Genomic DNA, 72,089 nt, shown 5'->3' with positions numbered 1-72,089 from the left:
GCATTTTCTGTTCTATAGGTTCAGGCAGCTGCTGCTACAGTGACAAGGTAACTCTCTGGCCTAGTTTGCTGGGACAGTCCCGGATGACACTTCTTATCCTGGTTTAATGGTTACAACCCCACCCCACCAAAGTGTCTCAGTTTGGACAATAACCACGGTTGTTATCTGTTGAGGGAAGTCAGGGACCCCGAACGGACGGACCAGCTGAAGCCATGGCAGAAGAACATAAATTGTGAAGATTTCATGGACATTTATTAGTTCCCCAAATTAACACTTTTATAATTTCTTACGCCTGTCTTTACTGCAATCTCTGAACATAAATTGTGAAGATTTCATGGACACTTATCACTTCCCCAGTCAATACCCTTGTGTTTTCCTATGCCTGTCTTTACTTTAATCTCTTAATCCCGTCATCTTCATAAGCTGAGGAGGATGGATGTCGCCTCAGGACCCTGTGGTGATTGTGTTAACTGCACAAATTGTTTGTAGAGCTTGTATGCCTGAACAATATGAAATCTAGGCACAAAGTATGTAGCCAAGTTTAAGGATAAAGTGAACGGCTTAGATTCGTTTTAATTTTTTTTTTTTTTCCCTGAGACTGAGTCTCACTCTGTTACACAGGCTGGAGTGCCATGGTTAGATCTCGGCTCACTGCAACCTCTGCCTCCCGGGTTCAAGTGATTCTCCTGTCTCAGCCTCCTGAGTAGCTGGGATTACAGGGGTGCACCACCATGCCCAGCTAATTTTTTTGTATTTTAGTACAGACAGGGTTTCACCATGTTGCCCAGGCTGATCTCGAACTTCTGAGCTCAGGCGATCCACCCACCTTGGTCTCCCAAACTGCTGGGATTACAGGCGTGAGCCACCGCAGCCCGCTGGCTTATATTCCTTTTTACATCTTTAGTTCCTCAAACAAGCTCCATGGTTGGTGGTCTCTACAGCCTGTACAGAATGAGGAGTTTCCCAGGCTAGAGGCCGGATCTGAGGGCTCACTCACTGTGTGTGTGTGGGTGTTTGTGTGTGTGTTTGTGTGTGTGTGTGTGTGTGCATGAATGCATGTGGCCGTGTGTGTGTGTGTGCACGCACAGACATTAGGGGAAGGATACACCAGTACTCACAAACCTATTATTTTTATTATACTTTATTATATCATACTACCTATAATTGTTCACATCTTAAAAAATAAATATGAATCAAATCCATAAACGTTAGGATTTGATAGAGTCAACAACGCTAAAAGTGGGATTATATTCACTGGTGTTTTCTGTAGTACGCAACATTTCAGTTCAAAAATCCGTCCCTGGGTCCTGTCAAGTTGCCATCTGCCATCCCAGTTAGAAGTCACAACCAGAAGAACTTGCCAAGATTTGGGAACCTTTGCAAATGGACCACTTTTGGGCTTTCTGTAACCCGGTCTCTCCTTGCAGGAATTATCAAAGCAGTTCTAAAAGCAGAGGAGTCCTGTGTATATATGTTTTGGGGGTCAGAAGAAAGAACTGAGTGCCCAGGAGGCAGTGTGGCTTTTTCATGGATGACCCCCCAGCTTGTCTCCTCCTGAGCCAGAGCAGGCCGCCAGAGGGGTGCTCCACCCTAGCGGAGTGCTGTGCTCAGCAGAGCCCCAGCTCCGAAGAATGTGAGTCCCTGGGCCAGGGTGGAGGGGCCCGTGGGGTGAAACCTTGCTTCTGGCCCTAAAGAAGGCTTGGCAGGCTTTCCCACCCAGTGGCTTAGGTGGCGTCTGAAGCATCTTAGGAAAATGCTGCTCAGTTCTTTAGAACCTGAGATCTGGAGGATCTATTAACATGCTTTTCCCTGGACTGACCTTAGGACCAGATCCTTTACCGACATGATGCAGCATGGTTTTAAAAATGAACAGTGGAGCCAAAGAGAACAGGAAAGCAGAGAGACCCGTGTCCGCACTGAACGGTGGGCGCAGAGGTCCTAGATCACTCCCGGTCTTGACCACTTCCCTCCCCTCACTTCAGCTGCAGCCTCTCATGCCTTTTGATTATGGTGCTGGTGAAAGCGGAGGAAGCAGCTCTTCTCTCAGCATCGGCTACTCCACCTTTGCAAGGCCTGCGTTTGGGTTGTGCTTTTCTTTTTTTCTTTTTTTCTTTTTTTTTGTTTTGTTTTGTTTTGTTTTTGAGGCAGAGTCTCGCTCTGTTGCCCAGGCTGGAGTGCAGTGACGCCATCTCGGCTCACTGCAAGCTCCGCCTCCCGGGTTCACGCCATTCTCCTGCCTCAGCCTCCTGAGTAGCTGGGACTACAGGCGCCCCTCCACCGTGCCTGGCTAATTTTTTGTATTTTTAATAGAGACGGGGTTTCACCGTGGTCTCGATCTCCTGACCTTGTGATTCGCCCGCCTCGGCCTCCCAAAGTGCTGGGATTACAGGCATGAGCCACCGCGCCCGGCCGGGTTGTGCTTTTCAAGTAAGGAGATGTTGCTACCGTGGGAATCACCTCAATGTGTTCTTAATAATTAGGGCTCAATGGCACATGCCTGCTGACTTGGTGAAGGTCCTACTGGATGACAAAAACAAGCAGACCAAAAACTCAAAGTGACTGATGTGGTCTGAGTGGCCACAGCTTGATCTGGGCTCATTTTAGAGGCGCCGGGCTGTGCTGTCCTGTCCCAGGCCACTTGCTGCACACAGCTGTTGTTGGTCGCTGGAAGGGTGGAGAGTCGAGAGTGGAGATGGGTGCCGAGTTGAAAACCCACACCAGATTTCACAGACAAAACAAAGGAAAATAGCTCGTGAATAGTTAGTTTTTCTATGGATTACATGTTGAAATGCTAGTTTTTTTTTTTTTTTTGAGACGGAGTCTCGCTCTGTCGCCCAGGCTGGAGTGCAGTGGCCGGATCTCAGCTCACTGCAAGCTCCGCCCCCCGGGTTCCCGCCATTCTCCTGCCTCAGCCTCCCGAGGAGCTGGGACCACAGGCGCCGCCACCTCGCCCGGCTAGTTTTCGAAATGCTAGTTTTTAGATATTTAATATATTAAGTGAAATAAAGTAGTATTAAAATGGTTTCATCTGTTTCTCTTCATTTTAAAAAAATATGGCTACTAGATTACCCACGTGGCTTGCCTGTGTGGCTGACATTGTATTTAAGTTGTCTTAGGGTAATGTTACCCTATAAACACTAAGAAATCCAGGCTTAAGTGAACAAAAAAAGGAATACCCCTGGGGAAAAAAAAAAAAAAAACAGCGACCAAACCACTCTGCCCAGATGACCTGGCTGTTCCAAAGGTTATTCTTCTTTTATCTTTTAACCAGTGGTGGTGGGAGTGGCTGACCTGAGCACAGGAAGCAAGAGGTGCATCGTCTATGGAGAACTTAAAATGAGAAGAAAACTGATTCAAGTTCAGCCCTCTTTTCATCACCACTGCAAGCCCCGTTGTGAACAATGTCAGTCCTAAATGGCAGCTCTCTGCCCAGATGAGTGGCTCCTGTGGCCCCTGCCCGGCCAGGTGTGCCATGTCAGGTGGCTGTGTGTTACCTTGGTGTGGCTCTTGGCCTTTTCTCCCCTCTGTAGAGGGGCCCTCTGCATCCAAGCGGCCATTGCTAGCTTCCTACAACCCAGCCTTCCTGACTCCTCCCACTTTCCCCTCGGCCTCCCGGCCTTGGGCTCACTCACCAACGTGAAGTTCTTGCCCCTGCCTTGATTCAGTATTCTGTGGCCTTATCACCACCTGCTGGCAAGCTCCTACCCTTGCCTCAGGACGCTGCCTGGCCTCTCCCCTTCGGTGAAGCCTTTAGTGTCTTGGTCAGCTGGGGCTGCAGTAACAAATTACCGTGGACTGAGAGGCCTCAACACAAACACTCACGCTTACAGTCCCGGAGGCCGGAAGTCTCAGGTCAGGGGCCACATGGTCAGGCTCTGGCGAGGGCCGTCTGTCAGCTTCTCCTGTGTCCTCACCTGGTGGAAAGAGGGCGAGAGAGCTCTCGGGGGTCACTTTTACAACTCCAGTGTCATTTATGGGGGCTCCGTCCTCATGCCTCAATTACTTCCCAAAGACCCACCTCCCAATACAAAGCCATTACACTGCGGGGTTAGGACTTCAACATGTGACTCCGGGGGGCACAAACGTTCGGTCCATAACTGCTCATCCATGCGGACCGCCCCATCTGTTCATCCACTGAGCCTGCTGGACACCTTAGGGTTGCACTTTAGTATTGCATTATAATGTTTTCTCATTAAGTAGAACCAGACTACTTGGGTACACACCCCAGCTCTGGCCCGTGAGAGCTGTGTGACCTTAGGCCAATCACTTAACCTCTCTGTGCCTCAGTTTCCTCCTATACAAAATGGGGTAAGAGTACCTCCTCCACGGGGCTGCTGGGAAGATGAAATGAATTCATATGATACGGTAGCCTCCCTCATCCATGGCTTCACTTTCCACAGTATCGGTTAGCAGTCATGAGTGATGGCTCAAAAATATGAAATGGAAATTTTCAGAAATAAGCAATTCCTAAGGTTTTCATTGCTGCCGCCTGAGCAGCATGTTAGACTCTTGTTCTGTCCCACTCCCTCCGTTTGTCTCATCCTGCCTGCGTTTCACCATCTCGCTTCATCACAAGAAGGGGGAGTGCAGTGCAATCAGATATTCTGAGAGAAAGGCCGTGTTCACGTAACTGTATTACAGTGCATCATTAGAATTGTTCTATTAGTATTAATTGTTGTTAATCTCTTCCTCTGCCTAATCTATAAATTGAACTCTATCCTAGGTATGTATGTTTAGGAAAAAGCAGTGTTACAGAGCCTGGTACTACCTCAGTTTCAGACATCCAGTGGGGGTCTTGGAACTTTTCTCCCATGGATAAGGGGGAGACCGTACGTGGGGCTAGAATAATACCAGGAACAGCGCGTGGCACGCTGACCACTGTGGAAGGTGCTAATATTAATATTGGGGGCGACGCTGTGTCTGTCTTGCCTCGAGGGCAGGCCCGGGCTTTGCTCACTTTCCTGTACCCGGGGCCCATCACAGAGACTGGGCAAGGGAGGTGCTTCATTGTTATTTTCTGAGTTAATATGTTGTTTTCTGACTAAGTGATAAGAAACGGATGTTGCAGCAGTCTGCTATCCCCTGGGGCCACCCTTGGGACACTAGGGTTGGCTGCGACCCCTGGCCTCCCACCTGATCTCTGCTGGCAGCCCCAGTGTCAGGGGTGGCATCTGATGGGGAGGCTGCATTCTGACGGCTGCTTGGGGACCACGGGCTGACATCCCCTCTGCTCCCACCAGTCCGTCGCCAGCCCCCAATTGCTGCTGACCTCCATTCCTGAGCCCCCTCACCCACCACCCTGCCCACCTCCTGGGCCTGCGCTTCCTCCCACAGCCCTTCCTGGAGGGCGGGGAGGAGGAAATGCTCTTCTCAGGATGAGGGTCCGCTGGGCAGGGGTCCTCTGGATTCAAAAGGCCTTTGCTGTCCCCACCATGGCTTTGGTGCTTCAGTAAGGGTCCTGGGGCTGCAAAAAGCATAGCATTGAAAAGCTCCCAGATGAGGGTTCCCTGGAAAAACAGAACCAATAGAAAGCATGTATCTATATTCACAGAAAGAGAGTTATTCTCGGGAATTGGCTCTCGCTATTGTGGAGGCAGGCAAGGCCCAAATCCACAGGCCTGGTGTCCCAGTTAGAGTCCAGAGATGGAAAGTTATTGGAGAACCAGGAAAAGCTAATGTCCCCATTCAAATGAAGGAAAAGCTAATGTCCCCATTCAAATGAAGACAGTCAGGTAGGAGAGGCACCCTCCTCCTCAGCCTTTTCGTTCTATCTGGGCCCTCAGTCGATTAGAAGCCCCTCACCTCACATTAGGGAGGGCCATCTGCTTTACTCTGTCTATTGATTTAAATGTAAATCTCATGCAAAAATAACCTCATAGAAACACCTGGAATCATGTCTGCCCAAACATCTGGGCACCCTGTGGCCCAGTCAAGTTGACACATAAGATTGGTCATCATAGCTCCTCCGAGGTAGGTGCCAGGGAGTGATAAGGAAAGGAAGGGCCCCTGCCAATGAGAGAGACCAGTAAGTGGCATTGATTTTCCGGCTCAGATCCTTAGCTGTGCCGCTGCCCCCTGTACAACCCTGGGCAGGCCAACTTGCCTCTTTGTGCCTGTGTCTCCATCTATGCAGTGGGGCCAGGCCAGTGCCCACCTTGGAGGCAGCACATGCAAAGGGCCCAGGGCTGTACCTGGCACCCTAGGTGGTGTCATTGGTGGTTTTATAGTGTGGTTGGGACCCTGGCCAGAGAAGCTGGGGAAATTTGGAGCAAGGAGAACGAGGAGTGAGCCAGGAAGGCTCCCAATTAAACTAAAAAAATCACTCTCGTGGCTTTGCATCTTATTTTCTTTTATTGCATTTTAGCTTTTGGATTTAAGGCCTTTTGAAGGTAGAATTTCATCAGACTGAAGAACTGTGTGAAAATCTGCTCTTTCTGCACTAAATACACACGGGAGGGTCGGATACCCAGGAGGCCCAGAGCCCTCCCTCTACAAGGCATGGGCGTTATTCCTCCTGCCCTGAACCTTCCAGATGTCAGGGTCTTCAAGGTCCTGCATTCATGCAGGGACGCTCAGTCCAGTTCAACTCCCTGCTCTTTAATCCGAGCTGTTTCTAGCGGGGCATTTTAGGTGATTCGTGCTGCAGCTTGCAGGAATCAAAGCTAAAAATAGGCACATTTTCATGGCAAGAGAAAACAGAGTCCTTAGAAAACACGACTCCCAGAAAAACCAAACCAGTAATCCAACCCGGCGGCCCTGGGCAGAAGAGCAGTCATGGGCCCAATTTGTATTTCCTGAGCACCTACTGTATACGGGGTGCTGGGGATGGGACGCTTTTCTCTCTTCCCCTCCTCTGTCACCCCAGCAGAGGGCGCCTTCTCAGCTGAAGTTCAAACTTGACATTCACGGTCCATCCTTCAGCTGTGGGCGCAGCGCTCCTGCCCCTCCCACTCCTGGCTCCATGCTCACGATCCTGGAGGATCCTCCTGGAGGATGCTCATTCCACAGATGTGCCCAGATAATTTAAGGTGCACAGACTTGGTTGGCCTAAAGAAAATATCTTCCAAATAAGCTGTCTTCCTGCTAGCAATTCTCTTCAGAGACGCCCCACGGGGCCTGGGGGGCAGAGAGCTGGGGATGGCAGGGGTAACTCTGGCTGGGGTGGAAAGCCTGCTCCCCTAGTCCTCAGATGTGTGAATGGCAGCAGGGTCACCTAAGCTCCCCGACTCTGCCTTCCCTCCTCTGTAAAATGGGATAATAGTTGTGGAGCCCCATGGGCTTGTGGTGAGGAGCCCACAGATGTCAGATGCTGTGGCTGTCCTCGTCATCATTATTATTAGGACTGCTATTATGATGGCTCCAGCAATGGCCGTCTGTGCATTAGCCATCTGAGGGGTGTCCAAAGGCCACAGATTATTCCCACATCTACATTCATCCTTGTGGTACTTTCTCTTTTTTAAGGTTCTTAAGAATGTGCACATTTTTTTTTTTTTTTTTTGCAGGTGAATCTGGGATGGGACCTTATTAATCCCCTTACACCACCAGTAAAAATTGGCACACCTGGTGAACTCATCACACCTGGTGCCCACTGCTAGATGCCAGAGCAGAGGATGGAGGAATGAGTAAGCAGCACCTGGAGTCTGATGAGGGGCAGCAGGAAAGCTAGGGATCGGGAACTCCCAAAAGGGAAGTGTGACTTTAAGGAAGTTGGTGCAGGAGGCAGACTCCACCAACAGGAGAATGGCTGGGGCATGGCCACAAGCCACCCTTCCTCTACAGCAGTGCTTTTCTGACTCTCAAGCACATGTGTGGCTGCTGCAGTTTGTTATAACCCAGCTGGCTGGGTCCCCACCCCAGAGCTTTTCATTTGGCAGATCTGGGATGGGGCCCAAGGCTGCATGTCTGGCAAGTTCCCAGGCGATGCAAACATGGCTGGTCTCAGGAACGAGCTTTGAGAACCATTGTTTAAACCCATAATCTTCAAGTGTTTCAAAGCCAGGGATTGGTCAAATGAAATATTTTGGAGGCAAAAATAAAGCAATGAGGCTGGGCACGGTGGCTCACACCTGTAATTCCAGCACTTTGGGAGGCCGAGGCAGGTGGATCACTTGAGGTCAGGAGTTGGGGACAAGAATGGTCAACACGGTGAAACCCCATCTCTACTAAAAACAGAAAAATTAGCTTGGCATGGTGGTACATGCCTGTAGTCCCAGCTACCTGGTAGGCTGAGGCAGGAGAATCGTTTGAACCCGGGAGGCAGAGGTTGCAGTGAGCTGAGATCGTGCCTCTGCACTCCAGCCTGGGCGACAGAGCAAGACTCCATCTCAAAAAAACAAACAAAACAAACAAACAAACAAAAGCAAACCAAACAATAATAAAGCAACAAACAAGGTGACGGTATAGGGCTAGGGGCGCCTTGCCAGATACTTCCTAAGGCACAGTTCCAAACGGAATGGAAATTCTGAAGTTCCCCCTTGGCTTTACACCAGGCATCAGAGAGCAGTGAGTCCAGGCCTTGTGTTGTGCATCTTAAAAGAACTGGTTACAACCACATAGTATTCAGGATTGGGTGTCCCAGCAATCTGTATTTCAATCTGAACCCAGATGCTTCTGAGCATGTGAAGGCTTGAGAGGCGCTGGTGTGTATCACTTATAGTGGCTCCAGTTACCTGCTGATACCCACACCTGCACCTGTATCTCACCCTAGGTGGCAGCCTCAGGTCTCCTGAGCTCATGGCCGGCTCCATCTGCACCTGCCTTTCCCAGGCTACTGAGAACTTACGTCTAAACATATAGCTGAACTCAGCAACTTCTCCCCAGCCTTTCCTCTTCCTGGGCTCCCTAACCTGAGAAGAGCATGGTTATTTACTAATTGCTCACCATGTGCCTGGCACTGATAGGTGCTCCATATACATTAACTCCAAACCAAGGTAGATATTAGAATTCCCATCCTATAAATAAGGCTTTCAAGGCTCCAAGAAGTGAAGCACCTTGCCCAAGGTCACCTAGCCAGCAAGGATTTAAACCCAGGCCTGGGGCCTGCAGGACAGTCCTTTGACTCTACCACACTACCTGGCATCATGCACCCAGCAGACGGAGCCAGAAACTCACCATCCAGGACCTGGATTTATTGCATTTAATATTCCCACCTTTTTACAGAGAAGATCTATAGATTTCATCAGCTGTGAACAATAACAAAAAGAGTACGTAGGAATTCCAAAATCCTATAATAACAATGAAAATCATGGTAAGAGTAATATTTTGGAAGAGTCAAGGCCTTACACTAAGCGCCTTCCCTCCTGGCTGTGGGGAGGGACTTAGCATGTCCCAGGTAGCTCAACTTTGCAGAAAAGGAGCATCTCCTATCCTTTTCACAGGCAGCAGCTTTCTCCAGTCCATACTTCAGAGACAGAGGCACCCCACGGATGTACTTCCATTCCTGAGGGTGCAGTGACTCCATGTGGCCAATTCGAAATGTAGCCACTTGATGGCCATTGGGCTGTGACTGCTATTTTTTCGTCATTTAAACAATTCTCCAATTGCTGTCTTTTGCTGGAAGTTTTGCTTTCATTCCACTGAGGAGGAGAGGCAACAGTGGCAGCTCAAACTGGGAAGGACGAGGCTGAGTGTGCAGGGACAATGTCCTCCTAGCCTACTGCCCACAAGGACCCTCCAGCTCTGAATGTGGGCTGAGAGCGTCCCCTTAGGGCTACACTGGAGGGGCAGCAACCTGTGATCCGGATAGCTGGCCTAAAGCCTTCTAGGCCCCAACCAGGCTGCTGCATCATAGAGAAAGGAGAGAGAGAGACAGATGAGACCAAGGAAACTCTGCACTGAGTCACCCCCAGACTCAGGAGGTGGAAATGAGGGGCTGTCATGTGAGAGCTGGGAGGGCCCATGGGGTTATCAAAGTCATGCCCACATTTTATAAAGACAGCAAGTGCCAGAGTGTGACAAGGTCTCTCCTTAGCCACCCACTAATAGGTGTGAGCCGGTGAGGAACTGCATGTGGCTGCTACCACCATATGCCGAGTCATGGGGGCTTCAACTAAGTAGGGGGTGTCTTTCTCTTATGTAATCTGAAATTTCTCAGAAGCAGGTGGTCCAGGGCTGCTAGGGAGACCCTACGATGTCATGAGAGACCCCAACTCTGTCTTCTGCTTCACCAGTCCTAAAACATGGCATTTCTCCACAAGCCTACATCATGGTCACAGCATCTGCTTCAGCTCCCCTCTCACTCCTGAGTCCCAGGCAGGGAAAAGAAAGAAGAGGGAAAGCTCAGAGGCCAATTGTCAGAAGCATAAACTTCCCCTTCAATAGTATTTCCTGAGGTTTCACCCAATAACTTCCTTTTACCGTATTGGCCATTGGAACCGTAGTTTGTAAGCTGAGCGTATTCCTAGAAGGAAGGGGAGAATGAAGATGTAGATTACTAGAGGCCTCACCTATCTCTACTCGGGATAGTAACAGCTACCATCTCTTCGGAGCTTACTATGTTTGCATGAATTTATCTATCCTCACAATAACCCTGGCAGATAGAGTTTGTGATCCCATTTCACAGGTGAGGAAAGTGAAGTTTAGTGAGCTTAGGTTAACTGAACCACACCTAGTGAGGGCTGGGGACAAAATCTGAAACTAGACTCAAATCCTATGGTCTTCACCTCATAGCACCTAACAAAGGGGCAGAGAAACAGGACTCAGGCTTCAAAAGCTACGTTACAAAGCCTCTTCTCCTTGGCGTGGTCACCACTGATACTTCCTTATAAATGGAGAAAGCAGCATGAAAACATGCTTTTTGAGGAAGGAGCTGCGGCTGTTGTCACCATTGTTGGGAATGACAGAGCACTATACTGGGTTTGTATCTAGTAAGCAAGTTTGCCCAAGAGTTCATTTCCCCAGACCCTTAATCCACTCTTTGACTTGCTGTCACTCTTACAGAGTCAAGGAGAAACCTTCCACATGACCATGAAACTCGGTGACTTCAGTTTCACCATGATAGTCAAAGATCATCAGTTTATCCTCTTTCACTGTTTGTACAGCTGTGTCCAGGATTTTGTGAAAAGTCTTTTAAATGCACAATCAAGATAAATCTTTTGGCTTTGTGAAAAGATCCTTGGCTTCATAAAAGTACTCATTCCGGGGCTCCTTTAAGTGAAGGTCTCCAGTATTTTCAAATATAATTTTTTTTTTTTTTTTTGAGACGGAGTCTGGCTCTGTCGCCCAGGCTGGAGTGCAGTGGCCGGATCTCAGCTCACTGCAAGCTCCGCCTCCCGGGTTCACGCCATTCTCCTGCCTCAGCCTCCCAAGTAGCTGGGACTACAGGCGCCACCATCTCACCCGGCTAGTTTTTTGCATTTTTAGTAGAGACGGGGTTTCACCGTGTTAGCCAGGATGGTCTCGATCTCCTGACCTCGTGATCTGCCCACCTCGGCCTCCCAAAGTGCTGGGATTCCAGGTATGAGCCACCGCGCCCGCCCAAATAGAAAATATTTTAAAGTTTTAGCCACTCAAGAAAGAGGCCTGAGCACAGAGAAACTCAAAGCTCGAGTGTGTGACAAGCGCCGCCTGGGGATCAGCCGGAGATGAAGAAGGGTCGCTCTGCAGGTCCGCGAGGAGATGGAGCCGGCTGCCAACGGGATCTTCCAGTGGCCTCTTTCACAGAGGGACGTCCAACTCTGCCCGGGGCATGTGAGAGTGGAGAGACATCCAGGGTGGTCCTGCTTCACGATGACTTGGGCTATGCTTTGTTGTCTTGAAGCCATTCGTCCTGGGATCTCAGCCAAGCCTTGTCAACTTCGCGGATGTATCCCCAATCTTTGGAAAGCAGGGAAATCCCGGGCACTCCAGTCCTCGGCAGTACTGCAGGACGTCCAGCAGGTGGCGCAAAAGACAAGGGCTCGCCTTACCCATTATTTGACCAAAATGACAGGTCCCTCCTTCCTTCCGTCCCTCCTTTCCTTCCTTCCATCCTCTCCTTCTCTTCTGTCCCTCTCTTTCTTCTTTATTCATTGAATCATCAAGTATCCATGAATGACTACAAGCAGAGTTCTGTGCAAGATACTGGGGGGATGAATTAGGACGGCGTCCCTTGCCTTCGAGGAACCTGGAGTATAATAAAAAAGTAAAATAATAACCAACTGAAATACAGAAGGCGGCACAGGTTTCTGAGGGAGCAGTGTCACTCCTGAGCAGTATCATCGCAGCCTGCAGGTGCTGGAGTCAGACCAGCCTGTCTTGTCTGTCTTCTGGTCCTGATTCCACACTTGCTGCAACCTTGTGCAAGCGCCTTAATGCCTCAAAGCCTCAATTTCCTTATCTGTAAAATGAGGATAACAGCCGGGCGCGGTGGCTCAAGCCTGTAATCCCAGCACTTTGGGAGGCCGAGACGGGCGGATCACGAGGTCAGGAGTTCGAGACCATCCTGGCTAACACGGTGAAACCCCGTCTCTACTGAAAAATACAAAAAGCTAGCCGGGCGAGGTGGCGGGCGCCTGTAGTCCCAGCTACTCGGGAGGCTGAGGCAGGAGAATGGCGTAAACCTGGGAGGCGGAGCTTGCAGTGAGCTGAGATCGGGCCACTGCACTTCAGCCAGGGCGACAGAGCGAGACTCCGTCTCAAAAAAAAAAAAAAAAAAAAAAAAAAAAAAAAAAAAAAAAGAGGATAACAATAGATTGTCCTATGACGTGTTCATAAGGTTGGCATAAGGAGTTAACATACCTAAAACATTTAGCACAGCTTTTGAAAAAACAAAACGTTATTTAAAACATATAACTCATTCATTCTTGCATGCCTGCATTTATTCTATAGACATTTGTATGCCAACCATGTGAAGAAGATTGTCCTTGTTATTATAGGAGGTACAAAGTAAGTAGAAGGAATACTCCTGTGTGTGGGCATTTGTAGTCAGGGTGAATACTTCTTCAACATCTTCTTGAACACTTTTCTCTGTGATGGTCAAAATCAGCCTGGACTGAAAAGAGAAGAAAGCAGCCCAATTGTTAATCCTGCTGGGAGGACAGACTCTGATAAAGCCAGCTTCAGCATCCACAGAAAATGCCATTTCTGCCGAGGTCAACCTACAGTTGGAAAATGCCAGGATGATCTCCCTTGATTCCTCCCAATCACCATTCCTCACCTTGATTGGTGAGGAATCTCCCATGATTCCTCACCAATCATGCCCCAGACCCGCTTTGCTGCACCCCTCTTTTCCTAGGAATCCCCAAATGCTGAGCCCTCCTTGCTCTTACTGGCACCCAAACTGTACGTAGTCCATCCTGCTGCTCCTGAGACTGTCTTGGAAACAGCAGCCAGCACAGGACAGACCCCACTTCCTCAGACCCTCATCAGAGTCTCCAGGGGGAGTCCAGACCTTCTAGAAGGGGCTTCCCTCCCCTCCCCCACCAAGTGTGCAGCACCCCCAGGCTCTAGAGTCATGTCAGTCAGCCACATTTTTCAGACCGAGGGGTGCATGGTGGTCCTCGACAGATGGAAAGTCACTTTTGTGGGCTCCCTGATAATGGGGTGCACACCTCCACCTCCTCAGAGGCCCCCATGGGAAACCTTGGCAGGGAGGGAGGCAAGGGAGGAACGGGACCCAGCTGGAATTCTGACTTCAGCAAAGGTGTTGGAGGAAGGTTAAGGGCAGTGGCTGCAGTTATGTGAATCAGACGCAGCCCTGGCAGAGCTTCTGGTGTCCAGGCTGGAGCACCCCAAATGCCCCTTAAGCTATGAGCATCCAGCGAGACACTGGGCGTGCACAGCCTTATGGTGGGCTGTGGCATCGAACCACTGAATGAGAGAAAGTCTCTACTAGAATCCGCCGTTTCTTCCTTTCCTCCTCCTTGCCTCCCTCTTTCCCTCCCTTCCTCCTCCATCCTTCCTTCCTTCCACAAGCATCTTTGTTGGAAGCGCAGATGCCTCTGGCCAGTCCCCCTATCCCCAGGTTTCTGAAGATTTCGTCATGACACAGTGACAGTGGAGGGACAATCTCCCAGGTGGGGCGGCCTCCGGGGGCAGGTGGCACCTGCGCAGCCTTGAGCACGGGTTTGAGGGCACCGTAGCGTTCCATATTTGGGGCCTGGGCCGACACGCAGATCTGAACCTCTGCAGGCCGGTGAGGCTGGCACCTTGGTTATCTGCTGGGCAGTGGCGACTGCTCTTTCAGGCCACAGTGCGTGCCACCAGGCCCATGTTAGGTATGGTAGGTCTCAGGGGTCTGTGGGGTACCACGCCCCTCAGTCTCCCTGGGTATGGAGGGGTGCGAGACACAGCACACTCTCCTCCCTAGCCAGACTGTGGGAATCTCCACCTCCTCCCCTAGAAATAAGGGCACAGTATGCGTAGTGCTAGGAGTCAGAGCCCCCACCTCAGGACTGAGAGGAGGAAGCAAAAGGGCCCTGGGGCATGGAGAAAAGCATGAGTCTCACCTCCTAACACACTCCCCACCCTTCTCCTTCTGCCCAGGCCCGAGCCCTCCCTCCCCGTGGGAGTGTCAGCTGGGTGCAGGTGCTGGCCTCACGCATGCTGTGCTGAATCTTCCGGACGCTCCCGCACTGCCTGGCCTGCCTGGCCTGACTCCACCCTTCGGAGGCCATGGGCTCTGTGAAAGGGCGTTGGCAGCAGTTGTGTGAATCAGAAGCAGCGGTCCTGCCTGAGACCACGGTCAGGCCAGAGGCAGGGATCCAGGAGACCTGGGGCCTAGCATAGGCCCAGGTTAGTCTGTGACCTTGGCAGTTCACTCCTGTACTTTGAGTGAGGTGTTGGGTTGCTGTGTCCCCAGGGAAAAATTTCCCTTTGGAAACCCAGACATTTCAACCTGCAGAGCTCAGAATTCAGGGCACGGAAAGCAGAGATGCTCCGAGTGGGCTCCTGGGAGCTGGAGTCAGCACGGCTTGGTTTCCGGACCTGTGGGGCTTTCTACTGGGGACAAAGTGTCATGTAAAAGTGCTTGATCCCAAGTGCCTCCTGTATCCTGGAGGAGAGCATCTCATTCTTGTCAAGTAGTGCCTGCGGGCTGGCACGAGGCCTTTAACAGCCACGCCAATTTCCTATAAGACCAGAAGCTCCTGTCTAGTTCAGAAGGTGACGTGCATCCACCATCACGGTCCATGCTGCGTCCTTCACGATGGAGATGCTGTCCACTGCTGACAAAGCCAACACTCCATGAGCCCTGTCATGGTGCTTCTGATGGAGGCCCTGTGTTTGGGAGAGAGAAATCTCTACTCAGAGTAGCAGTCTGTTTATATTTCAGAATGAATCAGTGGCCCTTCGGCTTTCTACCAAGTTCAGCATTTGTCCCCATTATTGGCAGATTGGACATTTGGTGGAAGCAGTAGTTACATTTGGTAAGTAGAAGCCCGTGCCGTTGGGCTCACTCATAGCCTCCATCCCTGCCACCACTGTGCCAGCACTGGGGGCCAATGACACAGGCTGGCCCATGTTACCTGGCCGAGTCATCTGGCCTACTTGGCTGCTAAGAGCCTCTTCTATGGTGGATGATCTCCAGTGAGCACTGCCGCGTAATAAGACGGTCATCACGCTGTCCACCTGCCACTCCCATTTGCCCGCTCGCATGCCTCTACAGACCTTCCTGCCCCAGATCTTGCAACCTTTGTCTTTCCAGGCTCCCGAAGCCAGACAAGCCATTTGTCACTGCCCACAAGTCCTTACATAGTCTAACTCTGGACTCGTTTTCCTTCCACACGAAGTGGATGACCAGGTACTCTGCCCCAAATTCTGTCCGTTGGGAGGTTTCTCCATCACTACTGTCTTTCGAGGCCACCCTTGATCGAGGCTGAATGCAGCTGCCGTCTATGTGCAGCTCACACAAACATGCCACGCCTACTCGGGCATGATAAGCTTGGATGTTTTCTTCCTCCTTTGGTTACAGAGAATTCCCCACACAGCCATGCGTATGAACTGGTAAGATGCAGTGGTGCACACATGGCGATGACAGAGGCCTGGGCTATGTTTGTGTCATGTGCTGTGCCCTGGTCCTGCTCGCGTGTGGCTGTAGGGATACCACTTTCATCTTAAGATGGATTTCTGCTGGCCCACCCCATCTTATGACATGATGGTTCTGTCCAAATCTAATTCATCAGGGGTTTGGGCTCATGGAGTGTTGGCTTCGTCAGAAGTGGACAGCATCGCCATCGTGAAGGACGCAGCATGGGCCGTGATGGTGGATGCACGTCACCCACCTAACTAGACAGGAGCTTCTGATCTTATAGGAAATTGGCATGGCTGTTAAAGGCCTAGTGCCAGCCCACAGGCTGTGGCTGCATGTCCACTTTATGCCATGGTCAAGGGCTCTGTCTCCACCAGGGCCCAGCAGCACGCTGGCAGTCTTGTGATTCTCCTATTATAACTTGCCATAAATTGCACACAGCTCCTTTTTTTTCTGTTGTATTATTTTGCTAGAGTTGCTATAACAAAGTGCCATGATTGAAAGGCTTAAACAACTGCAATTTATTTTCTTGCAGTGGTGAAGGCTGGAAGTCAGGATCAAGGTGTCAGCAGGGTTCGTCCCCTCTAAGGGCTGAGAGGCAAGGGTGTGCTCCAGGCCTCTCTCCTGGGCTTGCAGATGGCTGTCTTTCCCCTGTGTCTTCACATGAGCTTCCGCCCTGGATGTAGCTGTGTCCAGCTTTTCTCTTGTATGGACACCAGTCATACTGGATTAGGGCCTACCCTAATGAGCTCATTTTACCTTTATTAGCTCTTCCGCAATGACCCCGTTTGGGTCACATTCTAAGGTACTGGGATTTAGGACTTCGACATATGAATTCCTGTGGGAGGGGGATGTCAGCTGACACAATTCGGCCCATAAAACCCCCCAGTGATCCTCTTAATGTCTCAGTTGGCCAGCTGATGTGCCCAAGTGTCAGTGCTCCATGGACCACAGCGTGGGCCCAGTGCAGGGCTCTTTCCTGCTCTTGGCCCTCCCCAAAGCAGGCAGCTTTTTATTGCACGCAGGACACAGGTCTGAGCAGCACTCCCAGATGTGTCACACGCTGCCTCCAAACCCAAAGAAGTTTACAAAGTACTGTGCTTTTTTCTTCATGGTAGGAGGTGCAAGATGCAGTGATTTCTCCTGAATGCCCCTCATCCCTGCCTCCCTAGAAATTTCATTGATGTGGCAAAGCCCTGAATCATTGTAAGGTTTATCTCCCATCCTCTGGAGTGCATGTGTTTTACCCAGGCCTCTGATGTGCTAGCCACTTCTTGCTCATCCAGTTTGATTAGAGTGGCATTAGTGATGTAATTGATTGACATGATGCTCTACAATCTTCTGGGTAGATCTCTTCCTTGTTTAATTATGACAGAGGGCAGGTGGGTCAACATTAGCCCCGGGGCAAAACGATACATGTACACATTGTTTCATGTGAAAGTAAAGTGTCTCTTTCCTGACAGAAAATGCACTTGCAAAATCGATGTCTGTACACGATTTGCTTCGGTCTAAGTGACTATGCTGTAGCAAAGACATAAAAATCTATCTGGCACGGCAGATGGCAATCAGTGCTAATCCTCAGTTGAGTTTAGAAGACTCTACTCTCATTTTCTAGGGTTGACCAGGAGTTTTCAATGGTAAGACTTGTAAGTTACATAGATAAATGATGGGCTACAACCTCTGCATCCTCTAGATATTTGACAGTGATGCTAAATTCGGCCACCCCTCCTGGCACATGATATTGTTGTTATTTACTAGAGTGGCTGAGGGGAAGAGGAAACAGTTTTGGAGGCTTCCACTTCCCCTCTTCACTCTAACAGCTCTTACCTCTCAGGCCAAGAATACTCTAAAATGTGTCCATTCTGATACTATATTTAGGTACCAGAAAAATGACCCACTGTGACCCAAATCCTGACTGGGGCTGCATTTATTACCTGGTCCTCATGTACCCCACTCTAATGGGGTGCCACGATGATGTTTCATGTCCCTGGAACAATGGGGACTTGGACCCCCAGAGACCTTGACATCCACCATCTCCCCTTCCCCCAGTGTACTGTTATCTGAGTGAATGGGTGATGGCACCTTTGGAGGAGGACTGGGGAACGCGGCCATGGTATCGCAGGCCCTTCCTCCTGGAGAGCGGTTCTCTCTGTCAATGGGCTCTGGGTCTGAAACCAGCTCAGACACGGAAACCAGACCAAAGGAACGTGAATTTGGATTAGGACCATGCCCCTTTGCCTCCTGACCATCACTCCTGATTGCCTTTAGTAGGGCTGAGCGGCTCCCTGCTGGCCGTCTCTTCTGCCCGGAGGGATGCACTGCTTTAATAACGCCCTCTGTGCTGATGAGCCAGCAGCAGCCCTCCCTCCACTCCCCGGACACGGTGCCCCATCAGTCATTGTGCTCACCTGGCTTCTCGCGTTTCCACGTGGCCTCTGTTGTTTTGGAATTGTTCCATCCTGATTGCCATGAGGGAGATGAGTTCTGTAGCAGCCTCTCCTAGCATCAGCTCTGGCTTGGACTCCAGTGTGGCTGGTGTCGCTTTCACCAGGATAATCTCCCATCTCCTGGGCTCCATGTTAGTGTGCTAAATCCTGAATCCTAAAAGAGCACTCCCAAATTGGCCAGCTCTCCTTTATTCAATGCTGTATGCCAGTCCCCTGGATAAAACACCCTCAGGCTCCCACCCGGCACACAGTTTCCCGGCTTCTGCTGGTCCCTACTGGTCCTACAGCTCCCGGGGGTTATAGTGCTTTCCTCCCCCCACATCAGGTTCAGAACATCCCAGTGGGTTTTACTGATATTTCACCCTAGTTACAGGCTAAGTGACCAGGAGGGAAGGTGAGGGTAGATTCTGAGAGGCACGTGGCATCGGCCTCTGCAAGAAGCAGCTTTTGTACCATCATCTCCAAGCTACTTCTATATGTTCAGGGGAATCCTGATATTCAGATTCTTCCCCTGGTTTCAGCTGGTGATTAACTATTCATATATTTTATCTTTTTCCAGAGCATTGACCAATTGTAGTGATAGCTACCCAATTCCATTGTCCTTATAGTTATGATTTACTCTGTATTTCTCAAAGGGCTGATAGATTGCAGGAGCTAGTACACCATCCCAGTTCATGAACAGTGAACGTTTTAGAGATCGGACTGTCACTACATGACAGGGCTGTGTTCCACCTACCAGCAGTGACAGGGGTTCTTACTGCTAGAAAAGTGGTGAGTGATCCATCTCCAACCCTCACTCCTGGTACTAACTAACCACTGCAGGCTGGTTCTGGGGAAGCAGATCCGAGACAAGGACTTAGCAGGCAAGATGCTTATTAAGGAGTGTTCTTGGGACTCACGCCTAAGGAAGGAAGTGGCTGTGGGCAAAGGGAGAAGTCCAGCTGTCCTGCAGGTGCAGTGACAGTATCATTTGGGCTCAGAGCTCAGAGCAACCTGGCCCTTCAGAGTTGTCCCATGTGTGGCTGAGATGGCCAGGCCTTTATGCGATGACTTTGATCAGTCACAGAATGTGAACTTTCCCAAAAAGGGTGAGCCTTTGGGTGAGGTGGCCCTGTGAAGGGGCAGGCAGCCAAAAGCCACCACCAGCAGAGCTCCCTGCAGCGGCAGCAACTAGTCTGTCACTGAAGGGGAGGTAGGCCATGGACCAGGGGTGCCCACCACAGAGAAATATGTTGTATCAGTAAAAAATAAACCTTTGCCAGCACTTAGGGAGGCCGAGGTGGGCGGATCACAAGGTCAGGAGATTGAGACCATCCTGGCTAACACGGTGAAACTCTGTCTCTACTAAAAATACAAAAAATTAGCCAGGCGTGATGACAGGCGCCTGTAGTCCCAGCTACTCGGGAGGCTGAGGCAGGAGAATGGCATGAGCCCGCGAGGCGGAGCTTGCAGTGAGCCGAGATCGCGCCACTGCACTCCAGCCTGGGCGACAGAGTGAGACTCTGTCTCAAAAAATAAAAATAAACCTTTGCCATGGAGAACACTGAGATGTGGGGGATGCTTCTTACCACAGCATCATGTAGCCCATCCTGACTGAAATACCTGACTTCATGTGGAAAGGAAGGAAAAGATTTCAAGAACATAAAGAGGAACCTGTCCAGAGGCACACGCCTGTTCACTTTTAAACACGTTGATTCAACAGCCATTCCGAGCATATTAAGGTGGGTGAGTGAGGTGGACAATTTTGTTTATAATAAACCTTGGTTAGTTTTCACCAAATCCACTGGCTCAGGCCCCAGTCTGTGGACACAGTCACTGGGCCTGGAGGGAGGCCCAGCTGGGGACACCAAGGTGGGCCACGGGGCCAGGAGGGGGCAACTTTCTGAGGAAAAGCCAAATGTTAAAATCAAATTAAATAAAAAATTTAGTTTTTGAGCCACACTAACCACATCATCAGTACTCAACAGCGACATGTGGCTGGTGGCTACCATACTGTACAGCACAAATACAGAGCATGTCTAAATACTCATTTTCCTTATGACTCCGAGCTTTATTTCCAACAATGTCCATCATCGCAGAAAGTTTCATCGAACAGTGCTGAAGGATTTAAGATGTCACTGCATGAGGAAGTGGGAAAATGCCTGATCCTTACAGCTCATATATAAAAGACTTAATCAGAGGATTTCCCAGATTTGACAACAATCCTGTTTAAATGACATTACCAATAATGACTTGTGAAAACTGAGACTTTTCGTCTATGATTTTTGCCCCATATCCATGTTAGAGGAAGAACTTGAATATCAGTCTCTCTTTAGTAACCAACACAAAGTCATCTTAAGAAGGAAGAGATGATCAAAGAGTATGCAGGGTCGGGTGTGGTGGCTCACGCCTGTAATCTCAACACTTTGGGAGGCCAAGGTGGGAGAACCGCTGGAGCCCAGGAATTTGAGACCAGCCTGGGCAACACAGCAAGACCTTGTCTCCAAAGAAAGTAAAAAAATTAGCTGGTGTAGTGGCATGCACCTGTGGTCCCAGCTACTCAGAAGGCTGAGGCAGGAGAATCCTTTGAGCCCAAGAGGTTGAGGCTGCAGTGAGCTATGTTTGCACTACTGCACTCCAGCCTGGACAACAGAGCAAGACCCTGTCTCTAAAAAAAGCAAAAGCAAAAAAAAAAAAAAAAAAAAAAAAAAAAAAAAAAAAAAAAAAAAAAAACAAGGTAGGTAGGTTAAAAAATATAAAAAGGAGGATGGAAAAGGTATCATAAAGGTGCCAGGAAGTTAATAAAAATACTTTTCAGTATTTTGTAGAGTGTGTTATGGCAAGTTTAAAATATTTTAATTTATGCCTTTAAAAATTCCAAATAAATATATGCTTTCATAGTTAATTCAGTATTCGCAATTCATATTCCTATTCTTAAGAAGCATTACCCCCTTCCTCCCAAATAAACAACTACTCAAGCTTCATTTCTTATTAAATCTTATCTGCCTCGTATAGAAATGATTTTTTAAAGTAATTATGGTTTTAAGCGAAAGCCACTGGCAGTCCTCTTTCCTTTTTTTTTCTACTAAAATTAAACTGGAATCGTTCCACATCTGCACTGTTCCTCTAAAGTTCATATCCACTAGAACCTGTGGATGTAACCTTATTTGGAAATAGGGTCTTTGCAGATGTAATCTAGTTAAGATGAGGTCATCCTGGATTAGGGTGGGCGTTACATCTAATAACTGGTGTCCTCATATAAGGAAAGGGACATCTGGACACAGACACACTGAGGGAAGAAGGCCGTGTGACGACGGACATGGAAACCGGAGTGATGCAGCCGCCGGCCGAGGAAGGCCGAGGTTGGCCAGCAACCACACCAGCTGGAGGAGGTGAGGGAGGAGTCTTCCTGGGGCCTTCAGAGAAAGCCCGGCCCTACTGGCACCTTGGCTTTGGATTTCTAATGTCCAGAAACGTGAGCGAAGAAAACTGTGTGATTTATTGTGAAAAGCCGCCAGTCTGTGGTGATGTGTTAGTTCATCCCTATGACACTAACACAAAGGCCTAGGCACTGATTTGATCTAATTTCTCATCAGTCTAGCCTATTACTTAGGTATGATTGCTTATTAAAGAACATTTATAACACTGTAAGTTTTATTCAGTTCAAATATCACATATTAGATATACAATACCAATTAATTGAAATGAACAGTACAAGAATACATGAAGTAAATATCGTAACATTTAAGTTTCGTCTCACTTAGGCAACAAGAAATGCTGAGTATTATTATTACATCTTCAAAACAGACTTAAACTTCAGAAACATAAGGCCAGATGAGTGACCTGTATCACATGATATGACAACACATCACTTATTTCCAAACAAGAAAAAGCATGATTATCAAGTTTATCTACACCAGCTTATTTGTTCAAATTTGCTCTTCTTATTAAATAGAAAAAAAACACACATTCAATTCCTAATTGGTAAAATCATTTCACAACTCTAAAATTAAGATGCTAACGACACCACTCTCCACTAGCATGAAAGAACAGTATATGAATAGAGTACCCAGCCTTCCAGCCGATTAACAGGTTTTTATTTTCAGAATTGAGTGGAAAATTGTATGTGGGGTAAACAGCATGAGAGAGAAGTCGCTCACTGGTTGAACTGTTCATAGTACAAAAGGTGACAAAACTATGAAAGTTAAAATATTATGGTAAATCATGAAGGCCCCAATGCAATTTTTAAAAATGATGCCTGGAAAACAAAAGGTTAGAGATACTCATGTTGCAAACTCCATCTTCATCCTTCAAAGGTCACATGTGCCAACCAACCGAGACTCATGACAGCAAACTTCCGCAGGGTTCTCTATTATGATCAGGGCCAATCCTGCACCTTGGGGACTGTCACAGTACCCAGGGAGGCTCGCATGCCTCTCCCAGCCCCTCCCTGCTCTGAGTGACTGACAGAAGCTTCCTTTGCTGCAGGGCTGCAGGCAGGTGCTTCCGTTCCCGAGCTCCTAAACACACCAAGGGGTGCCTGAAGGTCCAGGCCTGCCCCTCTCGAGAGGAAAAACCTACTCATTTGGAGACTACAAACCTCTTCTAGAAGCTGTAACTTGAAATGCTAGAATGAGCTTCTATTCATCATGCTTTTTAATTATTATGTACAATGTTTTGACATCTCGGGGACCTCACTGACTGGGGGAGACTGCCTTTCCCACGGCAAGCCAATTCTTAGAGAGAGCGAAGGGGTCCCTTGGGAGTGCACCCTTGCACACTAACCAATTCAGAGTCCATCTCCTGGATATGACTCTTCCACCGCAGGGGGCAGTATCCCCTGGCCCTCATCACCCAGGGCCAGGCACCAGGCAGCTGGAGAACACCCCTGTAGCTACCGCCCAAGACATTCAAACAAACCTGCCAATCCTACAGTCCGCCCCCGCCCATCTTCGCCTTTGCCACGGAGACACAAAGGAAATCTGCTTGCCCGTGCTTGCGCCTAGTTCTGCCTCCTGACCACTCCAGTGCCTCCTCCTCCTGTGGCCCTACATGGCCTGGTGCGCTCCTTTTCTCCAGAAATGCAAGTAACAAAACTTTTCTTTCAATGACATCAGCCTCTCCTTTATGAATTAAACATGGAGGTACATTTTGATACCACGGGCACAGTGAGCAGGGTAAGTCCGTGTGTGGCAGAGGGCATGCCTCGCCTCTTGGCTGCGCGCGGCTTACTAACTGGATCCCCACGCTGGGAAGCGTGGCCACTGTTGGCATGTTTGCACTCTGGCTGCACCACGTATGCTGTGTCTGCCAGAGTGTCTGTGACAGTCCAGCCTAAATTATAAGAGGACCGAGCTCATTCAGTCCTTGGTGCTGTAGACTAGGGTGATGCCAATCGTAGTCCACTACGCAGGACCTGCTGGGTATAATTGTATAATTGGATGCACTGGGTCCCTCTGAATTCTCTACCTGGACATACCTACTTTCTTGGCTGGTGGTCTCAGGGCAATGAGGGTGACTCCCTCCACAAGGAGCAGGGAACGGCTTTCCCTGCGAGCTTGTGCTGGATGAGAGTCTGATAACCGAGCCAGCAACGCTGAAGTCAGTGGTGGGCTGCTCACCTGAGGGGCCCTCCCCCAGCATCCATGAGGAATTAATCGCACTCCTGGGCAAACGGCCTGGGTGTTGGTCTCTGAAGCGCTGCAGGGATCCTCCGGCCATGTGGCTGTTGAGAGGCGCCCTCCTCACAGAAATGACAGCCGCCAAAAGGTTTAAATGTTGCTTTAAGAGCCTCGCAGCTGTTGGGACTCATTCCTCAATCCAGTGGGGCGCAAAGGATCTATCCATACAGACCAGCGGCTCCAGGTTAAGGAAAAGGGCAAGGGGTGGGACACTTTGTTCCCACTTCCCTGGGACCTGCGGAAGCCCCTGAGCTACGAGAGCCTGTGACACCCCCCGCCAACGTGCTTGGGCACTCCTGAACACCCTGCCTCTCAACAGGCCGGGACCGTCTCCTTCCAACTAAACTGCCACAAAATCAGAAAAAAAGGAAAAAGCGAGAAAAAGCCTAGGTACAAGGGGAAAAAAATTAAAGGTCACTAAACAGACTGTGTGTATTTATGTGTGTGTGTGCATATACATACACCTACACACATATATACACATGTAGATAGAATATTTTAATGCAAATATATAATAAATTATACATGTATATGTACATATACAGCTAAACTGATGGTCCCTAATCTGATCCAATTAGAAATCCAATACTGATACACTAAAAATGTATACAACAAATTATATATTAATATTACATATAGGCCGGGCGCGGTGGCTCAAGCCTGTAATCCCAGCACTTTGGGAGGCCGAGGCGGACGAATCATGAGGTCAGGAGATCGAGACCATCCTGGCTAACACGGTGAAACCCCGTCTCTACTAAAAACTACAAAAAACTAGCCGGGCAAGGTGGCGGCGCCTGTAGTCCCAGCTACTCGGGAGGCTGAGGCAGGAGAACGGCGTGAACCCGGGAGACGGAGCTTGCAGTGAGCTGAGATCCGGCCACTGCACTCCAGTCTGGGGGACAGAGCGAGACTCTGTCTCAAAAACAAACAAACAAACAAAAAAAAATATTACATATAAATAAGATTTATATACTAAAACACTTAACCAAAAGATAAAACGGTGCCTATTGGCTTTTGTGTCTCCATAACTTACGTTCTAAATTAATTGTGACATTTGCTAAAATGTACCCATTGACAAAGCTTCATAATCTTAATACTGGGGCTCAAATTACAGTTATACCTGGAGATCTCACTAAATCTAAACATTGTACCCCTACAATCTTTTTAAAAATGCAACTAAATGCAAAATGGCAGGAGGAAATTATGCTTTACTTTAACTGTAGCTTGTCTAAATTTTCTGTGGTCATAGTACCCAACGTCCTAATATCCCATATTGGACACAGACACTCTAATATAACAAATAATAAATTAAAATTAAAGTCAGTCTTTGGCACTTACAAACTAGCCTGATAAAACGATGCCCCATGGACCTCCAGTTAAAACAGTTAATATAAGGCCTTCAAGGATTAAAACTTACTAATTAATAAAGGGGTGATTATATCCATTGTTTCTCCATTGAACAGCCCAATTTTTCCTATCCTTAAACCTAAAAAAAAAAAGGGTGCCTCATGGTGGATTACTACAACCTTATTGCTGTGGTCCCATCCATTATCCAATTTCCGTTATTATTAAAATTACTAATTCTATACAATAAATAACTGGCCAATATTTGGCTCTTACAGATTTGGCTAACATGTCCCGTTAAGTGTCTACTTCCACAGCTTCTTGGCTGCAGTTTGCCTCCTGCCCTGAAGGGGCACACACACCTGTGCAGGCCCCCCACAGGGAGCTCCACAGCTTTGCCACGGCACACCGTCTCTGCAGACAGGGTCTTCACCACATCCACGTTCTCCAGGGGCACAAATGAGGAGACTCATCGTCACTCTCATTAAGGACATACAAGACCAACATCTTTCAATACTTCTGAGGTTCTGATGGCAATGTAGTCCTCATTTACAAACTCTGCTTTTCTTGCTGCTGCTTACAAATCAGCTTGCTTTAAATCGGGCACCCTCCAAAAACAACCTCTAAAATCAAACCTTAAAATCCACGGGCACTCCTGTTGGTGCCCTCAGAGACCCTTTCATTATAGAAGCTCTGGCCAGCTCTGTGCAGGCCTGGAGTCTCTGGCCCACTTAGGATGGACATAAGGTGCCCAAGGGCTTCGGATGCAAGAAACTGCCCCTCTCAGCCTCATGCAACAGCCCATTAAAGCAGTAAATGGCTGGATGCCTAGTGGGCTCTCCTGGACACAGAGGCTCTCAAAGACCTGAGCCTAGGACCCCAATCTCCAGCTGCCCATTACAAACACCTGACAAGCTCAGCAAAACCACCACTGCCTCCTTAACACAGGACAGAGTCAAGCCTGGGCCCTCTGGTGTATTCTACCCGCAGGAGGGTGGTCTCCCACGCCCTCAGTCCCTTGTGAGGTCATCCTCCCGCAGACCCCTTGGCATCCCTTAGATTAACTGAGTGAACAGCAGTGGGAGTTCACAGAGCGTACAGATGGCACTGCCAACCCTCATATAAATGACAGAGCCCAACAGAATGGTGCTGCTTCCCATCCTTTAGCCAGCATGCCCTGATACAAAATGGAACCCCAAAAACAGCGCACATGGCCAAAGTTAGGCAGTCGTCTTAACGCTGGATGCCCTGGTCAGCACAGGGCCCCAGCTTCACATTCATGGCCACTGTTGGACCACAGCCCAAGAGTTGCCCCCTTCAGGATGAAAAGCTCTGAGACTCTTCCTCACAGATACCCCAAATCCAACTCTAAATCACACCTCTCCGTAGGTGCTAGAGTTGGGATTCAAGGTCTTGCCGGCGCACTGTTTCACCCCTTCAGAGAGGCAGGCATCACCGGAAGTCACCGAGACACACATGTCACTTCTCGGAATCCACAATGCTGGGCTCTGGGAAAAGACATTCGCTACAGCTTCCGCAGCCCTGACAGGTTCCATACAATCGATTTAGTGAAGACACACCATGGGCTCCTCAAACAACTCCATTTCAAACTCTGGTCTGTAAACAGACCACAAAATGGGCCTCTATCTTGCCCCACAAACCTGAATCTCTTCACTGAGGGCCTCTCGGCTGACTCACACCTCACACAAACTTTAAAAAACATGACGATAGTCCCCTTTAAACATAAGAAGAGGGCTATGTCTTGCGTTCTTGTATATACAAGCTCATTACATATTAGGGCCTTCCATAATGTTCCCCCCGTTCCTATAAATTTCAGATCTTGTTCCCATCCCATCAGGGCCGGAGACCAGAGAAAAAACACATTCTCTCCTGGACCCACTAACCCCAGGGCTCCCATGGGCCAGCCAGCTGCTCCTCTGATAGGGAATCCATTTGAACCTAAACTTCCACCACAAAGCAAGAACCAGAACGCTGCCAAGCACGGCTGCACACCTTCTGGGGTCTATTGATCTTGTCACCACTGATCTGGGGGCTTTTGCTGGTTTATGATCCAGAGGCCCAGACCCTCCAGCTAAGCCACTATTTCAACCAAACACGGCAAATGCTGGGACCCACATCGGCATGAGTGGGGATCCACTTAGAAAGGAGACCCCAAGTCTCACATCCCAGAAGACATTGCCCAGCCCAGCAGCTCACGGCTGAAGATGACATGGCCCCAGCCACAACCTCGCTGTGGGAGATAACTTGTCCCAGATACTAAAACCTCTGCCCTGGTGATGCCCCCGGGCTGCCTCTCCTGAGGCACAAAGCGGGCACATGATATTTTTGCTGTTCTTCCTTTAAACGTTGAGGAGTCCGCGAATGCTGATACACGCCCTGCTTTCTGCCAAAACATGGCCCCTACACTCCCATGTCCAGATGGAAACTCTGGTAGAAGGGTCTAATCTCTGTGCCATTCTAAAGCTTAAGGGAGCGTCTTGCTTTCCCAGGAGGTAACTGCCCCCTATCAGTCAACTCCTCAACCCCTGGGGGAGGAGCACCCACCCCCAGTGCCTTCTCCTACCACCCCAGCCCGCTTTCCACCGCGACTTCCTGCCCTGCGTCTCCACAGCCACTCCCTCCCTGGGGTGACACATGAACACCACGAGTCTCTACTTATCCTTTACTGAACTATATCGGTGCACACGCCCAGCCACACAACTGCCAGACCAGCCACCACGAGCCGAGAAACACCACCATATCATCATCAGACTCTTATGTTTAACACATGTTAACAACTGCACCAAGAAATTGTTAGAGGCCCCCCCAAAACGGCAGAACTACGTTCTTGACTAAGGCCATACACATCAAAGACTCAGCTATGGGCCAGCCTAAGGGACTCCTGTATTTCCACGTCTTCCTCCTTTCTACTCTCAGAATAAAACGCTTTCTATGCTCTTCAGGGCAACGTATGCCCTACTCTTTAAAAGGTTTTGCTATCAAAAGTGACCTTAGTATGTCAACACAGCAGAGAACCAACTGCATTAATCACGATTTCTATATTTTATGATATTTTGACCTCTCAGGGGCCTCACTGACCCGGGAGAAACTGCCCGTCCCAGGGTGAGCCAATTCTTAGACATAGCAAAGGGCTACCCTGGGAGCAAGTGGTCAATCCAGAGGCCATCCTCCTCTCTCTGGCTCTTACAACCTAGGAGGCAATATCCCCCAGCCTAATCACCCAGGGCCAGGTGCCAGACGGCTAGAGATCACCCGTATAGCCCAGCGTCTGAGCTGTTATTCAAATCAGCCAGCCTAAGCTGTTTCCCTGCCCTTTCCTGCAGCACACACAGTAGAGGGTCTGAGCCACATTCACCCTCAGTCCTGCTTCTGCCTGTCTCCCGTGCTTCCCCTCGTGGCCCGGTGTGGTCTGCTGTGCCTCTGGTTCTTTCATTTCTACGGGAATTGTGAGGGACAGTAAACGCTGTCAATGGCATCCACCTCTCTGTGTCCTCAATCAGTCACCTTTATCAGACCTGGGTGCAAATTCGAGTTTATGTCCCCAACGTGGGCGAGTGCAATGGTGGCACTTCAATTCCTGCATTATTTGTGCTCACCTAAGAGCTGAGCCGCTGCTAAAAGGCTCTTTGATAGAATTCAGCAGCTGAGAAATGAAAGTCAAGGTGAGGCTGAGGTAAGGAGTCGTAAAGGGAAAAAGACTTTCCCCGGGGAGGCAGAGCCAGTGCTCCGAAGGAAGTGCCTCACCCCAGTAGAGAGGGGGTGAAGCTGGAAAAGGGGTTCAGTTATCTTCCTGCGTGGGCGATGGCTCACGTGGCTCATCTTTCCCATCCACAGCGGGCTTCCCTGGGAATTAGGTTTCGGTGAACAAGAGAAACAGAATGTGGCCTTCAGGAAGGATGATGTTGAAGGGGAAGAATTCCTTCCAGTGGCTGCCACTGCTGTCTGTGCTAAAAAATGGGGAGATGGGCTGGTCACAGTGGCTCATGCCTGTAATCCCAGCACTTTGGGAGGCCGAGGCGGGCGGATCATGAGGTCAGGAGTTCGAGACCAGCCTGACCAACATGGTGAAACCCTGTCTCTACCAAGAAACACACAAAAATTACCTGGGGTGGTGGTGCGTGCCTGTAGTCCCAGCTACTCAGGAGGCTGAGGCAGGAGAATCACTTGAACCCGGGAGGTGGAGGTTGCAGTGAGACGAGATTGCACCATTGCACTCCAGGCTGGGCGACAGAGCGAGACTCCATCTCAAAAAAAAAAAAAAAAAGAGAGAGAAAAAAAATGGGAAGACGGGGACCCCCCTACCCTACTCGATAGCTATACCGGGGAAAAATAAAACTTTGTGCTTTCAACTAAAAGAAATCACCCACACTGATTTTCTCCTAATTTGCTATCACCTTTCTTCTCCGTATCTTTCACACTTCTTCTTATTTGATAGACAGTATTTAAATTTTGAAGAGTGGTATTTACCCCAGTAATGTAAGTGGTGGGGCACAAAAGAAAACAAGGAGAAGAAACAGATGGGTATTTTTAAACAGCACTTAAAAATTAAAACAATTTGATGTAATACAGGCAATGGAGTATTTTGATGGTAACAACTGTCGACTTTCCAAAAAGTTTATAATAAAGTGATAATATCATAGTTCATTGTAATTCTACCATCCATAAACTCCAATTGTTCCTTGATGATTCAAAAATCCTGTGGTAAGACTTAATGTATATTAAATTGAGATACAATTTGTTAAACAGTGTTGGTGTGTTTTATTGTTTTGTTTGTTTGCTTTGTTGTTGTTTGTTTTGTTTTGTTTTGAGAGAGGGAGAAGGTTTAAGTGCAAAAAACATTTGTGACCCTAAAAATGAGATAATACTGTTGCATTTGGCACATGAATTGGTTAAGAATTATTGTTTCTATGGATAAACCTTGACATTTTAAATTATTTTCTTTTGAAACTTTAAAAAGTATCCTAACTTTCGATTCTGAAGATGAGGACACACATGGGGGGATGGGCTATGCTAAAAATGCCCCAAGCTTTTAGAATGCTGCTTTTGGGATCCTACTTGCATTTCAAAGACACAGGCAGGTTTGGGCAATGAATGGAAAAATACCGAACAGCATGTATTGTTCCTCAAGAAGACAAATGACTCCCCCACGCTGCTATTACTCTTTTCTGCTTTTATTCCAATGTAAGGAGAGCATGACTGTTGGAGCACTTTCAGTACAATTAAGCTGGAATGTCCTGACATTGAATGAGAGATTACATTATTTTCTGAGAAATCCTTAGAATTGGCATCTCCCCAACAGAAAAGAGGCAGAAGGGGGCAGGCGGAGGAGGAAGCAGACTGTTCTGCTTTAGCTTGATTGGTAGCAAACTGAAGCTGGGTTTTTTTTTTAAGGTTTGTAAAAGGAGGCTTCCTTCATGACATGACCGTAGGATGCTGTCACCCTGACCAGGTTACTGACGCGTGATGTTTCTAAGCGCTCGGTAAGTACCAATCTGCTCCCACGCCGCAGTATGCGGGGGTGTAATGCTGAACAGAGAGAGCACGACGTGATCATAGTTAATTCCCTCTGGTATCAAAAAAATAAAAACCTCTCTACCAAAAAATAAAAATGTGTGTTGCTCTCGTCTGCGTCATCATTGTTGTTCAGGCTTTTACATAACACGCAGAATGAGAAGACTCAGAAAGCCAGGCAGAATGGTGAAGAAATAACTGAATAGTTCTGATTCTAAGAACTGTGTGACCTTATGACACTTAAAGAGTGAGGAAGAGAAAGCAACAGGTTCCAAATGGTGTAGCAAGCTTACCAACTAAACTTCAGGAAGGCTCGTGGAGAGGCTGTGATCACATTGTGGTTATTTAGACACCTCCAAATGGAAACAGCAATGACAACTATTCAGCTGTGATATGAAGGTACAAAAACATTTTCCAAAAGGGAAAGGCTGAGAATGGTCAATGCACATCGATTTTCATGAACCGCTTCTGGTAAAGGTCTTTGGGCATGTGAGATGCATTTTGTTTTCTTTATTTTATTCCAATCAATGACTGATTCAGTTATTCCAATCAAATGATCAGGTTAGGTTATAATGCCTAAGAAAGCTGAATACTATTGTTGATGCATAAATTCATAAAATCTCTTAGAAATCACTTGGCCAAACTGCCATTAAACCATCTCAAGATGGTATCTGAGATTCACAATAAGTGAGGCACTTGAAACATTGGATTGGAAAATACTTTCACATTTTCTCCTTATAATTAAGTGATCCTGGTATTTTCTAACTTCCATGATGAGACTGAGTTTTATCTACTGAAAACTAAAAGAAAAATTAATAATATTATAAAATCTTTCTAACAAAATGCTTGATGGATTGATATACCACCAATATTGTATATTATGAGATATGTATATTTTAAAACTAAAACATCACATACACCTTCAATGAACAAAGCAAAACTGGCAGCTGTGATGTGTTCTTTAGTGGTTGTGACCCTCTGGTTAAGAACACCCACCTCACAGAGGAAGCCAACTAAATGTACCAGCTGGTTGAGCCAGAGAGAACATATGAGTATCTCAGATTCAGTTATTCCAATCAATATCACAACGTGCATTACACGATGGAAATTACACTACTGTCCTTTAACAGATAACACCTGGTCTGATCACCGTCAAACTTTCTTTCAAAAAAATAAAGATAATTTTAGGTTAGTGTTGGAGAAAAACTTACTGAATATTTACATCCCATACCGGCCATCCTCCCTTTGTATATTCTGATCTATTTTCCTGGAACAGACAGATTTACCATGGCATGGCAGATTTTTAGTGTTCTTGTATGTTAATAAACGGCGAGTAAACTGAAATTTATGGACGGGGCTAATTTCTAATGCAAATCCCAACAGAAAAAGATGACTGTTTCCTAAATGCTTAGTAACCATTGAGCAATGAGACAAGGTTCTACTTTCAAGGCATTCTTTGCACTTGGTGGTTTGATGTTTGACATCCCAATGCATATACAATTTTAACTCACTTTTGCTCACTTTATTGTGTGTAAATATATATATATATATATCCTCCAGTGAACTATACTGTTCTCAGGTTTTCCTATATCCAAGGTATACTTTCTTATGTTTTGACACTCATTTGATTACAACATGCAACTTACAACACCTGGGACTACAACAGGACATTAAACACAGTTCTATCCGGTGGCTACTACTTCTTGGGTAAGGACTAGTTTGGGCTCCTGCACTGAACAATGGTGTGATTATTCAATTTCACAGACAACTTCACAGCAACACGCAAAGCCTAAGCGTAGTTTTGGTTAGCCTGTGTTCTAAGAAATCCACTTCCAGATAAAAACGTGGTTCCCCATATTGTCTACACACTGAAGTATGCCTTTACCATCTGGCAGAGCAAGATACTGACTGGGAAGGGAATCCCTTCTTTCTCGTGAAACCTAAACCACATGTAAACCATCTGCAGGGTCCTGTGCTGTCAGTGAACTGCATTCCCCAAGCACCTGCTTCCAAGAGATTTTCTTAGGTTTTTTTTTTTTTTCCAACTATGGGCTCCATTCAGACTTCAGGCTAACCTTGTACAGATCAGATCCCACCAGACACAGAATTGTCATTTTTGAGGACTCAATGTTTGGCAAGCGTCCCATTTTGGAACCTTATCCACAAGCACTTGACAAAGCACAATGAATGGACGGCTATTCGTCCATGCCTGACATTTATAAAAGTACAAGGGCTTCCAGAAACCTTGACAGAGAGAAAAATCAATTATTTCTCTCCCTGGCATTAGCCAGCTCTTGCCGACTATTCATCTTACGCGTGATGATGACTAGTATCCGTCGGATGGCAAGGAGCCGCTCTTTGAGTGAGGTCATGCCGAGGATGGCCAGCTGAGCCTTGCGCTCCAGGGGCAGCACGGCCAGGATCCACCAGGACCAGGCAGGGCCGCTGGGATTACTCTGCAAAAGAGATGAGAGGAAAGCAAGATTAACACTGAAAATGCAAGCCTGTTCCCCAACACAGTCTTTTGCTCCGCCAACAGACACGTGAGCAAGAATTAAATGCCACCTTGTATTTTAGAGCTACTTCACAATTCATTCAGCTCTCAAAATACATAGTTTACTTTTACGGTACACATTTAGAGGTGGGGGAACCACAAAAGGAAGAGCGTGCAAAAAGAAGCATCTTCCACGGGGAGATTCTACGAATCAGTTGCTTCTGTTCTCTCAAGCTTTCAGTTAAGAGTATATACTGGTCAGAGGAGAAGACCATCACTTTAACCTTCATTTTCCAATGTTCTGTGCTATTATTTTTTACGTCTTAAGCATGCCATATAAAGCATAATACTGTAAGTACTAAAAGTATGTGTACAAGTTTGAATGACATACTCAATGTGGCAAGTGAGTGTATGAAACATATATATGTATGCATGTCATATGTAAGAGTTATCACAAATTATATACATAAGAATTATTATGCCACCAAATAACCTTTATTTCACATAATCAAACAGAGCACTTCTGGGCTAAGTGCTAGGCAAAAGCCAATCATAAACTTGTTCTCAATATTCTTGGTATTGGAACCAAGATATCCAGTCCTTTTTGTTTCCAGGGTCTAGGATTCTTAACTCTATTCCTCCTCCAAAAATGTGCAGGATGCCAATAAGAGCTGGGAGGGTGGACTCTGGAGTCGCCTTAGTTTAGGGTGAGGTAGATGATACTGGAGGACTAGGAATAGCACTGTGGCCAAAGCTCACTGGGGGTAGCCCAAGTCACTGTGAGGAAGACATTGACCTGCCCTTCAGAGGGAAAAAGGTACAGATGGAGAAAACAACCTTTGATACAGAGTCACACTCTTTTCCCCGCCTCATCTTGCAGAGAAAGAAGAAAACTGAGTAGCACGCTTAATGGGAAGGACCTCATATAAAAATCGATGTATTACCTAAAATCCCTCAGTTGTCATCAGAAAAATGGTTCCCCCAAAGACTCGAATTCCTGAAACCTGAGAATATGGTACCTTATATGGCAGAGGGAATTGGAGGATGTGATTCAGTTAAGGACTCTGGGATGGGGGGATTATCCTGATGGGCCCAATGTGTTCATATAGGGTCCTTTCTGGGCTGTGGTCAGAGGGACATGTGGCTTTGGAAGGACCGTCAGAGAGAAGCAACATTGCTGGCTCTGATGGAGGAAGGAAGCCGAGGATTGCCACCGGCCTCTACAAGCTGCAGAGGCAAGGAAACAGACTCTCCTCACAACGTCCACAGAGGAGCGCATGCTGCCATCACCCGGATCATAGTCTGGCCTGCAGAACCAGGACTGGAAGATAATACATATGTGTTGCTTTAAGCCACCCCATTCGTGAAATTTCTTAACAGCAGTAGTAGGAAGCTAATATACCTGCCAAGGAGAGATGGATTAATTTGGTTAATAAACAAAAACTCCTAGAAAAAGAATGACTCATATCCTAATGCAAGCCAGTCTAACCACCATGTTTTCTGAATCTGAGTTCCAGGACATTGTAGAACAAAGGCTTATGCAAAAAGGGCAAGCCAGAAAGGACTTAATGGCTATTACTGGCAGTTAAAGCATTTTTCTGTGTTTGGAAAAGAAAGAATTCAGGCAGGGGGTAAAAGATAGAAGCTCCAAGAGATAGAGAAAAAAAAGTTAAAGTGGATGGGGAAACACACAAAAGACATTTCACATCACCCTAAACCAGCTGAGAACCAATCTCCCTCCCATACTGTGTTTGACAGCTGGGCATCCGTGTACAGGTGGGAGGTCCACGCTCTCAGGCACAATCTTAAACCAGCTCAGCCTGGCTCTCCCATCTAATGCAGAGGAGGGGCCACCTGAGCTTAGAAATGCTCCACAAACCTGAAGCTCATTCATTGCTTAAAGAACCAGCGTCACCAAGAGTACTCGTAGGGAGCACCGGAGAAAGCCCATGACAGCTGGGCAGCAGGGTCCTTACAGGACAGGGAAGTCATGCTTCTAATGTCACAAGAAGGATGGGATTTTTCTCTTCACTTATTCAACATCTGTGTACCAGGTGCAAGGCAATGCTATGTGCTGAACATGGAGTGTTCGTGCCAATACAATAAAGTTACTACTTACATTTTAAGATGTGAGTGAAAGCAGCAAAGGGCTGCAAACTGACAGTCAAGCAGAATAAATTGATTGTTGTTAGAAAAGAAACTATGTTCTGTTAGAAAGCCTTTGTTGTTTTGCTTCACAAGTCCTGTGCTACCACAGTAGGTGCTCCTTTGGGCTGTCAGTAGAAGAACTGGTTCATAAGCAACCACACTGGGGTACACCCAGCATCGTACTGCCAGGCTCTCCATCAGAACGATGGCTCAGCACACGACAGCAGGAAATAACAGAATTATAAAGGAAAAAGGAGGGCATACCTGAGGCTCCGGTTCTCTGTCTGGCATTACCCCAAAATGACTTAAAATTTGTTCTTTCATGCGATCCTGGAGAGACGCGAACCAGGAAACAGACTGTTGATGCACGGAATCGTGGAGAGCGGCAAGTTCTTCGTACTCTGGACCCTCCAACTGATCAGGGAAAAAAGCACGGCCGTATGACCCATTCATGGTAATGCACGTAACACAGTGAGCGACCTCTGCACTGCCACTAAGTGGATTTGTGGCATTTAGCACTTTAATAATTCATCAATTTCACAAAAATGGTACATGCTCAATATAGAAATCTGCATTTTTTTTGCACAGTTGAAATCTATCAATTGTATCTTGATTTTTCTCCCAATACCATAATATAAGCACGTTTCATGTAGTTTTGAATAATTTTCAATGGCTGCATGCAATTTTATATTTGAGATACATGCCAACTTACTTAACTATTCACGTAAGTTATTTAGAATAGCCTAGTTTTTCATTTTTAAAAATAACACAGTAATATAAACACTTATGCAAAAGTTGTTTCGTTTTGTTTTGTTTGTTGACAAGGGAGGGAGGTATGGTTTCCTCAGGATAGTTTCCTAGAGACCTTGTTAGAATTACCAAGTCAAAGGGTGACATTTTAAAAATTGTATTCCATATCACCAAACTACATCCCTAAAGCATGATAGGGCAAGACTATCCTCATTACATGGGCCTGGGCTGATGGACTCCTGCTGGGCCTGGGCTGATGGACTCCTGCTTGTCGTCGGCCACAGCACCTTAGACTGACCAAGCTTGGCGTCTGGTCCCTATGTCACTGTCACGTCTGTCATTAACTTATGCCTCGGTCCTGTTCAGGAACACCTGGCAGAGGAGGAAGAGCATGGAACTGGGAATCACGGGACCAGGGTTTGTTCTGGCTTCATCACCAACTCTCCTGTGTGAACCCAGCCAGTCTCACAGCCTCGTGAGGGCAGAGTTTTCTCATCTGTATAACAGGAATAAACCATGAAGGTCCTTTCCTGTTATAAAATTCCAGTACCTACAAAAACTACGGCGCGCTGAGAAATTATAATGTAATGCATACACCACCCTCAATTTGATTTATACAAATCAAATATTCATATGTGATAGAGGATTTTCTTGTAAAAGCAAGCTAAAATTGTTTCATGTTGCAGCTATTTAAGCCCCCATTTTAAAATAAACACATACACTATGAAAAGCTGTCATCTACAACAACGGTCAATAAACCCTGCCGTCAGGTCTATCCACCCTGCAGAGAGACCCTGAAGATGATCACTTTCAGCCATAGCTTTGAAACCCAGCTTTCTGGTCCAGTCTGGGGGTTGGGCTCCCTGCTCCGCTCCTCTGCACTGGGATGACCAGAAACCGCAGCTGGAGGAGGCAGAGAGGTAGCGTCCTGGGTGTGACTCCATTCACAAATCCTAAGTGTACACCACTGCCCCAAAAATGACTCCTAGTGTGATGTGGGGTGGCTATGTACCCTTACTTCCACATTTCCAAATGTCAACCAAAGAATTTAAAAGAGGAATACGATAATTCCAAGGATGTCCTCCTTTTAAGTATTTTAAAATTTCTTGCTGCAGTATAATTTACAGACCAAAAAGTGCATAGATCTTATTTAGCTCAAAGAGTTTTCTCAAAGCGTATACGCCATTTCTCAACTGTATACACCAGTCTGACCATCACCCAAAACCAGACAGACATTTCACCCACTACCTAGAAAGATTCTTCACCGCCCCCTCCAGTCAATTACAAAGCCGACCCCACAAGCCTTTTCTGACTTCTGTCTTCAGAGTCTAGTTTTGCCTGTTCCTGGAAGTATACAGATGAAGCCACGCAGTATGTGTTCGTCCTGCGTCTGGCATCTCTCACTTAGCATAATGTCTATGAGAGTCATCCATACTGTTTCGTGCACTAGTGGTTCATTTCTTTTTATTGACAGGTAGTATCGCATTGCATGAATGGACCACAATGTGTTTACTGACTCAAGTGTGATCAGCACCTGGGCTGTTCCTGGTTTGGGGCTATAATGGAGTAAGACTGTTATGGACATCCTTGTGTAAGTCTGTTGGAGAATCTCTCAAAACGTTTTGCTAATTTGCCAAATCATAGGTCCTGATATTTCTATGAGACACATGAAAAAATTCTTAAGGGGTAATAAATTCAAGTCTTTTATATTTAGCTTTGGGAGGTATTTTTAAGTTGTAGATTTTGTCACATTCTGAATTAATACCAATCTAGAGAACAGAGACTGACTGCTGTTCCTGAGTCAAACCATGCTCACCACCATGTTTCCAGAAATCACATTTAATGGAAAACCGTCATGCTCATGCCCTCACACATTGTCTATGACCGCTTTTGCACTGCAAGGGCAGAACTGAGTAGTTTTGACAGAGACCATATGGCCTGTGGAGTCTAAAGTACTTATTATCCGGCCCTTTACAGAAAAAGTTTGCCAGCTCCAGGGCTAGAGCATCCAATAGCAAATCACAAGCCTATTTTGCAATGCGCAGGTTTACATGTTGCCTAAGTATAGCAAGGTCTTTTTTTTTTTTTTTTTTTTTTAGATGGAGTCTTGTTTTGTCACCCAGGCTGGAGCACAGTGGTGTCATCTCAGCTCACCACAACCTTTGGCTCCCAGGTTCAAGCAATTCTCCTGCCTCAGTCTCCCAAGTAGCTGGGACTACAGGCGCCCGCCACCATGCATGGCTAATTTTGTATATTTTTAGTAGAGACGGGGTTTCACTGTGTTAGCCAGGATGGTCTCAATCTCCTGACCTCGTGATCTGCCCGCCTCGGCCTCCCAAAGTGCTGGGATTACAGGCATGAGCCACCATGCCTGGCTAGATCATTTTTTTAAAAGGAGATTTCTGTACCAGCTCCCAACTCAGGTAAAAATCCACTGAGAAAATAAATAACTGCCGAAAGCAATGGCTCATGCCTGTGGTCCCAGCACTTTGGGACAACTATGCTTTGGCCGAGGTGGGAGGACTGCTTGAGCCCAGGAGTTTGAGACCAGCTTGGGAAACACAGGGAGACTCCGTTTCAACAAAAAAAAAATTTTAATTAGCCACATATGGTGGTGTGCACCTATGGTCCCAGGTACTTGGGAGGCTAAAGCAGGAGGATCGTTTGAGCCTGGGAGGTCAAGGCTGCAGTGAGCTGAGATCATGCTGCTGCACTCTGGCCTGCACGACAGAACGAGAACTTGACTCTAAAGCAAACAAACAAATTTAAGTGATGAATTAAGGACTTAAGTAATATTGTCAGTACAAGTTTGACAAAGCTTTTCCACAATGCAAGAGGGAAACAAGAGGACAGACCTCTACAAAACACACCAGTACAATAAGCCTTACCTTTTCATCTTCAAGATACTCAATGTCCGCTGTGTTATAGCCATCTCTGTGGCGGTGGCTAAGCACTCGGAACCGACTGATGCCAATCGCGTCTACAACAGAACTTCCATCGGGAAACGTTCTCACGTCCTTAATCTCCAGCATGCATCCATATTCTGAAAGCCTGAAGAGACGGTTGGGAGAAATGACTGTGATTTTTAAAATGCAGGGGGCCTTTATTTTTCCCTGGATGAGAGTTTGCTTTTAAAAGGCATACAAAGCCACACAAAACAGTGTCTCCACATCAGACCAGCAAGGTTACTGTCGCCAAGAGACACGTGCACATGGTCGCTTCTGTTAGATGCTAAATATAGTGGTGATGGTGGCTGCAGGGGAAGGGCTCTGGGTGAGACAGGACTTGTGCCTTGGCAGTTCCAACGGGCTAGTGTTTTGGGAAGGACTCGAGAGATGGGAAGAGATGAAATCTCAAATGTGGCTCCTCAGCCACCTTGGCGGGGCAACATCAGGACTGCCTAGCTGGTGCCATGGACACACTCGGCTTTCCAAAGCGCTCCCCAGCTCTTACCCACACTCTGTAACTATCACCCTTATCCTAGTGATATTCTCATGCTACCACGTGCCAAGTACCGCATGGAACAGTTTACGATACATATGCATTCAAGCCCACACTTAAAATTTGATTCATCAAAAGTCAACAAAGTGAAAAAACAAGCAATAGGAGTTCCACGTGCACTGAGAATACAGAACACTAAAAAGAATGTGAAAAACAACAAGAAAAACCAGATAAACCACAGAACATATGTCTCTTGAACCCATCAGAGAGTGGAGATTGCTCAGGGTAACCAAACAAAGATCCCACAGGGAAAGAGTAGGCAGAGCCCAGGAAGAGACACAAAAGTGTGTAGGAAGAATTGAGCTTTTTTTTTTTTTTTTAACAAATTGCCAATGACCTTGTGTGGGCTGGCATCAGAGTGCAGGTCTGGAGAGCTGCACTCACAAAGGGAGTTTGCATCACACACAGGCTCTTAACCACAGATAAGAGGCTCCTTGGTGAGTCATGCCCTGCAGTGAGGTAGGTGTGGATGAGCTGACGTTTATTTGGAAGCCTCTGCTGGTGCTGGTTGCTGGGGCAGCAAGTCCCCCATCTTCAAAGGCACTCAGCTCCTCCTCCCTCCTACCTTTGCCCACAGGTCTTCACCTCATACCAATTCTGCCAGCTCTGCCCTCCCCAACCAAAGTGCTGTGGAAAGCAGTCCCCAGCCACTGCCTTCATCTCCTTGCCTCCCCTTCACTCCTCCATATCCTACTGCTCCATTAAAATGCCTCCAAAAGTAGTCAGAGATGCCCTCTGAATTGCTCAGATCACTGGACAGGCTCCTGTCTGACCTCCCTAAGGCTCGGCCCTGCAGACTGTTGCTGAGCCAATGCCTCTGCTCTCCTGCACCCTCTCTAACCAGCCCAGCCCTTCGCAGCCCCTACCTCTGCATGTCCCTGCTGCTCCGTACTACCCAGGATGGTGTTCTAGGATATGGCTATTCTCATTCCAAAGCTCTCCCCAGCTCTTTCGCACACTCTGATTGTAACTATCACCCGTAACCCAGTGATATTCTCACGCGACCACGTGCCAAGCACCACACACAGCAGTTTATAATATATACGAATTCAAGCCCACACAACACGGAGACTTAGAGGAATTAACTTCTCTAAGGCCACAGGGAGATTCAGAGCCAAAATGAGAATTCATGGCAGTGTGATTCTAAAGTCCTCATGATGAGCAGCTTTACTACACATCCCTCAAACTAAAGAGCAGCGATGGTTCAAACTGCCACCTGGATGCCTCTTCTTATACATTTAATAAGACTCTCTCTTCCTGGTATCTAACAGGACGATCTCATTCATAGCGTGGTGAACCTGGAGGCGCCCTGAAGATTCCTCTTCAAGGGAGGACTGAATGCCCCCAGCAACCAGCAGAGGCCTCCAAATAAATGTCAGCTCCTCCAAGCCTGCCTGGCTGCGGGGCATGACTCACCAAGGAGCCTCTTATCTGTGGTTAAGAGCCTGTGTGTGATGCAAACTCCCTTTGTGAGCGCAGCTCTCTAGACCTGCACTCTGATGCCAGCCCACACAAGGTCATTGGCAATTTGTTTAAAAAAAAAAAAAAATTAGCTGAATTCTTCCTACAGGCTTTTATGTCTCTTCCTGGGCTCTGCCTACTCTCTCCCTGTGGGATCTTGTTTGGTTACCCTGAGCAACCTCCACTCTCTGATGGCTTCAAGGAGTATATGTTTTGTGGTTTATCTGTTTTTTATTCTTTTTCTTGTTGTTTGAATGGGAATAACATTCTTTTCAGTGTTCTATATTCTCAGTGCACGTGGAACTCTTATAGCTTATTTTTTCACTTGGCTGACTTTAGATGAATCAAATTTTAATATATTCTAAATTTACTAATCTCTCCCTCTTTTATGTATTCTCAGCACCTTGTATAAAAAATCTTTCCCCATTCCTAATTATAAAGGCGGTCCCCAATATTTCCTCTTAAATGTTTTCATATTTTGTTTTTCACATTTCACATTAGGAATACAAACGTGTTATTTTTTATTTATGGCATAAGGTAAAGTTTTCTTCTCCCCTCTCATTTGGACTACCCACTAATTTTCTGGGCACCCTTTATTGAGTAGTTTGTCTTTTCTCATACAATTGTCTATAAATTTGGCATCCATATATGAGTGGACCTGTTTCGGATCTCTCCCTTATCGTTTCATTGGTCTACTTACTAAGGCTTGTAAACTTGATATTATAGGAATGTTCTCCTGTTTGTTCAGCCGGATCTGGGCTTGGCTTTTGCTCTTCCACACGGATTCTAAAATCAGCTTGAGCAAGTCCATGAAGAAGCCTCCTGGAGATGTTGACAGAAATTACTCTAGATTTGGGGAACTGGGTAGATGTGGAATCTACGACATCGAGTCTGTGCACCAACAGACACGGCATTTCTCTCCATTGATTCAGAACTTCTTGAATATCGTTCAAGTTTCAGAATTTTCTCCATAAAGGTCCTATACATATTTTAAAAAGCTCTGTCCCTAGGTATTTATGGTAGAAAATTCTGAGTGGCCCTAAAAATGCAGACTCCTCTTCTTCCTGGGCATGTGGGTGGACTGTATTTGCCAGGCTCCTTTGCAGCAGGTGTGAAGAGGAGGGAGCCCCCTTTCTCCAGAGTCCTTTAAGGGCACGTGCGCCTCCTCCACAGCTAGCACTTGGATGCAGTGACCTCATCATGACCACATAGGGCTGACAAGGCCCTAAGGCATGGGAGGGTCCTGAGTCCCCAAATCAGTCTACAGAGGGGAACAACCTGCTGGCTTGCAACACCCTCTCTGGACAAAGACGTGAAACGAGGGGAGGGGAAAACCAAACACAGTGTGTTTTTGTGAGACTGAAAATGATTTGGCTGTAGAGATAGAGAAAAAGCTTTGTGCAGGATATAGAAATTCTTCTTTTTTAAATTTTTTTGTAGACATAGGGTCTCCCTATGCTGCCTAAGCTGGTCTCCAACTCCTGTACTCAAGCGATTCTCCCACCTCAGCCTCCCAAAGTGCCGGGATTACAAGCGTGAGCCACTAAGCCCAGCCGCAATTTTTCTAGACCTCAAAAGTTGGACTAGATCTGTTTATATATAAACGAGGATAAAGACCATTGCAGACAGAGGGAAGTACCGAGGTGTGGAAGCATGAGCTGTCACAAGAGAAGGGCAAAGTAGCATGGCACTGGACTAGCTTGAAAGGAAGAGGTGGGCAGTGAGGCTAGAAAGGGATGGGACCGCATTGTGGGCAGCCTTGAACTTGGACTTTGCTATGTAATGGGAGCCACTGGAGGTTTTCAAGCATCAGCCTAGATCATTCTGCAAGAAAAACGTCCAACGTTGCCCGCCCTTCATTAGGACCCTTTGAATGCTGACAGTTCTTACCCTCCGTGTTCAGCGGATAAACACATGCCAAACCGCTTGGTGCCAGTTTCCATGCATCTTCTTATCATAAGCCGATAGCGGGGCTCAAAGACGTGGAGTGGACATGGGACCGTGGGGAAGGCCATGGCACACACAAAGATGGGGACGTCTCTGGTCAGACTGCAGAAGTAAGGGGACATGTTATCTCAGATACATGAGCTGTTAGATCAGAGGGTAGTACTGGCCACCAAAACAGCAAAAGCCAGCCAACCTCAATTCTCCCCTCTACAAAACAAAACCCTCAGGTTAAGAGGGACAAGAAAGTCAAGGACCACAGCATGTGAAAATTCTCTGCTCACCCAGGTTTCCTGACAAATCTGTCTTATTTAACTTGAGAAAGGAGAAGATGCTGAATTATATTACTTTGCTTGGAAAAGTTACACCTTTTAAGCACTCTAAAAAAATTCTAATAAAAGCAAAAACTACATAGTACTCAAAGGCAATGAGTTTTAAATAGAAGAGTGGAAGAGTGATAAGATCACTACTAAAATACAAAACTTTTGCCATTTTAAAAGATGAAAACTGTCAAGTCTGTTGTGATTCGCAATCCTGGGTATTAGTTCTCATTCTCTCTACTTTTTAAAACTGTGCTTCACTTTACTCCATTTTGCAGATATTACATTAAAACAATTTTTGAGGTAAAATATATAATTTACTATTCTTAAGTGTACAGTTCATCAGTAACAAATACATTTATATTATTTGCCTTTTATTTATTTTTAAATAATTTTTTAAATACAGAAATGGGGTCTTGCTATGTTGGCCAGGTTGGTCTTGAACTCCTAAGCTCAGGCAATCCTCCTGCCTTGGCCTCCCAAAATGCTAGGATTATAGGCATGAGCCACCGTGCCCAGCCTTCTTTGCTTTTTAAATCCTGAAAAATTCAGTATCACTTATTTACATACAAAAAAACTATATAATTTTGTTAAAACACTGTAAAAATACCCTATTAAAAAAGAAAAAAATTCTTATAACTTCTTGCAATTATGTTTCCAAAAATACTTTACAACTAACATTTGTTTCCATTTACACGCCAAGAGAATTCTCTGCCATGAAAAGAAAATCTGAGGTGAAGTTGAAGTTGACAAAGTTCAATCTCAACTTAAGACCAAGGACACATAACAGGAGCACTTACTTTGACAGTTCTGACATTTCTTCATCATAAATTCTCTTCCTATCAGACAATTCATCCGGCAAATATCGAAATATTAATTCTTCGGCCAGGACAGTTATGTTAAAGTTCCTGCTTGCCAATAACTTCAACAAAAACAAACAAACAAAAATAGTCAAATGATAGTGTATGGTAATTGACTGTAAAGGATGAAGCTTCCGTGAGTCAAAAGGCGAACAAAGAGGTGGCGGGAAGGATCTCTGAGCAGGTAAGAAGGAACAGAGATGGAGAGGGAGGCAGGCCAGCCTGTGCCAGGAGCCCGGACAGCCCCTCCACTGTGAGAAAAGGCCAGGAGGAGGTGTTCACCTGGGCAAAGGATGAGGCAACTCAATCTTGACAGCATCTACATTTTCAACCAAGTGCCCTGATGTTGGTGAGAGGGGAGGGAGTAGGGCATGTTGGGAGTGGAGAGACTTTTGCAATGATCAGCTTGGAGAGTGAAGAACTGGAACTACTAGAGAAAGAATGTAAGAATGATTACTCATGTTTTGAGTCTAAGACTTAAAATTGTTCATTGAAACTGACACCAATCTTCTCAATGTTGTTTTTTTTTTTTTTTCTAGCTTTGTTGTGTTACTCAGGATGCATGCAAAAGGCCAAGGTTGACTTTTTTTGGATTGAGAGAGAGTGAGGGACCATAGATTAAAGCTGGATGTGAGGGAAGGTGGAAGGAGACTGAACCAGAAAGTGCTGGGATTGGTGGGTAGAAGGGCCACAATGTGGCTGAACTACTACTCTGTGTGTGCGTGTATGTGTGTGTGCATGTGTGCACACAGAGTAGTAGTTCAGTGCGTTGCACTGTTTTATTGCAGGCATGTATACTAGCATATAGTAGCTCTTTTCACTGACATTCTGATACACATCAGGACCATTGCAGGTGCTTCATCGGTCCTGAAAACAGTATAATACTATAGTTGTTCTCTCTACTGTGCTCATAAAGCTGTGATTCAGAAAGGGTCAGGGGTCAGTGCCAAGCCACCATGGTATACAAGGACCCCAGACCTGGTGAGCTTCGGGGCTCCGTTCTTTCTTTGGTGGCCTGCTGTATTTCTGGGCTTGGGATGGCTCCACGTATTTCCAACACACCATGGCTGGGTTAGTCCTTTGCATACTACCAGGTTTCCCTGTAGCTGGTGTGAAATAAGCTAAATGTATTGCTGTGATTGAGGACCAGGAGTTCATACTTTGGAAACGCCTACATTCGAGAACCACCATAACAGGGTAACTGGTAGAGAAACACGCTATCACCTCATTCACAAAACTGCTTTATAATTGTCATTATTATATGACATAGGTATTTAATAAATGGTTTATGATGTCCTTTTATTGAAGAGTAATATAATAAAATGTGTTCTACTTGGCATGATGCTAACCAACGGTTCTGTAGATTCTATATAATTGATGATTCAGGTCCCTGGTAGTGCGTGCAAAGTTGTCTATGCACATGATGTGACTTCTGCATTGAAGAAAAACAAAACTATAATTTTGGATTTTATTTCATTTTATAGTATTCTAATTTCTAATTTCTGGAACATTAGTAATCCATTTATAGTTTACATGTAATCATTCATTCATTCCTTCAGTAAACAAAGACTTCTAGAGTCTCTGGTGAATGTGCTGGTCCCTGGAAATACAGGGAAAAGAGGTCACAGGAAGCCTCAGTACTTAAGCAGCTTCTATTCTAGTGCCAACCTCCAGCTATCACTTCTTCACTTGGCCCCCTACAAGGCAGTATTGAAACGGAAGTGAGTAAGGTCTGTGTTGTAAACAGGGCTCACACATACATGCATTTTATTCTTGTAAGAACAGATGACCTGTTCTGGCCCAGGCAGGCACCAGAACAAGAGGCAATGGGTCCGATGCATCTACTAGCAAGAAGAGACAGCAAATGCCTGGAGGAAAACTGCACAGGGGCCACCAAGGAAACAGCTCTGCAGACTCAGAACACAGCCACCATTGTGACACACAGTGCACAGCACAATAATTGATGTTTATGAGAACTCTGAAGACTTTAAAAAGATTCAGTATGCATGCAATTTAATAAAGCAAGTATGTATATATAATGTTTTAGAAAATGGTTTCAATTGTAACTAGTTACTTGAAAAATGTTTTGGCAGTAAATTTTCAAGGTTATAATTATTTAAAATGTCACTGAAGTATAATATCTCCTCTTATCACATCAGATTTAAAAAATAAATTTTACTGTACATTTGTAAAAAGAAAAAAAACTTTATCCTACTTAAAATGCATTCAATAAATTTAATCTCTGGAAAGTAATTAAGGCAAATATTATCAGTCTCATTTAATGAATGCAAAACAAAGGAAGACACTCCCCACCGCCTTAAGATGTTATATGACTTGCTCCACAGAAAGTTAATGGTGCTAATGGGACCACAGCCCAATACAGCCGACATGGATTCACTATTTCAGAAATTGATCAGAAGGTCTTCAGCTTTTTAATATTCTTCATTGTATTTACCATACCTAAAGTAAATGGATTTAATCGTTTACATTGGGGCTAAATATCATTAAATAGCTTCCCCATGGAACCCAAATTTTACTGGTTTTGATTTCAGACCAAAGACAATAATAACTGACAACTGGTAAAAGCCCTAAAGGGACTCACCAGTGGTCAGAAATGATCAAGTCTTCAATCCTACAAAAAACTCTCAAGATGAAAAAGAGAATTCCTGGAGCACATTAAGTGCACCATGACAATGTCTCAACCATTTACAATGAATGTAATGTAAGGGCTCATAATGTTAGCTATTTTCAATCTACCTCAACTAAAATTTCTACCTAAAAATTTCCTTAACATTTAGCAATTTCTGCATGTAAACCTTCCTTGTGTATTTCTTGATCAATCAGAGAGATGAGAAAAGACCTATCTTTGATTGGAGAAATCTCACTTTCTTTAACAACTGGGCGGGGGAAGCAATGCAAGACAGGGAATACGCATCCACCAAGGGATGAGAGGAGGAGCTGTCCCATCATTTCCCAAAACCCACTTACTTCCGAAAGTTTGTCTTTGCACAAAGGACAGTGTGGGGCATGGTCAAGGCAGCGCTCAAGGCATTTTAGGCAAAATGTGTGTCCACAGGGCGTAGTGACAGGTTCAAAGAGCAACCTGGAAGAAAATATCTGTTTTCAGCCAGAAATGTCCAGGACAGACTTTCAAATCATGGATTGGTTTTCGAAGGATTCCTTATGCAATCCCCTTACTGTTCTAGAAAACACTTGCATGCACTTCCATTTTATATCCTCTCAAATCTTTAGAAAATAAATGAACTATTACTGAGCTCCCCATAGTTTCCCTGATAATAAAAAGCCCATTACACTTTGGTATACATTTCAGAAAGGCTGAAGTTTTAAAACAGTTGCATGGATTCTGTACCATCCTACCTCATGCAGAGGGCACACTCAAAGTCAGTTACATCAAGCGACAGCCCCTGACTTTCTTCTGCCTCAGAGTTTGGGCTCCTTTGAGGTGAGAGATCTGAATGTGAAAAAATTTAAAACGCTGTAATTAACACCTAAGCACCTGAACAACACTATGCAAGAAATGTACTTCCTCCGGACCAAACGTGTTGTATCAATGTAACAAATCACACTGGGCAGAAATAGTTCCTGTCCAGTTAATAGCATACAGCAATAATTTATCTGGATGGTAAGCATGCATAAAATTTAAAATTATAGCTAAATTTTCTCTGCTATTTTTGACTATGAAGTCTTTGCGGTATAAAACATCTAAAATGCTCTATAATCTTAGAGCTGATATAATCATTTCATTACTAATATTAAATGGTGTAAAAATGTTTTAACTATATTGAATACTAGCTAGCATTCTATCACTTTGGAGTCACAGAACTGCCTGATGAAAATAGTTCACTGACCTTTCTTGGGAATTTTTCCAGGGGCGTTCAGGTCAGGTGCATCCTCCACGTCATCTGGAAACTGTCTCTTTAAGCCAGCGCTGGGTGCTGTTGGAAGGATGCTTTCTAACGCCTTTTTATCCTCTTGAAAGTGTAGACCCAGTATAAAATACAAAACTGAAGAATTGGTATTTCCAAGCATATCAGATTTCTCAGATGAATTCTGGTTAAGTAGGAAAAAAAGGAATCCTGATTATTAAAGAAATCATAGCATAAGATAAAAAGAATGCAGTAGCCTGTACTAGAAATCTTTGAAAAAAAAAAGGGCTTATTTATTCTCTTCCTTCATAATTGGTTTCATCTGTTAATTTCTAAGATGAGCTTCACTCTTTTCAAAGTAAAATACAGGATAATTTCTTCCCGAGCTGGGAAAGTGAAAAGTTATCTTCATATGCAATCTGTCTGTCTGTCTGTCTGTCTATTTACACACACACACACACACGTACACACACACACGTACACACATAAAATCATATGTCATATTCAAATCATCCCTTTGCTTTATTTTCTCCAAGCCAAAATAACTTCAAGTCTCTTGCCATTTTACGTGATTTGGTGGTGTTCCAAAGCTTCTTTCAATCTTTAATCGTTTTCATTACTTCCACAGACTTCATGTAAAAGTTCCAACTCCCAGGTTAAGGAGCTACAACTGGTCTTGAGAAATATGTCTAACTAATGTAATGCCATAATGTGTGAATAATCTGTAATTATTTAAAAGGAAGCAATTACATAAAGCTTAATCAAGAGAATCGTGACAAACACACACATGTCATACCTCCGAGCTCCCTGCATCACCTTCTTCCAGCAGAGCCTGGGCATTCATGTGGCTGTGACCCTGAGCCTTTAATCTGCTTTGGATGGAAGATGTTAAATTTTCATGCACATTTTCTGTAGCTGAAAACAGCACTTCACACATTACCTATAAAATTGCCAAGAAAAGAAAAAATATATATTTTAAAACACTTTTGTGAAAATATAGTATGTCTTATAGATTGAGAGGAAACTAAGAGGCCAAATAAGCCTAAAACATGAAAAGAATAATTTTAACTGCCAACCTTTTAAAATCCAAACATTTTTGAAACCAGAGTCAATGTATTAAGTTATTTTAGCTTCCAATTCCTTTCCGTCTTACACTTTCCAATGATGAAATAAAAGCATTGCCACTTCCTTCTACCTGGTCCTTACACACTACATAAAATCTCCCCTAAAAGCCAGATAGATAAGAGAGAAAGGGAGTGTAAAGGTTGTTGGGGGCCTTGAATTAAATCTAAGCTGTGATCATCTACAGGGCTGAGGTCACTATACATAACTGCTTTATTTTTGAGAACCAGAAGAGCCACCTTGTAAAGAAGTTTAAAGGAAGAGAGAGGGAAAGGCCATAATTGTGGTTCAAGAACCAGGGAGTGGCATTGGTGGGGGCAGGGGAAGGGTGGACAGCAATGGCCAGTTAGGCATTGTAGCTGATACCCAATTCTAGCAGACACTCAAATGGTCCTGTGGTCCTCATGGTCTCAGCTGCATCCAAGGTTTGAGGAAAGCAGAAAGGAGCGACTGAAACCTAAATGAAGACTCCTTCCACTCTTCACTGTTCCTCGTGGTTCAAGGTGGATACTAGAATCCATGGCCCTGTAGCAATGCACACCACCACTCTCAGCAGTGTCATCAATGTCCTCAGCCCCAGCTCTGAGTAGCCTCAGCAGAGCTGCTGGAGATGGAGTCACATTTCATGTGAACAGGCTAACATTGTTTTCGGTACCTTCTGTGATACAAGGTATCTATCAGCCATAGAATGCCCAGGGGAAAACACCATGTCTGAAAAAGCTCCAGGTAGACAACAACCCACAAGACCTAAACCCTGGTCCAGGAACCTTGGTGAATGTACTTCATCTCTTTGACCTTGGGCTGACTTTCTCAGAAAAGTGTTATGAGAATCAGTTGAGGTATGTTTTAAGATTCTTAGGAAGTTCCCATATAGGACAAAGCAGGCAGGGATAGCTGAACAGCAGGCTGAAGATGCAATATTATTTAGATAAGTTGAAATGATGGCCAAAAAACCAATGAGTGACACTGGTCAATTGAACAACTGTCAGGACAACTGAACAGGACTAACACCATTCAACTGCACAAGAGAAGATAAAAAAACAACATCGCTATAAAGTCCCTATTTTAAAAAAAGATGAGTTAGGTACTTAAAAATAAACATGCCCCTAACGTGAACACAAGTGAAAGTAAAATTTCACCAACCGTGGCTGTCAAATGTAGATGCTAAAATACAGGGTACATTAGAATGCACCCAGAAGAGGAAATCTTAGAAACGCCACTCTGTGAGAAAAGAATATTTGGCCCACAAGGTGACATTAAGGCAAAGATAATAGCTGTTCTCAAACATCTTATGTGGTTTGAATTGTACAAGGAAGAACTGATTCATTTTCTGTTGCTCCAGAAAATAGAACTAGACAGGTAAGTAAAAATTATAGAGTAAATACATGGTAGAAGTTGACAATAAACAGCGTTATAACAGGGAAGCACAAACATAAAAATATAAAAACTCCTGGTCATTGGAAGTGCTAAGTAAATATCAGGTAACCATGGTATAAGCTTTTTAACAGGATAGATTTCCACATTCAGTGTGACTGGATGATGCGTAAATGAGCAGATATTTCTGCACTATGCTGGTGAAGCTTTGCTGAAAATCACAGGTCACCCTATAGAGCCGAATTGATACATTTTACATATATCATAATGTCTTTTATAAAGCTTCTACACAAACTATAATAACCTTGCCTTGTCTCACATGTGTCTTTAGGTCAACAGAATCGAGGCATGTTTACGCTGTCTCATGAAACACTCTGCTTTACCCAGGGACAAAATATAATGTTTCCCTAGAAGTTATCCAATGCATGAACCTTATAATTATTGCCGTGGGCTTTTTATCACATCATCAGGCACATTCAGAATTATATTTCTTGTTTATTTCACAGGCGAGGGTTACTCAGCAGGGACATGAAGGCTATAAATAAGACCTGAAGGAGAAAGTCCCTTAACAGAACTCTTACCTTCTGTGCTTCTTTCTTCATAGAGTTACACTCAGGATTTAGAGCAAGGCAGTAGAGAAACTCCTTTAACACTTCCTTACTTCTTCCCAATCCAGAAAGAGCCTGAGCTTTTACTTGATGTCCCTAGATTCACCGAAGACAAAGCATACATTTTTAAAACCCAGCATGATTACATACTTGAATACAAACTTCCCTGAACAAATTTATTAAAACAATTTGCTTTAATTTCACATTACATAGAATAAACAAAACCCACCAAGGATGACTCAATCGCTACTCTCTCTCTCCACCCTGGAAACTTAGCAAACTTCAATAGCTCATAAATACAATCTACAGTCAGAACACAGGAACTACCATACCTGAAACGTACTGCACAAAGGAGTTCTAAGGGACGTGCTAAGAGAAAACTGGCTATCCACTTTAAATTCATTCAGCAATTACAGGTCACTACCATCTTCCTGCCTTCCAGGAGTTTACAGTCTCACAGGCTAAGACAGACATGACTAAAAACAATTACAATACAAATCATAATATACTAAGTGCCACAATAAAAGTAAACAAAATACAATACGGATCAGTAATTTCCCACGGCATTTTCTTTTCATCTTATGAATACAGTATTTTCTCAAATCTGTAAAAATACTATTTTTGTTTCTTTTTTTACTGTTTTATATATAGTTGAAAGACTTTCTCTTAGCACTTGGAGTATGTTGTTCCAATGTCAACCAGCTTCCAGTTTCAGATGAGATGACAACCATAAATATTATCTCCCTGTATGTCATTTTTCTCATTCTCATTTCATGTCATTTTTCTTATTGCTTCCAAGACTTTCCTTTTATCTTTGGCTTACAGCCTAGCCATTTGATTATGATTTGAGTTTATCATTGCTTATAACTTGAATTAACCTTCTTGGGTCTAAAATTAATGTTTCCCACTAAATTTGGAAACTTTTTACCCATTATTTCTTCTTTTTGTTTTTGCCAAACATTTTCTGTCTTCTTCTGGGATTCCAATTGCACATATATTGTACCACTTCATATTGTCCCACAAGTTTCCAAGATTCTTTTCATTTTTCTTTAACCTTTATTCTTTCTGTTCTTTGCATTGAATAAGGTTTCTATAGATCTATCTTCAATTTTACTGATTATTTTGCCATGTATAATGTGTTATTAAGCCTACCTAGAAATTTTAAATTTCAGCATTGATAATTTTTATTTCTAGAATTTCTTTTTCTTTTTTCTTTTTTAGAGACAGGGTCTCACTCTGTTGCCCAGGCTAGAATGCAATGGCATGATCACATCTCACTGTGACCTTTAACTCCTGGGTTCAAACAATCTGCCTCAGCCTCCTGAGTAGCTCAGACTACAGGCATATGCCACCCTGCTTGGCTAATTTTTTAATTTTTTGTAGAGATGGGGGTCTTGCGACGTTTCCCAGGCTGGTCTTGAACTCCTGGCCTCAAGCGATCCTCCTGCTTCAGCCTCCCAAAGCATTGGGCATAGATGCATGAACCATGACACCCAGCCAGAATTTCCATTTTTTACAGTTTCCATCTCTCTGTTGAGATTGCTCTTGAGTCAAAGGTACCATATTTTCCTTCAATTCTTTGCAGTTTAACTCCTTGAACTTATTCATAATAGCTCCTTCAAAGACTCTTTGTGGAAAATATAATATCTGGGCCCTCTCAGAGACAATTTTAATTGACTGTTCTTTTTTTGTGTGTGTGTGAGAGTCTTGTTCTCTCATCCAGGCTGGAGTGCAGTGGTACAATCTCGGCTCATTGCAACCCCCACCTCTCAGGTTCAAGGGATTCTCCTGCCTCAGCCTCCTGAGTAGCTGGTACTACAAGTGCATGCCACCATGCATGGCTAATTTTTTTTATTTTTTTAAATTTTTTTTAGTAAAGATGGGGTTTTACCATATTGGCCAGGCTAGTCTCTAACTCCTGACCTTGTGATCTGCCCACCTTAGCCTCCCAACGTACTGGGATTATAGGCGTGAGCCACCACACCCAACCTCCACAGCTCCTTTTTAAGCCTTGTGGTTCTCCCTGATGCGTATGAAATTTGGAATAAGCCAAGATTTGGCCAGAGTTGGGAATCATCCACTCTGGGATTTCTCTGCTTTTAGGGATTTCCCCCTAATTTTCAGCTGTTCTGTTAGAACTCTGAACTCCTGGTCCTTTTAGATGGTGATGCTGAGTGCTTGTCCCAGTACTGTTTTTTTGCAGCTGTAGCTGTGGAGATAGAGAGAACTCAGGGACCAAAAAAACAAAACCAAAAACAAACCAACAAAAAACCCACACACAATTCTCATCCCTTTCATGTGCAGGTTTTTTAGAAACTCTCCTCCAGCTTCTGTTTTTGGAGGCTTTATAGTGTCTTTATTTTTTTCATCCAGTTTTTATAACTGTTTTCCCCTCTGGATGCACATGACTATTTCACTCCTTCACTGTTACCAGGAGTAAACCACTACCCCGTTACTGTCATTTTTATCATTTCTGTACTAAAATTTCTCCAGAACACTGGTAGCCACTAACAGGTAAATGTGAAGGTCTATTTTCAGGTCCCATCTTACTGCACTTGTCTCTCCACTGTTTTAAATACCATGACTCTTCTGATGGTGCCTAGGTTCCAGCTCCAGCACCAGCATGTCTCCTCATGTTTGCTAACTGTCTATTCACCACGTCGCTTACCTTGCAGCTCTCTGGAAGAGCAGCCATTTCGAAAGACATGAGTATTTTACACAACAAATCAGCAGTTTCCTCCCTGAGCTCCCTGAAGTCTCAAATACACTTCAGACAATCAGGATTCATCTATGGGACTTTACATTGACAATAAATGTGAAGTTTGACTCATGTTCTTATTCTCCTTTCACAAAAGCAGAATCACAAAACATTCCGCTTTGGTGGAGCCTGAATCTTACATCATTTGAAAAGTTGTTTAAGGAAAAGTACAAAATTGTTGTTATTATTATTCTTTGAGATGGAGAATAATACTCTCTCGCCCAGGCTGGAGTGAAGTGGCGCCATCTCGGCTCACTTCAACCTCCACCTCGCAGGTTCAAGTGATTCTCCTGCCTCAGCCTCCAGAGTAGCTGGGATTGCAGGTGTGCACCATCATGCCTGGCTAATTTTTTCCTGGCTATTTCGTTTGTGTGTGTGTGTGTGTGTGTGTATTTTTAGTAGAGGCGGGGTGTCACCATGTTGGCCAGGCTGGTCTTGAACTCCTGACCTCAAGTGATCCTTCCGCCTCAGTCTCCCAAAGTGCTGGGATTACAGGTGTGAGCCACTGCACTGGTCAGGAAAAGTACAAAAGTAAGAATATAAAGTTGCTAGGGCCCCTTTCAGGCCTTATGAAAGTCCCCAACTTTCATATTTCAGTAGTGTCTAAATTTGCTTCGATTATCAAAAGTTCTGAGAAAATAATACTGTCTTCTATGCACAAAGAACTTCACGTAAAGTTTCAAGTGTTTCATACATGTGCTCAGAATCTCAATCAAGATTTGCAGTTTTGATACCACAGTGTGTCAATAAATATTTAGTAACTGAATAAATTAACTGGCTTTTAAGTAATTTTAAGTCTTACAGGTTTGCTGTGTGGGTAAGATGAAACTGATCATGTGCCTGTATCTATTTCTGCAAACGGGCAAATATTTTGCTGGCAATGGCTTATCTCCAGTTGCTCCACAAGCTTTGAATCATTAGCCATGATGAATATTAGCTGTGACCGGTTGCTTGAAAGGGCAGTTTTGCTTGAATAAGACACACTGCTGTAACCCAACTCCCCCGAGGGTTAGACGTGCTTCTCGAAGTGCTTGGTTCTAAGCCAGCTTCCATCTCAGCTTGATCGCACTCAGCCACCTTAGTCCTCTCCTCAGTGAACTTACTGCCCATCCCCTTGCCTTACCTTCCAGTAGCACTTCTTCCCCAGTCCTTACTTACAATAATAAACTTAGAATATATCTTTTACTATCTTCAACTTACTTATTAAACTATGTTTTGGCTGAAGCTTCTCTTCACTGGGCATCTGTCAAGAACTGAGGTCCACAGGTATGCAACAGACCCTGCAGATATGGCCATCATCTCATACCACCTCATACACTAAATATTCATGTGCTGCCTCCCTTGAAAAGTTACAATTAGCCACGTCCCTCTGTAGGAATTAAGTCTATCTTTCGTCAGAGACACACTGTCAAGTTTTTAGCTCAAAGAATAATGCTATGGAGAGGAATCTAGCGTCAGAGGGCAATGCAGGGCTGCTGTCAGTCAGAAATAATAGTTATAATTCATAAGAACTAAGGCTTGATCATTACTGATAGAAATCAACTCAGAAGAAGAGTGGCAGGGGAGAGGAACTGGGGAGATGTCGGTCAAAAGATACAGAATTTCAGTCAAACAGGAGAAATAAGTTCAAGAGATCTATTACAATACCATATGTTGACTATGGTCAATAACAATGTATTGCATTCTTGAAAACTGCTAAGAGAATAGATTTTAAGTGTTCTCACCACAAAAATGGTATGTGAGGTAATGCATATGTTAATTAACTTGAATTTGCCATTTCTCAGTGTATACATGTTTCAAATCAACATATTGCACCTGATAAATTATACAAATTTTTGTTTGTCAATTGAAAACATAATTTTAAAGAAGAATGGATGAAGGCATAGGAGAAAAGGCATTCGAAATTGGAGTCTAAACTTCTTTTTTTAGGGAAGCAAACAAGCAACAAAATAGATTTCTGAGCTTAGTCCAACAAACATCTGCTTCCATCCTTGGGCTTATTCCTAGGTTGAACTTGACACTCAGGCTAACCTGAAAATATTTGTTTTAAAAGATGGGAGGGAGGCCGGGCACAGTGGCTCATGCCTGTAATCCCAGCACTTTGGGAGGCCAAGGCGGGCAGATCACGAGGTCAGGAGATCGAGACCATCCTGGCTAACACAGTGAAACTCTGTCTCTACTAAAAAATACAAAAAATTAGCTGGGTGTGGTGGCAGGTGCCTGTAGTCCCAGCTACGCGGGAGGCTGAGGCAGGAGAATTGCCTAGCCTAGGTGACAGAGCGAGACTCCACCTCAAAAAAAAAAAAAAAAAAAAAAGGTGGGAGGGAAAAGGGCAGGCTTCCCAGAGCCTGTCTACTAACCTGGCTTAATGTCTCTTTAATGTTTCTAAAACAAAGATGATGTAAAGTAATAGAGCAGAATAAATATTTTTAATTATTCACTGACTAATAGAGCATGCAATAGCTGGTAATTTCATCACAAGTTCTTCAAAACTTTAACATTCAAAGATTCATGAAAAAGCTTTTATTCTTTGGCTTCTTAAACTTCTTTAAGTACTACTTAAGCTATCATTATTAGATCAGCAAAGTTCGTTTTTTGTCATAAGAGAAATATTAAACCTTTCCAATCAAAACACAGAGATTAAAGTAGTGTAAAATGTACACAAAATGTTAACTCTTTCACCAATAGCATTGATTTGTTCATATGCATATTAGAATCCAACAGCTAACCAGGATCATTATGTGATCTTCCTATTTATGTTGCAATTTTAAATATTTTTTTCTTCACTTACAACTTTATAAAATTTGATTTTATTTATATATTTTTTCAATGCAGCCAGCATATTATTCAGCTAAATATCTATTAAGCATAATCAAAATTAGTGTTTCTCAGCTAAATTCAGTTGGAGATTTAGTCTTTTAAATCAGGTTGCTTTAGTATGAGGTGAGGATTGCTAAACGTAGGCTACAGTAATTTGAGGGAAACATACTTTGTCTACAGGTACCTGATCACAATAATCTTACTTTTATTTTTAAGAAAATCATATAAACTTCACATTGATTATCTCCAAAGCTAACAAATACAAATACCTTAATCAAGAGAGGTTCATTCTGACAAACTGCACTGGCATCCTGGAAAGCTTGCTCATAGTTCTTCATGATCAAATACAACTCTGCCCGCAGCAGCAATAATGAATTATCATCAGGAGCTGAAAGATAGGAGGAATACAAATCAATAAAAATGACCGCATTTAAAAACAAGTAATCTTCATGTCATTACATATATTAAAGTGTATATATACATATGTATAAAGTATAAAGACAAAATAAGAAAGAATTCCTCCCTCCAATCATAGAGTTTAGTTATTTAGTAAGTATATTTTTGACAGCTCCTCTCAGGAAAACAGGAAGAAGATTAACGAGACTTGAAAAAGCACCAAGAAAAACAGACTGCCATTGAGAATTCCTACACACACACACACAAGCTACATCATCTCCAATAATAAATTCTGCAACTGCTGAATCCTCTTACTGCTATAGCTAGGTATTTTTAGAAGAGATTTAAAATAATTTTTTATGAAAGTATGCAAGGAAATTCATGTTTAAGAAACAGAAGAGTAAAACATTTTTTTTTTCAGACATCGAGTCTCGCTCTGTCGCCCAGGCTGAAGTGCAATGGCGTGATCTCGGCTCACTGCAACCTCTGCCTCCTGGGTTCAAGCAGTTCTCCCGCCTCAGCCTCCCCAGTAGCTGGGATTACAGGTATGTGCCACCATGCTCGGCTAATTTTTGTATTTTTAGTAGAGATAGGGTTTCACCATGTTGGCCAGGCTGGTCTCAAACTCCTGACCTCAGGTGATCCACCCACCTCAGCCTCCCAAAGTGCTGGGATGAAGGCGTGAGCCACTGCGCCTGGCCCATAATTTGTTTTTCTACACAACTTAGTAGATGCTGATTTGTCCCCATAATTGTACTTAGAGTACATTCTCTTAAGGGGAGAAAGAAAAAAAAAAAAAAACTCCTTTCTCTGCATTCCTCAACAGCAGAGGTCCTGATAATGACTCACACGCTGCCACAGACTTAAGTCCAGCTACACAGAAGCCAAAACTGGCTCTCTCTTTGAACAGACTTGCAGTCTACGAAGTATTGACTTGGCAGAGCCCCATGGCAAAGGCAGGAAGCCAGACCTCAGAAAGGCAGAACCATCACAGCTTTCTTCCTTACTGTGGGGCCTGGCTCACTCTACCTATGCCCACCTACGATCCTTGTAGGCGGGCTACAGCTATGCATTTTAGTTCAACCACACATTTTCTCAGCTCCTAAGATGTGTTCTCATCCCTCTACCTAATGTACGTTTTCAGTTTCCTCCAAAATCTCAACTTTTATTCTTTTCAAACTACCCCCTTGGTCCTTTCCAAATGCTACTAGCCTCCTTTTAGTTGATGTAGGTAACTGAGCAAGCCTGCACCAAAGAACTGACGCATCAAGATATTACACCAAGACATGGGGAAAAGTAACTACTTATAAATGTGTCATCACCCCATATACGTCACATAGAAAAGGTATAACAAGAAAAAAGTAGAAGTGGAAAGAAACAGCAAGAGTTAAAGAATACAATTTGAATTATTAAAAGAGACATTGCTGGGTATGGATAACTGGCTAGAGCAGGTGGCAGAAACTTGTTTTCTGTAACAGGTCAGATAGTAAATATTTTAGGCTTTGCAGGCAAAGAGGCAAATGGAAAGATATTATATAGATACTTGTTTAACAAGAAGGAAAACAAATTTTCACAGATTTCTTATTGATGCAATTTAAAATATGGTAAGGATAATAATTTAAGTACTCTTTTGGAATACAGATAACTAATGAAAGAATGGAATTCTGGTTTGGGGAATAACATTTTTCTTAAGTTCCCAAGTTAGTGTTTCCTATCATCAAAACAACTGAAAATATTCATCTGTTAATTATGATCAAACATGAGATTTTATGTATTTCATCTTTGAAAATGCACATAGTAACTCTGAAATGCTGGCATCAATTCATATGATTTTAAATTGAGCATTTTAATTGCTGAGAAGACATTATAGAATTCTATGAGATTCTCCTCACGATATCTGACTTTTTAGCATGTCATTAGATTATTTCCAACTAAAAGATGGGTGAAAGTGCCTCATACACACAGTTAAATGCATTTTGAAATATACAATTCTCCTTTGGAGATTTTTGGAAATCTCCAAAAAAAAAATGTGCTCCTAGAAGTATAGTTTTTTAAGCTTGGGTTATATCTGCTGCAAATCTGTGTGAGAATGGAGATCTCGTATCCTGTTTCCACTTGGCTAAAGTTTCTTATTAGTCCAATCTGCCAATGGATTCTCTTGAATGTTTTAAACAAGAATGTCATGCGCAATTCGCTCTTTCTCATTCTAGTATTTATACATTGTACCTCCTATTTCCTCATACTCTCATATTGCAATAATAGTGATAGCATCTTCTCTTATTCTTGAATTTAAAACGTGTCTAATGTTTTAATACAAAATATGTTTGTTGTAATTTCTGAGAGAAAATATTTATCCAGTTAGGTGATTTCTCTCCTATTCCTAGTTTTCTGTAAGGACTTTATAAGAAGTAGGTGTTAATTTTATAGACTGCTTTCAGCATCTGAGAGATTACATATAGTCTATCTCCTTCAACCTGTTGTGGCGAATTACTCTGAAAGATTTGTCTAGTACTGAATTATCCTTATGGCCCTAATATAAGCTCTTCTTGGTCTTAACTCTTATTACACTGCTGGACTCAAACTACTAAGAAATTTAATTCGGATTTTGACATCTATATACATATGTAAGACTAGCCTATACATTTTTTTTTCTTGTGCAAGCTTTACCTGATTGTGGTGTCAAGATTATACTAACCTTATTAAATGAGATTAAAATCTTCCCACATTTTTCTATGATCTGAAATAAGATGGAAATCAGTCATTGAACGCTGTAAGGACTTGCTTGACCTTAGCACCTTTTCAGCAGAAGAGAATCTCTGAGGTGCATTACCATTTTTTTATAGGCTCATGTCAGCCTTTTACTTCTTCATGGATAAATTTTGATAATTTATATTTTACTTAAAATTGTCCTTTTTATATAAGTTTTAAAATCTTTTATAAATATCCTTTTATATTCGCAATTACGCTTCTTTATTCCTGATGGTATTTATGTCTTGCTTTTTCTTCAATACATTTGTCAAATATTTGTCCCTTAATGGTCTTGGTAATGAACCAGTGTCTGACCTGTTAACTAACTCAATTTTTTTCTGTTTTACTAATATCTTGTTCATTATTCCTCTAATTATACTATCTTTGTGTTAGCTTAATTAATCTTGATAAAGCTTCCAGTGTTAAAAATACATTTCATTTACATTTATTTTTAATCATTCTTTCTATATTTAAGTTTCTACTCACATTCTAAAGGGTGTTTTAACTGAAGTCCAAATTTCATAAAATTCACACCTCCCATCTACACCTGATCTTAGCCAAAAGGCCAAAAAACAAACACTTCTCATCTAGACACTGAATGAATCAAACTGTTTTCTTTGTTGACCTCCACCATTTGGTGATACATTTGTGAGGACAGCACTTCACAATTTAGTCTTTTAAAACACATAAAATAAATGCCTACACATTTTCTAAGGATTAAACCTTAGGCTTAACAAAACTAAAGGAATTCTCCAAGGATCACTCAAAAATAAGTAGAAGAGGAAGTGCAAATTTGAAGTCTTTGTGTAGACAAAACATATGGAAGAAAAATGTACATATGTACTTCCCAAGGAATTGATGCAAAATTTCAGTAGGTTCACCAATTAACCCCTCTATGGGGAAAAGTTGTAAGAGGGCAGCCTAAGACCCAGGCTTTGAGAGAAAAAGAAGAGATACCACATCTGTGTTTAGGGTTCACCAAAGGCTGTCCTCCAATTGTAACCCAGAGCCACTGTTGTACCAGGAGCTAGGGTTACTGCTATAAAATCTGTCAAATGTGTGCAGTGGTGAGAAATGGAGAATTACATGTTATTTTAAATGAGTTAAATGAGCCAGGCATGGTGGCTCATGCCTGTAATCCCAACACTTTGGGAGGCCGAGGTGGGCAGATCACTTGAGGTCACAAGTTTGAGACCAGCCTGGCCAACATGGCGAGACCCCATCTCTACTAAAAGTAAAAAATTAGTCAGTCATGGTGGCACGTGGCTGTAATTCCAGCTACTTGGGAGGCTGAAGCACAAGAATCACTTAAACCTGAGAGGTGGAGGTTGCAGTGAGCTAAGACTGTGAAACTGCACTCCAGCCTGGGTGACAGAGAGAGACCCAGTTTCAAATAAATAAACAAACACATAAAGCAATAAAAACTGGGCAGTGTTCCCTGTGAAAAGAAAGAATAAATGGCAATACTCCTCAAAGCCTATTTATTCAAATTGATGGGAGACTGTAATTACAGAGTCAAGCCCACAAACCTTAGGTGTGTCTCTTGAACTCTTACATATGTACCTGTGCCATCATCACGCCAGTCATCCCCAGGGCCTGACTGGGTTCCCTTGTGCACTATCTCACTTAGTGTGCCCCGGCTAAAGGTAACCACCATTCTCACCTCTGTCACTTTGGATTACTTTTTCCAGTTTTCTAACTTCTCTAAATGGATAATTATAAGTGGAATGTACTTTTTTGCATCTGACTTCTCACTAAATTATCATTCTGTGAGATTCATTAATATTGTTATATGTCTCAGTAATATTTTTAAATTAATCTTCCAATAAAATTTAAAAATTGCTGTCTAATATTACACTGTAGGATTGATTTATTTACTCATTCTACTAGTGACGAACAATTGAACTGCTCCCCAAATGTTTCTGGCATATATAAATAAAGCTGTAATGAATATTCCTGTATACATATTTTGATGGACATAAGCATTCATTTTTATCTAGGAATATACTCAAAAGTGTAAATGCCACATCAGAGGTTGTACGAGTTTTGCTCCAGCAGGTGCTACCAAACATATTTCTTAAGTTGTCACACAAACTTACGCTTCCACCAGTAATTTGAGAGTTCCAGTTGCTGCAAATAAAAACGAATTATTGCCAGTTCTTTTCATTTCAGCTACTCTGGTGGGGATGAACTAACTTATTTTCATTTTAATTTGCATTTGAGCACTAATTATGTTGTGCAGTCTTTCAGATGTTAATTGCTCAGTTGGAGATCTAGTTTTATAAAGCACCTGTTTAATTCTTTGTGTATTACGTAGTTTCAGCTAAAGTTGTTTCTATCAATGGTGTTAAGTGAGTACTTACTGTGTTTAGACAGATCGGCTTTTTCTTTTTGAATCATAGGCATTATTTATTCTGCATTAGAGGTCTCAGTAAGATATTTGTATACTCATCCCCTTCTCACTCTTTTGGGGGCCTCTGAGGAACAGAAGTTTTATGGTTATGCTTTTTGTGTCTTATTTAAGAAACAACTGCCTACCCCAAGTCCTTGAAAACGGTCTCCTATGACTCCCAGATACTTAATTGTAATTTTGTTATATGATGTGAGATAGGTATCCAAGATTTTTTTTTCCATATAGAAAAGCAACTGACTCTTTTCTCCCCATTGAATTCCATTAGCATCTTTGTAGTAAATCAAGAAACTGTATATGTAAGAGTCAGTTTCAATGTGTCTATTTTTAAGCCAATACAATGCTGTCCTAATGACTGCAGCATTATAGTAAGTATTGGTATCTGCCGGTGTAAATCCTCCAGCTTGGTTGTTTTTCTTCATTGTTGCCTTGGCCATTCATCAATTTCCACCAAAAACATTGGCTAGGATTTTCTCTGAGATTGCACTGAATTTACCATTCAATCAGCAGAGAACTCACGTCTTGTCAATACTGAGTTTTGCAATCCATGAAGAAAATGATCTATCCATCCATTTAAGTCTGCTTTAATTTCTCTCAGAAATGTTTCATGTTTTCAGTGTATTGAAATGAAATTTTCAGTGTAGAGGTATTAAACATCTTTCAGACATTTCAGGTTTTATTCCAAGGAATCTGTTTATATAAATTGCTTAAAAATTGTTTTCCTATTTGCTTTTTTCTAAGTATATAGCTAACTTTGATACCTCTATATTGACCTTGTAGGCAGCAATCTGGATAAATCATTTATAATTTCTAACAGTTCATACATTCTTCTGGAGTTTCTACGTACGCCAGGTCATCTACAAATAATGACAGTTTTTTGTTTATCTTTTATTTTTCCAATCTTAATACATAGCTATCTAGAATCTCCAGTGAAATGCTGAGTGGCAGTGAGAATAGAATATTGTTACCTTCTCATTCAATGGGAAAACATTATTTCATCATTAATTATGATAGCTGCTATCTCATTTTTGTAGACTTTTAACAAATTAAGAAAGTTCCCTTTTATTCGTAGTTTTCTGAGAGATGCTAACATGTATCATATCTTTTTTTTCTGTAAAGATGGTGAATTACATTGCTTGATTTTCCAGGATTAAACAAAACTTAACCTGCTTGATAGTGATGTGACATTCTTTAAGGATATCAATGGATTCAGTTTGCTAATATTTTGTTTAGGATTTTTGCAACTATATTCATAAGAAATATTGGGCTGTATTTTTCCTGTCTTGTTACTGATTTTGGCTCCTTTATTTCCTTCTCTGTACTCTCTTTGGATTCTATTTGCTTTTCTTTTTCTAGCATCTTGAAATTGAAGCCTAGAGATCACTGACTATTAGCTGTTCTTTTGTAGTATGGGCACTTAAAACAGGAAGTTTCCCTCTAAGCACTGTTGCACTGCATCCCACAGTGTTTGATATTTGTATCTTCATTATCATTCAGGTAAATTAGAAAAATTTTCTGGCCGGGCGTAGTGGCTCACAACTGTAATCCCAGCACTTTGGAAGGCTGAGGCAGGTGGATCACAAGATCACGAGATCGAGACCATCCTGGCTAACACAGTGAAACCCCATCTCTACTAAAAATACAAAAAATTAGCCAGGCATGGTGGTGGGTACCTGTAGTCCCTGCTACTGGGGAGGCTGAGGCAGAAGAATGGCGTGAATCTGGGAGGCAGAGCTTGCAGTGAGCTGAGATTGCACCACTGCACTCCAGCCTAGGCGACAGAGCGAGACTCCATCTCAAAAGAAAAAAAAAGAAAATTTTCTAATAATTATTAGAAATTCTAATAATTATAATAATTACTAGAAAATTAGAAAATCTTCTACTTTACATTGTGATTCATTTTACCCATTATATAAAAATATATTGCTTAATTTCAAAATATTTGAAGATATTCTGTTTACCTGCTATTTAATTTTAGTTTAAGTCCACAGTGTTTAAAGAAGATATACAGTCTGATTTTAATCTTTTAATATTTATTATAACTTCATGGCCTAATCCAGGAGTTGGCAAACGCAACCACAGGCAAACTCCAACGCTCTACCTATGGTCATGGGAGCCTAAATGGCTGTGTTTTTGCGGTAGTTGTAGACACATATTAATTAAATCAAAGTGCTGAAGTATTTTGTACCTACATCCTTACCTATTTTTCAATCCTTACTTTATCAGTTACTGAAAGTTTTGTTCAAAATATCCAGTGATTTCCCCTTTCACTTTTGTCTCCTTTTGTTCTCTCAGCATGTGTGTGTGTACACTTGTTGTTAGGTGCATAACAATTTAGGAATATTAGGATACATTATTTATTTCTGTTGAACTGACCCATTCCTCATAAATGTCTTTATTTCTTCTAATATTCCTTGCCTTAAAGAATACTTTATCTCATAGTCATTTTGCCATATCAGGCTTTTTTTTTTTTTGTCAGTCTCTGTTGCCATCCTACTAATTTTAACCTTCTTTGTGTTCTTACACCTAAAGTTTACCTCGTGTGTAAACAGCATGTAACTATAATTCACTTAATCCAGTCTGCCAACATTTAGTTTTTAAATGGAAAATTCAGGTCTTCACATTTAATGTAAATTAAATCCCCATTTTTCTATTTCTTTTCTAGTTATCCCACTTATTCTCTGCTGCTCTATTCTTCCTTCCCATTTTCTTTCAGATTAATCAAGTATTATTTTACTATTTCACTACAGCTTTTTAATTTTACCTTCCTATTGGTGGTTATTCAAGAGAGCAGAATATGCAAACCTGATTTAGCAGTCTACTTTAAATTAGTACTTTTACTACCTCCAAAACAGTGTACAAACCATACAATTCAACTGTATTTACCCATTCTGGCTTTGTACTATTGCCATATCCTTCACTTTTATGTATGTTACAAATACCACATCATTATTGTTATTTGAAATAGTCAATATTGTCTTACATTGTTACACCTTCTAGCACTCTTTACTCTGTGCATTAGTTCTATGCATCCATATGGATACTTTTCCTTTAGCCAGAAGACTTCCCCTCAGTATATCATGAAATGTAATTCTGATGGCAATAAAATACTTTAGCTTGAGTTACTTCTTTGGTTTAAAGAACCTTGATTTTGTCTTCATTTGTGAAAAATATTTTCAGCTGGGTAATGAATTCCAGCTAGGTTTTGTTTTTTGTTTCAGCACTTTAAAGACGTTATTCCATTATCTTCTAGCTTTAATAATTTTGTCTAAAAGTCAACTGTCAGTCTTCTATGATTCCTTCGAAGGAACTCTATGATTCCTTCGAAGGAACTATGTCCTGTCTTCTCTAACTGCATTTAAATTCTCTTTATCTTTGGTTTTCAGGAACTTATGTTTGTGTGTGCACTTGTGTCCACCCTGTTGGGCTTAGTGAACTTTTTGATTCAGTGATTTAGTTTCTCATCAGATTGGGAAAATTCTCAATTACTTTTTTCTTTAAATATTTCTCTTGCCTTTCCCCTCTCTCTTCTTCCAGGATTCCAATTTCCTAGATGTTGGAACTTCTGTCTGCGTCTCACGTAACTCTCACACTCTCTTGTATTCTTCTTCTGTGATTCAGTTTGGATATTTTCTGTTGACTTGCTTCTGAGTTTTCTCATTCAGACTTCTGATGTGTGCCATCTGGTTGGTAACAAATCTAATTAATTCTCAACTTCAGATATTGTATTTTGAATTTCCAGAATACTCACTTGGTTCTTTTTTATAGACAACTGTCTTCTGAATGCTTTATATTTTCATACATTTATTTACCTCTTACATACGTACTAGTTATTTTAAATTCTACTCATAACTTATTGGCCAAAAGTAGTCAACATGGCTCCACCTAATCACAGGAGGACCAGGAAGTGCAATCCTACCTTGTTTGGGGAAGGTATAGAGATAGACCAGTACTAATGACTACCACACTTAGCTAAGGTCACATAATAAATAAGTGTCAGAAGTCAGGTGTGGTGGCTTATGCCTATAATCCTGGCACTTTGGGAGGCTGAAGTGGGCAGATCACTTGAGGACAGGAGTTGGAGATCAGCCTGGACAACACAGTGAAACATGTCTCTACTAAAAACACACAAAAAAACACGATGCATGGTGGTGCAAGCCTGTAATCCCAGTTACCTGAGAGGCTGAGGCACGAGAATCACTCTTGACCCCAGGAGGCAGAGGTTGCAGTGAGCCAAGATCATATCACTGCAGTCCAGCCTGTGTGACAGAGCGAGACCTTATCTCAAAGAAAAAGAAAAAACAAGGCCTGATATCCCAGCACTTTGGGAGGCTGAGAAGGGCAGATCACAAGGTCAGGAGATCGAGACCATCATAGCCAACATGGTGAAACCCCATCTTTACTAAAAATACAAAAATTAGCTGGGTGTGGTGCTGCGTGCCGGTAATCCCAGCTGCTAGGGAGGCTGAGGCAGGAGAATTGCTTGAACCAGGGAGGTGGAGGTTGTACAGCCGTGCCACTACACTCCAGCCTGGTGACAGAGCAAAACTCCATCTAAAAATAAAAAAAAAAAAAGTCAGAGCTTGGATCTAAACACAGGTATTTCTGATTCCAAACATCTGTGAATTTTTTTTTTTTTTTTTTTTTTTTTTTTGAGATGGAGTCTCGCTCTATTGCCCAGGCTGGAGTGCAGTGGCCGGATCTCAACTCACTGCAAGCTCCGCCTCCCGGGTTTACGCCATTCTCCTGCCTCAGCCTCCCGAGTAGCTGGGACTACAGGCGCCCGCCACCTCGCCCGGCTAGTTTTTTGTATTTTTTAGTAGAGATGGGGTTTCACGGTGTTAGCCAGGATGGTCTCAATCTCCTGACCTCGTGATCCACCCGTCTCGGCCTCCCAAAGTGCTGGGATTACAGACTTGAGCCACCGCGCCCGGCCATTTTTTTTTTTTTTTTTACTATATCAAAACCTCTTTAAAAGGGCTAATTTATTTGGAAATTAAATGTTTTCATAAAATTTTAAGGTAATCTTTGAATAGAAAAATGAATACATTCTATATAAGTTCTCATACGAATTTACTGAAATAGTCTATTTTAAAAACCTTTAAACTAGGTCTAATACATACATAGAAAAGCTAAAAATATAAGTATATAGTACAATGAACTGTTGCAAAGTGAACACACTTGTGTATCCATCCCCTAAACCAAGAAACATAACATCACCACTATCCCACAGATCCCTCTCATACTTCCTCACAATCACTATTCCCTTTTCATCCACCCAAGGTAAACACTGTCCTTACTTCTAACATCCTACAGTAATTTTGTCTGTTTGGACTTACAGATAAATAGGATCATATAGTAAAAATGCTTGAGTCTGACTTCTTCCACTTAACATTATGTTTGCGAGATTTGTCCACATTGTAGTTTGTAACTGTAGTTGATTTATTTTCTTTCTGTATAGTATGCTATGAAAACATAATCATATATTCACCCCTTCTGCTCTTACTGGACATTTGGGTTGTGTGCACTTTTGGGGTGTCTCTAACAATGACATACACTCTTGTACCTACTTGCACATTCTTTTGGGGACACATATGCATATACCTCTTTGAAACTATTTGGCCAACGACAGGGTTAGCATCTGCAGATACTACCAAATATTTTTCAGGGGTATAATTTGCAGTCCCTTCAGCAGCATATAAATATCACAGTTTTCATTTTTCTACATCTTTTCCAACATCTAAATATAGATGAAGTATTTCCAGTGAAAATTTGGTGTTGGAATTGGGTAGTGCAGTAAATGCAAAATATATAATGAATTTCAAAGGCTTAGTTTTAAAAAGTAAAATCTCAATTATTTTTTAAAATTGAAGGCATGTTGAAATAATATTTCGAATGCATAGGGTTAAAAATTGCTAAAATAAATTTCACCTGCTTTTTTCACCCTTTCAATGTAACTACAAGCAAATTCCAAATATGTGTGGCTTACACAGCAGTTCTATTGGGTAGTGCTGCTCTAACACCAACAATACCTAAATTAGTAGAAAACTAAAAAATATGCCTTAAAGTATGGCTATGTTGGTTGCAAAAACTACAGAACACTTGTTAGAAAAGCTGAGTTAAGTGCTCTATTCCAGCAGAGAATATCCCAATTTAGATACAGATATTGAGCACTTGTTCAATTATTGGATTTTTTTTTTTTTTTTTTGCAAGACAAAGTTGGATGCTAGTCACTTTATAATTTGTGCTTTCTAAAAGGGAAAACCTTAACCCTAAGTTTAAAATAACATGCGTACTGACTGTAGCATGCTAGAACATTCTTTTAGTAACAAGAGATTCAACAAGTCTTCTCGGCTAATGCTTTAAATCACATACACCCTATTATAAAACCAGTGAAACCAGAAAGCAAACCGTCCTCCTCACGCTGCCCCAAACAACGCCAACAGAGCGCATACTCATATGTCAAAGCCAAAACGATGACAGAAGTTTGGTCTTCCTTTCAGCTAAGCAGTGTTAACAGGTGGTGGCTGGGTGACGGCAGGAGAGTGCCTATTGCTGGCCTTAGGCCTCAGATAAATCAGGGAATGACTGAATGAATAATTAAAAACTACACACACTAGTCAGTGTAACTATCTTTTAAGTTAAATACGCCATGACATCTAATGATCGCCTCTGAGACAGAGAGCAGGCTAGAGCAGGAGTGTGACGTGATGACAGCAGAGTGGAGGGGGTTCCTTCCTGGCTATATTAGCTGAAACCCAAAGCAAATCCTGCCCCAGTACAAGGCACCCCTTTCCGCGCCTCTAGTGTGTCAGTTATGTGCATTTTCCCTCAGGATGAGCAAAAATATTTCGTCATCCTCCCCACTCCTCAACGACGCAGAAGGTGCCAAAAGGCAATTACAGGACCTTACAGAGCTGCTCCGGGGGCCGCGGGAAACTTACCAGCACCCTGGAAAAGACAAAACCAGTGGGGTGCAGGTGGCCTCTCCTGGCTACAGGGTGTGTCCGCCCCCACCTTTCACCTTCCCATGGTTAGGAAGCAAAGTGACCCCTAAGCCTGGACAATGCATTCGAAAGCCCAAAACCTGTCGGGCCCACCGGTCAGCTCCCCACCCCGCTGCTGGGCCCGACAGGTGTAGGGGAGGCGGACCCTCCCCGTAGCCCACTCACCGAGATCCAGCGCCTGGTCGCACCTGAGCAGCGCGGCCTCGGGCTGCTGCTGGCGCTGCAGGCTACGCGCCTGGCCCGCCAACCTGCGCAGCCGGCACTCGGCCGGGAAGCACTTCTCCAGCAGGCCGTTCAGCACCACGTTCACGCGTCGCGCCTGCGGCCGCGCGGGCCCCGGCTCCACGCAGCGCTTGCAGACTGTGAGCCCGCAGGGCAGCGTCACCGGCTTGTGCAGCAACCGCCGGCAGCGCGGGCAGCCGAGCAGGTCGCGGGGCGCGCGGGGCGCCGGGGCTGGCCCTCCCTCGCCCGGCGCCTCGGGCTCGCCGCCCGGGTTCTCCGCGGACAGCGGCCGCTCGCGCAGGCCCACGGCGCGCACCAGGCCGCCCGCCAGCTCCTCCAGCTCCTCTGGCCGCAGCGCCCCGAGCCGCGCGGCGCCGCGGAACGCGCCCAGGGCCTCCGGGAGGCGGCCGGCGCGGGCCAGTGCGTCCCCCAGCCTCAGGCACAGGCCGCGGTCCGGCTGCGCCAGCCCGGCTAGCATGGAGCGGAAGAGCTCGGCTGCCATCTCGTACTCGCCCGCGCGGAAGGCCTCGTCGCCCTCCTCTAAGCGCTGGGCGATCGGCTCCGCGCGATCGCAGCCGGGACACTGGGGCGGCGGCGGCGGCGGGACCGGCTCGGGGCTCATCACCGCGGGCCTGCGACGACGCGGGTCCGGAGCGAAGGCGCGGAGCAGGGAGGATGCGCTGCTGCTGGGAACTGGTCTGCGGGAACGCGGTCTCAGCCTTCGCCAGCAGCCACGCGCGGCTGGGGGCTGCGCGCTGCGAGCGGCTGAGACCGCGGGCGGGGGCGGGCGCCTGGCTCGGGCAGCGTCCTCAGCGCGGCGTGGGCGGCGAGCCCCGCAGGGCTGCAACCGTTCCGGGGCGGGGGCCGGGACAGGCCCCCGGGCGCAACCGGAGCCCCTGCCCACGCGCGGCGGCCTCCCAGTCCCGCGGGCTTAGGTAACTCAGGTCGCTGCGGGAACGCGGTGACCGCGCTCCAGGTCCGCGTCTTCTGCGCTGCTTCCCCCACACCCTCGCCTGGGGGCCCCTGCGCGACTGCGCGCGCGTCCCCTGCCCGCCGCCTCCCTACAGAGATGCCTGGGCCCTGAGAGTTAAGGTGGCCTTGGCCGAGGGCTGCTGGCGCGCCGGCTCCGCGGCACCTGCTCTTCCCCAGAGGCCTGGTCGCCCCCACAACCTGTGGCTCTGCTTCAGCGCGAACCCAGGAAAAGTCACCAAACGCATCACGCATCTCTAGCTTCGACTTAGGAAATTGTCCTAAATGACTGGGGAGGCTGAAGTGGGCACCCCGAGGCCCCGCCTCAGAGAGCTTCTGTTAACCAAACTCTAGGCTGAGGCCTTTGAGAACTCATTTTAAAAGAGAACGTGGAGGGCCAAGAAAACCAGATGCCAGGAGGAGGGAGGGATTTGAGAAATGGACAATTGTATTATGCCCTTGATTAGGAAGCAGAAATAGAATTAGAATAGAAATAGAAAGTGCACCCTAACATGGAGTACTGCAGACGTTAAGTTGCTGGGGAGAGGGAGTTAAACGCTCCGTTGGTGTACAAGCAAGGATTAAATTAAAATCCTCCGTGCGCATTAACTGGGTTCAGAATTTCTCCTATAGAGCCTATATATTTCTCCTTATATTTCTCCTGTATAGCCTGCTCCCTTCTTCCTGTTGTCACAGTATGTTTTATCCTGTGTATTTGAATACAATAAAATGCATTACGATATTTTAGAATTCATACTACTGTTCATATTTCAAGAAGAAATTTTTTTTAAAGATTACAGAGGTTTTTCTACATCTAAAACTGCTTGCTAAAGAAAATATAAAATACCTCTACCACATCTGGCTTTGCGAAAGGAGAAATGCCTCATTAAGTGAGAGAACATTTTAGACCAGTTCCTAAAAGGGAAAAAGAGGCAACTTTTGGCCAGCCCTCTAGTTCTACAATAAACAAATGCAGAGTACCCCCTTCCCTTTCCATGAAGGATTTCCCCCAGCTGTCTACTTAATTTAATTGATAACAGTCTACTGTTTGGGTCTCTTTTTCATTACTGGATTATTTCAAATTCACTTTTTCAATCACTGTTTGCATTTTTATCTGCTTTCTTTATAAAATAACAATTCACTTACATTTGAAGGTGATCTATCCATCAAATTCACAACAATCAGGAAGCAATGGGGAAAAGGCTTCAGAGCACAGACCATACAGTAAAGATTATGAAACCTTATGATCTCAGATCCTATTGTTCTTATTTTAGTCAAATTTCTAGCAAGAGAACAGAAAGAAGGTATGCCTGCTGGAGGTATGCCTGCTGAGAGCAAGAAATGTTTAAAGCAAAAATATT

The 72,089-nt window shown here is 44.2% G+C and overlaps 1 protein-coding gene across 1 annotated transcript; it reads right to left on the bottom strand.

The window, feature by feature from the left end:
- Nucleotides 1-30,807: 30,807 nt before the first annotated feature.
- Nucleotides 30,808-70,381, bottom strand: LONRF2 (LON peptidase N-terminal domain and ring finger 2). Its single transcript, XM_023211384.3, has 12 exons — nt 69,703-70,381; nt 57,246-57,364; nt 51,372-51,494; nt 49,091-49,234; nt 48,277-48,478; nt 47,786-47,879; nt 47,396-47,510; nt 44,348-44,469; nt 43,174-43,332; nt 39,210-39,372; nt 35,836-35,985; nt 30,808-33,385 (listed from the first exon to the last, which is right to left on the bottom strand). The coding sequence occupies exons 1-12, from the start codon at nt 70,379-70,381 to the stop codon at nt 33,191-33,193; spliced, it is 2,265 nt and encodes a 754-aa protein (XP_023067152.1). The 3' UTR covers nt 30,808-33,190.
- Nucleotides 70,382-72,089: the final 1,708 nt, after the last annotated feature.

This window comes from Piliocolobus tephrosceles, chromosome 15 (genome assembly GCF_002776525.5).
Source record: "Piliocolobus tephrosceles isolate RC106 chromosome 15, ASM277652v3, whole genome shotgun sequence".
NCBI classification, from domain to species: Eukaryota; Metazoa; Chordata; class Mammalia; order Primates; family Cercopithecidae; genus Piliocolobus; species Piliocolobus tephrosceles.
Note: the sequence above shows the minus strand (reverse complement) of the source record. Positions and strands in the feature narration are given on the sequence as shown.

Excerpts from the sequence above, each read along its gene's own strand:
- LONRF2 (XM_023211384.3), bottom strand. The coding sequence starts at position 70,381 with ATGAGCCCCGAGCCGGTCCCGCCGCCGCCGCCGCCCCAGTGTCCCGGC. Across the intron at positions 47,511-47,785 it reads GAGTGTGCCCTCTGCATGAG|GTTGCTCTTTGAACCTGTCA; the intron begins GTAGGATGGTAC and ends ATTTTCTTCCAG. Across the intron at positions 43,333-44,347 it reads GAAATGTCAGAACTGTCAAA|TCTGACCAGAGACGTCCCCA; the intron begins GTAAGTGCTCCT and ends TTACTTCTGCAG.